The 60,948-nt window shown below is 41.8% G+C and overlaps 6 protein-coding genes across 6 annotated transcripts; 2 read left to right on the forward strand and 4 right to left on the reverse strand.

The window, feature by feature from the left end:
- The first annotated feature begins 6,731 nt into the window (after nucleotides 1-6,731).
- Nucleotides 6,732-19,789, forward strand: LOC115104125 (RNA-binding protein MEX3A-like). Its single transcript, XM_029625357.2, has 2 exons — nucleotides 6,732-7,195; nucleotides 10,768-19,789. Exons 1-2 carry the CDS (start codon nucleotides 6,775-6,777, stop codon nucleotides 11,889-11,891), a joined length of 1,545 nt encoding a protein of 514 aa, XP_029481217.1. The 5' UTR covers nucleotides 6,732-6,774; the 3' UTR covers nucleotides 11,892-19,789.
- A 146-nt stretch (nucleotides 19,790-19,935) lies between these two features.
- Nucleotides 19,936-30,216, reverse strand: LOC115104132 (ras-related protein Rab-11A-like). The gene is made up of 5 exons (XM_029625371.2): nucleotides 29,891-30,216; nucleotides 27,213-27,408; nucleotides 26,535-26,728; nucleotides 25,536-25,616; nucleotides 19,936-21,738 (listed from the first exon to the last, which is right to left on the reverse strand). Exons 1-5 carry the CDS (start codon nucleotides 29,928-29,930, stop codon nucleotides 21,599-21,601), a joined length of 651 nt encoding a protein of 216 aa, XP_029481231.1. The 5' UTR covers nucleotides 29,931-30,216; the 3' UTR covers nucleotides 19,936-21,598.
- A 1,330-nt stretch (nucleotides 30,217-31,546) lies between these two features.
- LOC115104140 (ras-related protein Rab-25-like) lies at nucleotides 31,547-37,608 on the reverse strand. The gene is made up of 5 exons (XM_029625381.2): nucleotides 37,328-37,608; nucleotides 33,875-34,070; nucleotides 32,961-33,154; nucleotides 32,475-32,555; nucleotides 31,547-32,195 (listed from the first exon to the last, which is right to left on the reverse strand). Exons 1-5 carry the CDS (start codon nucleotides 37,362-37,364, stop codon nucleotides 32,068-32,070), a joined length of 636 nt encoding a protein of 211 aa, XP_029481241.1. The 5' UTR covers nucleotides 37,365-37,608; the 3' UTR covers nucleotides 31,547-32,067.
- A 545-nt stretch (nucleotides 37,609-38,153) lies between these two features.
- LOC115114604 (ragulator complex protein LAMTOR2) lies at nucleotides 38,154-42,362 on the reverse strand. Its single transcript, XM_029643003.2, has 4 exons — nucleotides 42,151-42,362; nucleotides 41,820-41,982; nucleotides 39,766-39,855; nucleotides 38,154-38,673 (listed from the first exon to the last, which is right to left on the reverse strand). Exons 1-4 carry the CDS (start codon nucleotides 42,216-42,218, stop codon nucleotides 38,617-38,619), a joined length of 378 nt encoding a protein of 125 aa, XP_029498863.1. The 5' UTR covers nucleotides 42,219-42,362; the 3' UTR covers nucleotides 38,154-38,616.
- Nucleotides 42,363-42,938: 576 nt separating this feature from the next.
- On the reverse strand, nucleotides 42,939-49,097 carry LOC115104149 (ubiquilin-4-like). Its single transcript, XM_029625394.2, has 11 exons — nucleotides 48,740-49,097; nucleotides 47,557-47,708; nucleotides 47,309-47,460; nucleotides 46,913-47,175; nucleotides 46,438-46,596; nucleotides 46,119-46,344; nucleotides 45,815-45,954; nucleotides 45,618-45,701; nucleotides 45,351-45,466; nucleotides 45,064-45,247; nucleotides 42,939-44,833 (listed from the first exon to the last, which is right to left on the reverse strand). Exons 1-11 carry the CDS (start codon nucleotides 48,884-48,886, stop codon nucleotides 44,675-44,677), a joined length of 1,782 nt encoding a protein of 593 aa, XP_029481254.2. The 5' UTR covers nucleotides 48,887-49,097; the 3' UTR covers nucleotides 42,939-44,674.
- On the forward strand, nucleotides 48,234-57,178 carry LOC115104157 (transmembrane protein 176B). Its single transcript, XM_029625406.2, is given in 10 exon segments — nucleotides 48,234-48,927; nucleotides 54,470-54,588; nucleotides 54,591-54,655; nucleotides 54,889-54,953; nucleotides 54,955-54,997; nucleotides 55,294-55,350; nucleotides 55,536-55,745; nucleotides 55,890-55,930; nucleotides 56,047-56,167; nucleotides 56,472-57,178. Coding segments are annotated over 8 exon segments (576 nt in total). The 5' UTR covers nucleotides 48,234-48,927; nucleotides 54,470-54,494; the 3' UTR covers nucleotides 56,048-56,167; nucleotides 56,472-57,178.
- The last annotated feature ends 3,770 nt before the right edge of the window (nucleotides 57,179-60,948 follow it).

Genomic DNA, 60,948 nt, shown 5'->3' on the forward strand with positions numbered 1-60,948 from the left:
GCACCATGGACAATGGCTACGTAAACGTACTGGAGCGCCAGGAGGTTCACCTTGCACTTCCTCCCAGTACTGAGAGGACAACATGTACTGATAAGGACACGGCACGCCCTGTCAACCCAGATAAGTGAGCGTACTGTGAACCTTGTACTTGAGATGGATGTAAATAGTGACCTTCCACTCTTGATGCTGTTGCACCCAATTGAAGCCTCATGTTGTAGGTTCTAGCTTTCAGCTTGCTTGTGTATACAGTTGTACACCACAGTTGAAATGTTGTGTTACCCTGTAGAGTAATTATATTATGTTGCATCCTGTGGTGGAAATAAGGACATCCCAGGGACTCATCTGGAATAAGTTAAATGGTGAGTTATCCCACTCTGTTGTCTGAAAGACAGCCTTTCCCATGGGTCGTTTGGTGACCAGTTACGAAAATGAAAGAACATTGGATTATGGATGTAACCTTGGTTCTCTGAGTAGAGTAATGGGTCACCAAGCTTTCATGTCGTTCCTCCATCTCCGTGGAGTTCAAGTGAATTAAGAGACAGTAGGTCATGCCACACCGCCTTTTATAGTGACAGGTAGGTACAGTAAGGGTGTGGCGTGACTGTATACATCTTTGCTATTAAGTATCATCACGTGAAGGGGAAGGAGTTCCCATAAGTAATTTGGCGGCCCCTTACTCTACTCAGAGAACCATGGTTACGTCTGTAACCCAACGTTCTATGTATGTACACTGCTTTGTTAAGCATTATGACTTTGTTCACCTAGAATAAACACACAAAAAGACCAGAACAAGTACAAGAGATTAAAGTAACTGTCAGTGGTGTAAAGTACTTAAGTAAAAATACTTTAAAGTACCATTTAAGTAGATTTTTGGGGTATCTGTACTTCACTATTTATATTTTTGACTACTTTTACTTTTACTTCACTACATTCCTTAAGAAATATTATACTTTTTATCCCGTACATTTTCGTTGACACCCAAAAGTACTCGTTACATTTTGAATGCTTAGCAGGACAGGAAAATAGTCCAATTCACGCACTTATCTACCAAACATCCCATGTCATCCCTACTGCCTCTGATCTAACGGACTCACTAAACCAACATGCTTTGTTTGTAGATTATGTCTGTGTCACGCCCTGATCTGTTTCACCTGTCTTTGTGCTTGTCTCCATCCCCCTCCAGGTGTCGCCCAACTTCCCCATTATCCCCTGTGTACTTATACCTGTGTTTTCTGTTTGTCTGTTGCCAGTTCGTCTTGTTTGTCAAGCTTACCAGCGTTCGTCCTGTCAGCGCCTGTCTTTTCCCAGCCTCTCCTTTTCCCGTCCTCCTGGTTATTGACTCTGCCCGTCCCTGAGCCTCCCTGCCGTCCTGTACCTTTGCTCCTACTCTGGATTATCGACCCCTGCCTATCTTGACCTGTCGTTTGCCTGCCCCTGTGGTTATTATAAACATTGTTACTTCACACATTCTACAGTCGGGTCTTACCTTGATCCCTGATGGTCTGAGTGTTGGAGTGTGACCCCACGCTTTCCGTAAATTAAAAAAACAAGATAATGGTGCCATCTGGTTTGCTTAATTTAAGGAATTTGAAATTATTTATACTTTAAGTATATTTTAAACCAAATACTTTTACTCAAGTAGAATTTTACTGGGTGACTTTTACTTTTACTTGAGTCATTTTCTTGAGTCATTTTCTTTTACTTGAGTCATTTTCTATCTATTATTGATATTTTACTCAAGTATGACGGTTGGATACTTTTTCCACCACTGGTAACTGTCTAGGGAAAGTTTATATTCTGTTAACATATCCCAAATAATGGAAAAAAAACCACTTGTTTTTCAAACAGACCACTTCAAAAAAATGCTTGCTAGTTCCCCATAGAGGATGATGAGCTGGCCAATCAGCGGTCTACTATCATTAATATTTTGAATGATCGGTATACGCCCACACCATTCTGTTGGGGGTACTCCCAAAACATTCCCAATCTAATCCAATTATATTTGTCACAAGCGCCGAATACAACGGGTGTAGACTTTACTGTGAAAGGCTTATTTAAGAGTCCTTTCCCAACAAAGCAGCGTTAAAAAGTACGAAAAAATGTATAAATAATAATGAACTAAAAATGTAATAAAAGAAGAAATAGTAACACAATAAAATAACGAGGCTATATAACAGTACCGAGTCAATGTGCAGGGGTATGAGGTAATTAAGGTAATATGTACATATAGGTAGGGATAAAAGTGACTAGGCAATCAGGATATATAATAAACAGAGTAGTGCATGTGAAGTGTGTGAAAGAGTATAAAAGAGAGTGTGTGTGTGTGTGTGTGTGTGTGTGTTTGGCGTGTATGTGTGTGTTGGAGTGGTGCCATCTGTAGTGTGTATGGGTATAGTCTAGTGAGTGTGCATAGAGCCAGTGGAATTTCAACAAAAAAAGAACACAGAGAAGCTGCTTTTTAACATACTTCATTACCATTTTTTTAAAGAAAAACTATTTTACACATAGTAATTAATTATAGGCCATATTTGATAGAAATCTAGAAACACTGGACAGTTACTGAAGTCAAGCTCAGCCTTAAAGTATCTTATGGGTGATATCATCAGAGAGTGGGAAACATGAGGTGAGGTGAACCGTACTCATCACTAGGTGTGTCACTACCTGCTGAGCATCGATGTGATCAGTTTGCTCAGAGAGAGGGGGGGGGGGGGGGTGACCTAATACCCGAGAAAAGCGATGAAGTCATAGCCACCTGACTCATATTCCCAGCTGAGACTAGCTTTGTGTGTGTGTGTGTGTGTGTGTGTGTGTGTGTGTGTGTGTGTGTGTGCGTGCAGAAGAGAGAAAGTGAGTGAGTGTATGCCTGTCCAGGGAGTTGTTGGGGGGATCATGCTTTTAATAGCAAAAGAGGGTGTTGAATAAACCTTGGTGTGGATATGTTTGTCACACCAATCCTACCACTCTCCTGTTAAACACATTCCCTCACATACAGTAAATGGAGCTTGCCTTGTAGTGAGAGAAACACATTAACAGCCTCACTTACAGAGAAGTTTTATGGGGCTGTATTTATGGATTGCCGTTCATTGAGAAAATGCTGCCGTTTCATTGACAACTTCTACCGTGTTCAGTGAACAAACACAATCAATTGGATAAAGTCAGAGACAAATAAAACCAGCAAAGACCCGGTTTAAGTGAATAACATGATAAGTGTCATGTGTGTCTGAGTCAAGCTAACTGATTATTGTTTATGTGAAATAATCTGCAATATTAAACTGATCCTCTTACAGAGGATTCTATTGCCGTCTTGTCTGCGCAAAGATGTTGCAACGCAGGGCTTTTTAGGCTATAGTCGGCTTAGAATGAGATATTAGTGCAAGATATGACATGGTGACATCATATGCAGGACGTGTTACGTCATCCACATGTGCTGGTTCACTGTATGACATCAGCATGAGGCACCAGGCCAACATCTCCATTGTGCTCATAGCATCATTCAGGCGACAGCAGGGGAACCAAACATGTCATGAAAGGACATCTGGACATGAAAGTCAAAGGGATGCCCCTTGGGGGTTTCTTAAAGACGTCTTTACACTTTGTCCACTTTGAAAGACAGACACTGTCCATAGGTGGATACGGTGTTTGCATGGGTTGTTGGACAAAGAGATTGGTGTCTGTCTCTGTTGCACAGTAAACCAAAGCACTTCCCCACAGATGCAGCTTCCCTTTCAGAGGATGCAGAAGGGAGACAGGCCTAATCAAACAGCCAGATGGTCAAGATCCTTGAGAGTTTTTTATGTGGGCATGTAACATGACCTCAGCACTCTGGGTTTTATCAAGCATCCTCCATACACGCGCAGCTGATGAGTTCGTACACTCAAACTACTAGGTAATAACGTCTGGATGTAAACCAGGCCTGCTGTGTCTGAACTTTTAGCAGCATACTGAGTGAAACTTGTACTGGGGGTGGGGTCAGATCCGGGTCTCTAAATGTAGGTTTACAGAGAGAAATAAAGTAAGGAACACAGTATCATCACAAACATGCCCATAACCCAGACAGACTGGGATGGGGGGAGGGATTATCCCTGATCAGTCCTCATTATTGATTGGGCCTTGGGCTCCCTGCAGACCCCATTAATGGAGGTAGATGACCTCTTGGACAACACCGGCTCTGTGTGTCACTGAGAAGCTGTCCCTTCTCCAGTGTCTGCCCCAGAGCCTCTCCCCCCATCCTCACACTCTCCCCAGTTCTCAAGCCTCTCCGCTAGGTTAGGGGATACATACCCCCCAGTCCTTTATTCATCCCCACAATCAGGCTGTTGGTGCTGTTGTTGTCATAGTTGCATTGGGGTTAGGTGGACTAATACAGAGTTTAGAAATCCTGTATTCCTTTGTACATATTAGTTCCCCTCTCCTCATGGGCCAGCCTTGGGAGAGTTTAGACTCTCTACTATGATTATGCACAGGTACACCTGAACTGACCTTTGTTGTGACAATGTCTTTCAACACATGACACAGCCTACTCATCTGTAGTGACTCAGCCAGTGTCTCATGTGAACAGAAGAGAAAGTTTGGGGATTTCAATCAAATATCTTTACAAGGGATTAATTTAACTATTTACTAATTACAGAGATTATGGATGAAAAAATGTGCTAATCTGCAGACTCTGGCACATTTACAGTACATTGATGTCAACACTGAAATGTTTACTGATACATGCAAACTGTCCCTGCTAAATAAATGGCATATAACTATATAATTAAATTATTCAACAATTATTCATTCAGTAATTGTTTCTCAGTTTCAAACATACTCAGATTGTAATGGTTGTAAAAACAATTATGGCGTAAACATCATCATGGTTATAAATGAGTGTTTTTATCAATGTATTAGGCTAAACATTCATTATGAACACGTATTCCTGCTCTATTACCACATTATTAGGTATAGTTATTGTATAGGGATTTGTGCCCATGAAATGAGTGGCAGACTGTCTTGATCACATACCCAGTCTGTCACATCCCAAACGAAGGAGAGTTGTTGTTGTTATCAGTAGTGTAATGCATGACAAGGCCACATACAGTACAAGTGATTAATTGAACTCACTCAGTGGGGTTCAAGTCCTCAGTTAATCTGTCTAAGCAAGTCCAGCCAAACCATATCCCCCCATGAGAATACAAAGAGACCATCAAATCGTCCGATGATATTCATAATCGGTTAGGTTAACTATAGTTTTGTCAGTGCTGAACATATCACCCATTTGAGGGTGGCTTTTGTGACAAACGTCAAGGTTTCCACAGTTAGTTCGAAGGACACCAGAAACAGCAAGATAACATAATTGCTTATGCGAGATGCACAGTCAGAAGTAATGGAAACAGTCAATTATCGATCAAATGAACCGTATCATCGTTGGTAAGAGAGCAAGCACAGTGATTACCCCCACAGTTTGCCACAGCCCTGCCATGCGCACCCACACTGCGCCCGCGACAGGCACTATAGGCTACATTAGAGATAGGATACTGTTCCGCTCCATTTCACTATTGAGAGTTTGTTTTGCTCACTTGTGAAATGAGACGTTGGCGACCGTTTAAATTAAAACACTGGAGATTAATTAATTAATTAATTGTACTATTATTTGTATTATTATTATTACTACTAAGCACATGTGTCTTTGTGTTATTATACAACCATGCCGCCAGGCGTGGCTTCTCTAGAGGACATTTTGGTATGTAGATTTCGCGAGGCAAACGCGGTTCTTTGTTCGCGCCAGGCAAGCAATGCTGCAAGCAAGAGCTCTGCTTACGGGAAATATGTAAGGACCTTTTTTAAGATCCCTGCTGCACAGGGTCTGCAACGCCTGTCTGACAACTCCCTTTCTCCTCTTCTCTCCTCCTCACCCCCTCCTCCTACGTTACAGCCCCCATGCGCAACGGCGCCCGAGACAACAACGCGGTGACCTGCCGCAACCCACGACGAGTGGGGTGGGCGGACCCCGAAATGCCACTTAACTCTTTCATTCACGATAGTAAGAATAACGAAAATCCTCCCCATACGGTGAACGAAGTCGTTAAGATTCCACAAATAAACTCCATCCAAAGTCCATCCATCCCTCCATAGGCTACTGCTGTGCGTCCCACCATAGACAATACAACATTGGAAATATACCAAAACAGTACATTCTGGTGCCCAAATAGTCACTTGAATCGGGAAACAATCCTAAATGGATCCACTTTTGACATGTTATTGAGGGGGAATTATTAGGCTATAGTCCATGCATCCTTGTGTAAGTAGCATACAGTACAAAGACCGTTGCGGTCTTGCATTGCAGGGATGGGGAATGAGTAGCGTGGCTTGGATCGAACGCATGGCTGATATGGACAAAGAAAAGGTGGAGGGATATTTTTATAGTTTTTTCTATACGTGGGGAAAAACGCGGGGGTTGGTTTCTGAGATGCCACAGGCTTGGGAACCTGAGACGGCATGGTATAACGGGAGGATGGCTCGTTTTGTCTCAGCAAGGAGGGGACTGTATTCCAGACGGGGTGGAGTGATACATCGCCTAGCCCCTCTCGGTGCAGACGGCCTTGTGTCCCGTTTGCCTAGAGCTGGGAGAATACTGTATCGCAAGTAGGCCTATAGCAGACAGAGAGAGGGGCCGGTCTATGGGAGGGACTAGCGCAGAGGGAGAATTGGAAGGAGGAGGGGGCGGGGAGGCGGCACGGGTGCTGTTTCTCCAGTCTCTTTTCCCTGTCTTTGTCTCACACTCTTTTGTTAGCCATGCCTAGCCTGCTGGTTCTAGCAGGGATCATGGAGAAAAATGGGGGCTACGGCGGGGATCTAGTCGGCTCCGGGTTCGGAAGCGAAGGTCTCCTAGTGCCACCCGACGAGGAAGAAGACGAGTCCCGTGCCCTGAGGGTCGCGCTGGGCCAGCTGTCTCTACTGGGGCTTGGTGAAGGCGAGGACGGTGGTGGGGCTCCTGGAACGGGAGTACAGGATCGGAGTAACAATAACAATAACCATCACAACCATACCAATAATATTGGCGGAGGTGGTGGTGACACAGGGCTTTTGCAAGGGAAGAACAAGTTATGTGTCCTGTACGAGGGTTCAAGTGAGACGAAAGGACGAGGCTGCAACATAACAGAATGCGTCCCCGTGCCCAGCTCAGAACATGTGGCCGAAATAGTGGGGAGACAAGGTAAAGATTCCAACCAAATGTTCCTATTGAAAGTTATGTTGCTGTTCTGAGCTAAATGTGTCTCCCAGTAGTTTGTAGGGTGTTTTGATAATGCTCTAACTGTTACGTTAGCTGGTGTTATTGATATAGAAAAGGGAGTGGTGTTATTTTTTGTTGTATTCTACCACTCTTTGACCATGGTAACAAATCTGTTTCAAGTTAACATACAGTGGCAGAAACTGCAACATTGTTGCAACTAGGCTCGGTTCTATTGTCCGTCTAGTGAATTTCAAATGTTGGGAGACACAAAAGCAGGACTGTAACCGTTACCTCATGGGCGCATTATTCTACATCCAGCCATCAATGTCAGCTCACAGACGCACACTTCAGGCAGGGATAGCACTTGCTTCCTTTGTCGTCTGAACGCGCGAGACAGTTAAAAAAAACGCAACGTGCTACGGGTAACGGAGGAATCTCGTTCGCCCTGAAATGTTTACAAATGATTTATTCTCTTTATTGTGAATATAACTTGTATTTGAGTAACGATTGGCGTTTTCAAGCTGTTGTTTTCGGTTTGGTAAATTCTAATTATGTTCATTGTTTTTGTTGCTGACTGCCCCAGTGACACAATTAGACAATGACAAAAGTGTTTCTCTGTTTTCTCTTTTCTTGAGCAGTTTAAAAGTGAATTCCCAGATTTAAGATGGATATATCTGTGTATTGAGTAATTGTCGAAGACCTCAACATGAACTTGAATGACAGCAGCTGTCAAACAAAGGTGTGAAAGTGAGAGGGGGGTGAGGGGAGGGGTACATTATTAGGCAGTGTTATTCCTATGATCATAGGAATCGAAGCGTGACTCAGCCAGAAGTTGGACCAACGTGTCGAGTTGAATGTTGTGTGGTTCTTCTATTTTCTGATATAAGATAAGAGCAAATCATAACAAAATATGTTGCCTTTTTAAAACCTATTGGCCCATATTGTTATTGTGATCAACTCAAAATGGCTATTTATCAGACTGTAAATATATTGATTCTCCAGATTGCTTGTAAGCTGTCTAACTCTCAGGACCAGCAGCTCAAGGTTGTTGATTTTTATTTATTTATTTGTGCTTACATGGGTTTTTGTTTGACTGCACCTATTGTTGAGTGGCTCTGTTGTGATGAGTCCAAAAGATACAGAGGGGTTGGTTAGACAAGCAAGGATAAATGGGTGGGTCAGAGGCACTGGGCACTGAAAGGGAGTTACACCCAGACACCCAAACCAAGGGCTCCCTTACCTAATGGGAGGGGGTGGGGTGTAGGTAAGGGAAACCAATTCAGCCAGTGAATCCTAATTCATGTTTTTGGGGTTACACAAATGAACAGGTCCCCACAATGTCAAGTGGGTCCAAGGCAACAGAGACCATTTGCTTCAACTCCATTTTTCCACAGAGGTGGGGATCTGGTTTTTGTAGTGCCGTTAAGTGCCCTCATCTTCCTGTGCGTCTCCTGTTCGTTACTCTGAAGTGTTTTAATAGGGTAACTGAAGACAGCCGGAGGGTGGATCCACTGAGCACAAGTGCAGCAGAGAGCTTTGTGTTGACTGAGAAGTGCTGATTTGGGGGATTTGGGATGAGCTCCTTTTGATTCAGGGTCTCGTTAGTTAGTTCACATTTAACGCCCTCCTTCTCAGGGTCGACTACTGCTTGGTGAATCTGGCAAGTTAATGTCCTGTCCTGGAGAGGCAAATATTAGCGTTTTGTCCTTTGTCAAAGTCATTTGAGTTGATTCTGGATGATGATTTTGTGTCGTCTAGGGCTGTAATTATTACGACTTTAGGTCAAGGGTGGGTTTTGCTGTGCATGCGCCACTAACAATGCACACAGTACTGGAAAGCATGCTCTCCAAATGAAAGACATGGCATACAGTTGTGGAATGATCTAGAATGATCTTTGTAAAGGTTTCAGTGGAGTACTTTTATTTGTCTCCTCTGTTCATAGTTTTAAGTTTTACGTCGCCTATTGCTCTCAACTTAAATATCTATTCACCTTCCTGCTACAAAGGATCACAAAAACGTACATCTATCCTAAGTTAACACGTGGTTTAATATACTAACATTGTGGTTATTACATGAGTTATAACCATCATACATATTATAAAGCCTGAGTGTTCCATCTAACACCATCATGCTTGAACCCCAACTGGTATCATCACCGCCATCGTCCTCAATAAATAAATAATAAATGTAGTTTGAACTCTTCAGCCCTTAGAGCCTCACTGAGTCACTCAGTCAGTGCCATCCAGGCTTCGGAAGTTGGTGCCCTAGTAAGTGGGGCTATTTAGTAGCATTAGGGAAGCACATTTCCCTCGGTTAGAGGTGATCATGACATTTTATCCACACTGCTAAAGTCCCTGCTCAGGGACTGCAGTTGAAAATAAGCAGGTTGACTAAAATGGGCAATTTTACAGTAATGTTGATTAATGTGCACTGTCCCTGGTAAAACGACATTTAATAAAGTAAGTCAAGTAAAGTGCATTTAGGCTACTGATGTAATGGTGTGCTGTGATTTGTAATGCTACTCAGAAAGACGAGCTGAGACCTGACCATTGGATAAATTGATAGTTATTGTTACCAGACCACGGACATACATACACCTCTTAAAGACCCTGCTAAGGGGAGACACTCAGGGATTCTTAGGGGTGGAACATAAACTTGCATTTCAGAATGAGAACGGTAGCTGCACACCTGCGTATATATGTCACCACAGGCTGCCGTAGTGGGGAGTTGCATACCGTTTCCTGTTGGGTGTAATATACAGAGTGCGGCTGTGTTTACCATATCCCTCTTGACCTCAAGTGCTCTTAACAACCCTACTCTACAATTACAATTTTTTTATTCTCCTCTTTGTATTATTACGTCTCAGTATTAGAGACTAAGGTAATTTGACACGAAATAGCATGAACCTGTACTCTCTCAGATCTAGGATCTCGCTAAAAGCACTTAATATAGTCAGCCTTTACACACTGATCAAAAACAGAGCAAATATACTGCAATAAACGACCCAAAAATGATGTATGTGTGGGCCGGAGGTACCAGACTTGTCAGTTCAAGGAGAGGGGCTGGTTGTTCGTGGCAACACTGTTGATTGCATCCATAACTGTAGCCATAGCACAGAATAGTTCTGATGTCCTTTGGAAACAGGTACAATATCTCATCTGTTTATCAATGCTTGTACATGGCAAATCAAATAAAGGGGTATTCTAAAAATACTTTGACGTCTACAGTCTCTTTCATTATTTCAGATTGTACAGCAGATTGAGACTTGATGCCATGTGAAAACATGTAACTTAGGAATGATAATCAATGCAGAAATGAAAGTTGCGAGCATTTTAGACCAAAATTTGCCATCTTTTAAAAAGTTATGTCAAAGGTCAACTATCAATTCTGTCTTTGTTTCCATAGAAGAGGAAAACATTAAAAAATATCTTTGTATTACCAAGTAGTAGTAACAATCTCAGCTATTTCAAATTCCTTATATTTGAAAATTGAACAGAAAATTGAATTCATTGTGACCTTGGCCATTTTCAAACTTTGCCTTTTTGTTTCTGCAGGTTGCAAGATCAAAGCCTTGCGGGCCAAGACCAACACCTACATCAAGACCCCCGTGAGGGGCGAGGAGCCTGTGTTTCTCATCACGGGCCGAAAGGAGGATGTGGCCCTGGCCCGGCGCGAGATCATCTCTGCCGCCGAGCACTTCTCCATGCTCCGAGCGTCTCGCAACAAGCTGGGTGTGTCCTTCAGCGGTTCCCCGCCTGCGCCCCTGCCGGGCCAGACCACCATCCAGGTGAGGGTGCCCTACCGCGTGGTGGGGCTGGTGGTGGGGCCAAAGGGTTCCACCATCAAACGCATCCAACAGCAAACCTGCACCTACATCGTCACCCCTAGCCGAGACCGTGACCCTGTCTTCGAGATCACGGGATCACCCAGCAACGCCGAGAGGGCCCGTGAGGAGATCGAGGCGCACATCGCATTCCGAACGGGAGGTCTGCATGACCACAACAATGAGAATGACTGCTTGGGGCCGGATGGCGGCAGCCCAGTAGGCTCCGGGGGTCTGGAGAGCCGCCTGCAGCAGGTGTGGGGTCTGCAGGGGGACCAGCGCAAGCCATTGACCAGTAGCTTCCGCCAGAACTTCTCAGATGCCATGGTTGGAGGAGGGGAAGGAGGTGGGGTAATCTTCAGCAAGGGCAACTTCAACAGCCCTGGAGAGAAGCCCTGCTCCTACTTTGGCTCAGAGGGCACCCAGAGTTGGGGAGACCCAGACTACCCAAAACAGGTGGCCTTCTATGCCCAGCAGCGCTCCAAGAGCTTTGGAGGCCTGCCCCTGACCAGACTCTCTCCAGGCCTTTCTGACCCCTGTGGAGGGAACAACGGCAACTCCTCAGGCACCAACATCACTATTCTGTCTGGCTCGCCTCATGCCCAGGCCCGCCGTGCCCACAGCGAGCCCACCTCGGGCGTGGGGTTCCCTGGACGCCTCCCTGTACCGGACTCGCCACCGGCCATCCTCCGGGACTGCATGACCTGCTTCGAGAGCAAAGTGACGGCCGCCCTGGTGCCCTGCGGCCACAACCTCTTCTGCATGGAGTGTGCCATCCGCATCTGTGAGCTCAACCATCCAGAGTGCCCGGTGTGCCACACCCTGGTCTCTCAGGCTATCCGAATATTCTCCTAAAAAACACCACGTCAGTTTTTATCATTCGTTTTATCACAGTGTTTGTTTGACAATTATTTACTATTATTATTATTATTATTATTATTATTATACTTTTCTCAGAAAATTTTAAACAAACAAGCAGATATTTTAGAAGGCACTGCTTGCTTTACTAAAAAGTATAAGAAATATTTTGACTTTTTTCTTTTATATATATATATATATACATATATATTTTATAAAAGTTTTGTTTATAAGAAAAGTATAGTACCTAGCATTTTTTCAGTTTTTTTTACTGCTGCTGTTTTTCATTCACGAATCACAGTGTGGGCGGAGTAGATAGGAACGTGAACAGTTTACGATTCAGATTTATTTTACCATGAAGTTGTTTTATATGGAGGAAAGGAAGGAGGTGATCATTGAGGTTCAGTTTAACTCCCTGGTATCTTATCTGTACCTGAATGATATAGGAAGTCAAAATCAAACAGAAGGAAAAATATTTAATCTTTCATTGCACCTTACAATCGTCTTAGTTTCGGATAGTCAGATTAATGATTGTCAATCATCCAGAAAAAGGACGTAGCTGATGAAAAGGTAAATCCTCCAATGTGGCAACAAAAAAAAATGGAACAAACTGTGATATTGTCATTGAAAGTCTAAATTTGTTCCAATCGAAAGTCTATTCCATCATTGTCACCTTTCTGACATTTGTATCCCTTTACAAGCTCGTTGTTATACCTGGTAGTCCTCCCTAAACACCTGTTAGAATGGTAACAATATAGGACAGAATAGCAGGCAAACGCCTTTCTTTATGCACATATGTTTTATAGATTTCGTTTTTCACAAAGAGGTGAATGAATGCTACACATTGTATTGCAGAAATGTTCACTTCTGTTACACCTTGAATATCACTGCAGTTTGGTGAAAAGTTTCAGCGATGCCTGTTCCTCGTGGCACTTGAAAAGCATGTTTCTTTCGCCGGTGTTAAGCACTGATTTCATTTGTGAGGCCAAAAGCCTTGGAATTCGTCCAGTTGGCTAATTTGGGAGATCCGTCTCCCCGACGGACTAGTTTCAAAGCCAACTAATACCCACTTTATTGTCTTATGTGGTAATTTAGCTGTTATCTAAACGATGTAGGACAAAAACGAGAGCCACTTTTGACAGGCATCTCTCTGAGGTTTGCGCAGTTAGAGCGTTAGCCATTAGAGTGGACAGAAGCTGAGGAAAACACTGAGCTGTTCTCTGAATTGGTAATAGAGTGTGCCTAAATGGGCGAAAAGCTCCTAGAATACAGTACCACCATCCACAGAGCTCCCTCGTCACCCCCGTCCAGCAGCTTTGTATTTTAGCTCAGAGGCCTATAATTATCAGAGCTGTGCAGGAGCAGGTGTTTAATAGCGCACTGTGGATGTGACCTCAACTTGGAGGTGTTTTTTAGCCCCCTCTTTTTCTCTTTTCTTTGGGAGTGCCCCCCCCCCCCTGCTTACTGTTCGATCGCTGGCTATTGAAGGTAGTAATGACTGCAGCCGACCCACGATGTATTGCCTCCCTGTGTGGGGCGTATTGTCTATGCCCAGTGGTGGCGTGGGCCCGGAGTGCTTGGACACGGCACGAAGAGACTCACTGATAATTAGGCAAATTGTCCAGGTGCGGACTGTGCGGGGGAACCTGGTGCTGACCGCCCCATCCCTCTGTCACAGGCACAGAAGGTCCAGTCTGGGTGCAGCTGGGCGAATGGGACCCCTCCTTCCATATCCCCCTCCCTCTTTCCTTCTCTGCTGCTCTGAGATATCCCTACTGGGGAGAGGGGCCTCCTTTGTCCCAACACTCAGGAAAAAAGCAGCATATGAAAGAAAGAGACCAACTGAACAGGCTGCCAGCTCTGAAATGAGAGTGAGGGGACTTTGGAGAAAGAAAGTGTCAGTAGATACAGTAATTACCTAGTGTAAATTCTGCCACACAGATCCAATTCTTTGACATTTCCCACTGAACTAGATGTCTCCATGTGTTCTCAATAAGATAAGGGTATGAAAACATGCAGACATATATCATTTAAGAGTACGAGGAGTCTGATCACTTGGAGTTCATCACCCCACCCCAATTTGGATGGAGGCCTTTGTGACAGAGAGCGAGTGCAGATCGAAGTTTCCATAGAGAGCCCCCCCCCCCTTTATCTCCCGTCTGTATGGGACATCCTGCAGCTGCCCACTCACCACAATCACACAGGCTTAGCCAATGGCAGGCTAGCACTGGGCCTTCAGAATGAAATCAGACGATTGTAATTGACAGGAAAGCGGAGGAAACGCCCCATTTAGCCACCACTCGTGCTGAATCAAATTACACACCCTTTGCCTCTGCCTTAGCCCCAGCCTGGGGATTTCAGAGGGAGGGAGGGGGGATTAGAGCCGTTGGAGGATAAGAGGGGGGCTTTTGGGGGTGGAGAGAGAGATGGCTGCTCCCAAAGAAAAGAGAACCTGCAGATCTAGTCTTTGTGAGAGGGGTAATTTGTGTGTCTTCAGTGAAGGGGTAGTTAGAAGGCTGCTGCCTCATGTTTGCTGGTGGTGGCAGGTGAACAAGGACATGCTGGTGATTCAGCTGGTCTCCCACTAACACTGCATCAGATCGCTCTATTGCGTTTTTTCAGGAGAAAACTTTTGCTCAACTTCTGTCCATCAAAATATGACGAATAGTTACAATAGACTGTTGTCCCTAGTCTAGGCCGCAACAGAGCCCCCCATTCCCCCATTGTATTGTCAGCAGACCACTCCTGTTGTCCGTGGACTGTGAAGAAATTGTACTTTCAGAGTATCTAAATTCTATGACATATATAGAAATTAATTTAATATTTATGAATGGGGAGAACTGCACAGTGGTTTGGTCTGAACTTTCAATGACAATTTCAAGGCAGTATAACGCTGTTAAATGAATATAGTATTTTCTATTATTTTTTATTTTGTTTTAAGCCTTAATATTTTGTATTAATATTGCTTTCACTTTGGCATGAAAGTTTAGTGACATACAGTAGGCCTTCAATAGTATTGCCCCTTAAAAAAAACTGTAACGTAACTATTTGTCAGAAAAGAATGTGAATCAACGGGTTGGGTGGGATTAAATGAAATTGGGAAATTAGGCTCATAAAGACTTTACATTAAAATATAGAGTAAAGCACCTTATGAGAAAACACATATAATTAATACCAAACTGACCGCTGATGGTGAATATTTCTTAATAGATTTTGAAAGCCATGCACATACTGTAAGGTTTCCCTTTCATGTTTTTAAAATATAATTATTGTTATTCCTTGTAGTAGTGGTATTATGGGAGACCTCTCATCCATTCAGTCAGTACTGATGACTTGGTTGAGTTTGCACTGGTTTAATGAGGGCTTTTTTAGAGAGTCTCACTGTTTTAGAGGCTGTGGGAGAAATTTGCATTGTGCTTTGAGAAAGGATTCTGCGCATCTGTGTATATATATATCAGTCATTTACGTCCAGTCAAATGCCTGCTATATAAGTGGGATTTTGATTATTTTTACAAGGTGAAAATATCATTTTGAATTTGTTTGTTTATGGACTTTGAAGATCACTTTGATATATATATATATATATATAATGTCCCCTCATCCTTAAACATAAAGACGTATATTGATAGGCTACTTATATGAATGGATCTAATACACTAAAGCATTTCATCAAGTCAAATATATAGATAAGAATACCACAATACCACATACTGTAATGATGAATACAGGGCTGTATTGATGTTTCCACTGACATATACCGATACATTCTCTCAAATATGTGAAGAAATGTGTTCTAAAATATTCCTAGATCCTTTTGGATGAATCAGGTTTTATGTACATTAGGATGAAAAGCAATAATATCAATACTGCAACAGTAAACAAAAGAGCCAGTTTAGTAAGTTCAAAGAATTCAGCACCATCCATAACACAAACCTTGATTCATTTGGATATTATTCAATTTTTGTCTATCTTCTAAAAACACATATGGATTTATGCCAATTTAGGATGAGAAATGTAATTAATTAGTATCGGTTTCAGGCACAAGAGCATGTTTTTGTTGCTTTCCTACGTCTTGTTTTTAGTCATTTTTGACTGCTTAATCCCGTCTTTTTCACATTGAATATTAATAAGACTGCAAGCATACCTCAAATACAGGGTGTGCCAACACCAGTGCAACCTCAAGATTTCCTCTTAGTATCTGTGGAATTTTGAGAACACAATACCTATTATTTGGAAGAAACCAATTGCATTGTAAAAGTAAGCTTTTCAGTGTACATACAATGCTTTTCAGGAACATAACATGAACAATTGAGGCATTTCCTGTCTGTCGAAAGCAGGAACTCATAACTCCTATGGTGATAGATTGGTGTTTAAGTGACAACTTAAATCACATACTAAAGTAGACGCAATGGTAAGACAGAAGGTTGGATTATTTCCATAGGATCTATCTAAGACCCTCTTCCATATGAACGTATACTGATGCCCAATGCATTGAGCCAAACATTTTTATCACTTGACAAAGTAGCATTTATTTAACATGTATTACTCTGTATTTATTCATGTTTAGGGATAAACATTTATAGTTACCATAAGCATATCTTGAGAATATATTTCAGTTTATAGATTGGTTCCAAAACATGTTTTGTAACTGATTTGATGGCACAATTTAATTATTTCTTTATGCTGTCTGTTATAAGTAGTTGTCATTATCCAGCTTTTAGCTGATTTAAAATAAAAGGTCAAAAGGTAGCCAAAGAACAAAACCTTGGGAGAGGTTCGAGGACATCGATAGGAATTATATTGCTGATCATAAGCTTACAATTCTACGAATGTTAACACATTTCGCCCTTATCATAGTTTGGATTTATTGATGAAGGTGGCTGAGGTCAATACAATAATAATCAGCGTTTGTTTTTAATAACCCACTAGTGATAGTTTTGTCAAAAGTCGTACAGCATACAAGCTTCAGTCAATATCTGTGAAATGGAGCTTGTCTCAATAAAGACATCCTGTTTCAGCTTGGTATTTTTTTATGCTACAGTAGCTTCAGTGATCAACTATCCAATCACTGTCCAAAGACACCAGTCCTAATGCGTCACCCTCTTACGTTGTATTTATATTGGTATTATTGCCAACTTAGATTTATAAATAATTATGTCAATAAGTTTTGTTTCATCATCACAGCTGTTAATGTGAAAAGGCTAGACTTGTCTTGGAAAGTTGATGTTTCTTCAGAATGGGGCAGGAAAACATACTAAATTAGAAAAGGAAGGGGTAGAGATTTGTATTTGTTTACAATTCTGTTCAAATTCATGTTGAATTGCAGCTGAAGGGCTAGATTCGTCTCAAAGACCCCAGACTGAACAATAGTTGAATAATGCATAAGAGAGTTGTTAAGATTACACAAATACCCTGCAGTACCTTTGTTAGAGTTTTAAAAAACAATACTGTGGTTTTCATTTAATATGGTTTCTAGTTAACTTTATTCACCATGTCAAAGTATGATAGTTGAAGTTCAGTACAGTACATAAGAGTAACAGTAAAATGAAGATCCCATGGCATTAACATATTTCATCAACATAACCACAAGGTGTGTAAAAAGCTTTAAAGAAATTAAGATGGACATATATTTAATTCCATATATTTACCTTGAGGTGTAATTGGTATAGAAATTACAATAATGACTGTCTTATAAGATGAGGTATAGCTTGATATATGCACCCACTCTACCAGAATATGAAGTACTCCACTTCCTTTAGTGGAGAAACAAAGATGGCGGTGAGATAACTCTTAGGGGGGATGTCTATTTCATTAACCATTTTTTTCAATTGTTAGTGTTCTTTACAATATATTAAAGTAACCATAGAAACTCTGAACAGTTTCCTTCTCTTTAACAAATGTACAACTCTTTATGCATTATGTATAACAATAATAGCACCCCTTTCAAGGAGTGATAGGAAATCCTTTAAATTGATGCACTTAAGCAATTATTCCGACCTATCATAATCACAAGATGAGCAAGTAATGCATTTGAATGTAAAATAAATTACCAGTGCACTCCTTTTACCTATTGGTTTATACATTTTAAAGTGAGCTGAAAATAAATTGTGAGAAGGTTTCATTGCAGTCTATATTTGAGTTCATCCACATACATTTATAGAAAGCAACTTAAAAATAATAATATTACAGTTTCTTAAATCTATTTTGCTAACATGGGTTATTATTTCATAGAAAGTCAGTTTCTGGATGTTATTTATGAAAATCTTAAAATGAAGAAAACATATGAGTAACCTCATGAAGTGTTTTTTAGTTAAAAATTCAAAAAGTTAATATATTTCTAAACACAGGAAAGTTGGTTTCTGCTAACGGTAAAGAAAGAAAAAAAGTTTTATTTATGAACGTTTTGGACTCGCCTCCACTATATTTCATTGTAAATGAAATAAGAGTTGAAGTGGGTTCCCCATAGCTTATATTTTAACTTCCGATATGCACTATTTCAAAGAACACCAGTGCATTCACAGTGGAATTATGACAGAAAATAATATCATATTTTTAGGATTTGGAGGTATTTTAGTCACTGAGCATCAATTCCATGCCTCAATTACACCTTTTTTTCTTGCATCAGCACTCTTTCTCTATGCTGCCTGCTTACCTTTTCCCCTTTGACTAACCCCATACTGACTGGCCCCATTACACATTTCCTCTGGAGTCTTTAACTTGCTTTTATTCATCTCTAACTTTTTATGCCAACACAGCTTCAGTTGTGATTGCAATGCTGAGAACGAGTGATTAAGGTGTCCCGCAGGGGCACATGTAACGTATACAGATACACACACATTCATATGTCTACTACTTGGGACCCTTTGTATTTGGTAAGGCAAGAGAGGACATCATCAAAGCCTTAATGAAGGATTACCTAAAAATTGGGCTCACATTTCTTTGTGAAAACATGACAGGGTGGGAACTGAGCTGAGTGATCAATAGATAGCACATAGGCACACTGTGTAGTAGATCTATGGTAACCAGCCACACACACACCAACACATTCATATCCGTACTAGTTTGCATGTATCTTGTATGGTCACTTAGACTGGATAAACACCACAGATGCTATGTGTTTGGTTTTAACACAAGGGGTCTGGGGCTGGTTGTTCCTTGTAGATTTTCATAGTTGGCGCCCCTTCAGAAACAGGAAAAAAAAGGACAAGTGTTTCAGGTGAAGCAAAGAGAGACCGTTTCAGTCCCCATGTGACACTCAGTATTTTGTCCTTTTCATTTTCTCATCACAGTTTTATAAAAGGGGAGGAAAGCTTGGTTGTCATTCCTTCATATATGGATGAACCTAAAATGTATTTATTTAAATCTCAAAACTAGGTAGTTAAAAGTGAACATTTGTCGTACAATTCAACATGCCAGGACGGTATATTTTCCGCCACCACTGACTGAAGCATGGGGACTGAAATGACCTTCCGGCCTTCACGGTGTCCTCTTCTGAAGGGGCCACCGCAGTCTGACAGTTTGTCTTTGGTAGTGTTTCTTCAGATTCTCCCGGCAACGTAGAAGTGTTTCATACCGGTCTTATAGTGGTCTTTGTGCATTAGTTTTGGGTCAGCATCTCCTGGCTTTAGTTTCTGGTTTCTCTGTGATCAGTGAGAGAGGGTATGCCATGTTGCTGGCCATCACTTTGATAAAATAAAAGTCTTCTTTGAACTGTTACAGTGTGTCATGCCCGCGAGAGGCATGTGATATTGCAGGTTTATTTCTTAGCACATGTTGTGAATCATTTTTGACATTTTATTATTGTATCGGCGCCATATTAGTTTTGGTTTCTGTTATTTTTTCAAAGATTCAAGACGTATTGTAAATGTTTCTAATAAAACAAAAATGAAATTGTTTCTGATGGATGCTCTTTGCTTTGTCTTGAGAATTTAAAAAAGTTGCAGTTGTGAAATGGCAAACAAGTACCATAAGTGAATTAGCACACAGTAACTCCTAAGTATGTAATTTTCATTGAAAAGTAGGCACAAATAAGAAGCAAGACTTAAGAAATTACATTTATTTATACACGTGCAATCTAAAATGTACACATGAGAATTAACATTTTAAAAACCTAACCTTTACATCCCAATTTACTATTGGGAATGCCACAAGGGGAAAAAAACTCAGCAGGATAAAGACTGTTTACACTGTTGACCTTCGGCTGTGGTAATGGCACCCTCAAACTTTCCCCACACCTCCCCTCTAGCAGATCTATAAGGGCTAGTATCCTCCCTAGTGCTTACTCTTACCAACAGAACTACACACACCCAGAAAAAAGAGAAAATATAACCATACAAAGAGACCTGGGAAACTCTTAAGGGATATCCCAGAAGGCATGATATGGTTCCAGTTACATACAGTGGATAAGGGGGGGGGGGGGGGGGGGGCAGTGGAGGAGTTCATTTACAGTAAAACAAGCCATCTTGTGTACATCAGAGACGCAGCAGGGCTGAGTGCCCTTACTACCCATCTCTTGCAACATGAGCTGTCCATCCATCTAGGACAGCAGGCCGCAGGGAGGGCTCCACTCAGACCATGGTATATGACCACCACTCCAACCAATATCCCCTCATCACCCTCACATATCTCCACAGTCACGGAGAAAGCGACAGCAATTCAGTTAAACCGGAAAAGGATGGTTCACGGTGATAAAAGGATAACACCCAAAAGAGCAAGACTCTTTTTTGCTAACAAAGAATAGGCCTATGTGAGAAATATTGCTGTGCAAAGTACTTTGTAATGAGTTTCAACAGGGAGGAAAATGTTGATCACAAAAAAATCTGAAGAGCAAACTTTATTTTGTGTAAAGACTAAAAGGGAAGTCGAAGAGCACTGATAAAATGGACATGAAAAGTTCACCACGGACCTCCATTTTGTGCAGTTTAGATTGGCCTGACATTCGACCAGGAACATTTGGGATAAGATGGCTTAACTCCTCGGTTCCCCATTAGCAAAGAGTAGTTACATTTAATAACTATATCATAAAAGGATTTGATTACCAGTGAAATCAAGAACAAAAAGAGAGGACACCCGTCATATATAGTAAGCAGCTTCAGATCAAACCCACCCAGTGTTGCATGTTAGCACCAACCCTTTGGTCAAACAAGACCTCAATATAGTGTGAAATAAATATCATTGGGACAAACTCAAATATGTTTGGGAGGAGCTGCCTGACAATGGAGAGGTGGGGGTTACATTTCAGTGAAATCAGGTCTGCACTGCCAAATCTTATTGCCCCTTCTCTGTGCTGGGGAATTGGGTGTGTTCACAGGCTTATTAAATTGAGCTGACAATGGTGGGTGGGGGGGGGGTCAGTTCACAATGAGTGAGACAAACTGTGGAAAGACATGGAGGACCATATCCAAACATGCTAAATTTCTCAATTCATGTAAATTAATTCATGTCATCTTTCATATTTAAAACCAATCAAGCCAAGGCATAACCATAAAGCTTATTGAATTAGATGGGGACAGACTTCTCAGAGGAAACAATGCATAGAGGCTATGGAAACACTTGGTTGCCCCCTTTGTCTCCCTGTCCTTCTGTCTCCCTGTGTATCTCTCCACTTGTTTCTGTCTGCCTGTATCCTTGTTTCTAGGTTTCTCCTCCTTGTCTTCCAGTCCTCCCTCCCAGTCTACTCGTCTGTCCCTGACGGTGGTGAGGCCTCAGTTGTTCTGGCAGCAGGCACTTGACTTGGCAGCGTTCTGCGTGGGCTGCACTGTGATCGGCACCACATTGGAGTTGGGTGAGAAGTCGGCGTCGCTGCGGCCCGTCATTTGCCTCTGGGACACAATGTTGTAGATGGCTGCAGGAGACGGACAGACAGACAGGTGAGGACACAACAGTTGCTGTTGGGTTGTTGGGTGATGAGAAAGGGAGAGTTTCGTCAAAGACTACAGTGGATACAAAACTGAGAACAAGATGGTCATGCAATTGGGACCTAACAGCATTTCACTTTCCAGGGTTTGTGTAAATAAATAACAAAAACATGAAATGGAGACAAGCTATCATAGAAACCAGCAGCACCCCATGGCTCCTGGGGATTGAACTTCTGCACCTTCCCTAGATTTACTCGAGTCTGGCACGCAAAACTAACTTCAGACTGACTCATACATGCTACTGACTGGCTGGCGAATCCCCAAGTCAGTTCCCTGCCTCTAAATCAGCAAGATATTGAAAATGAGCAGACAAGACGACCCCAACTAACCCTCGACCTGGTATTTCAACCACTAGCTACAGTTAACATGCTTCCCAGGTCAGGGAGTCTAGTTCAATTCCTGTGCTTGAGCACTGCTATGCACTCTGTTGTTCCCTCTTAAATGAGCTAATTAGAACTTTCTATGAATAACACATTTGTTTAAGAGTAGAATTACTAAGTGTTCAACTTCAGGCAGCGGGAATTGTATGTGGAGGAGGAAAGCAGAACACATAGCAGGGAGCATGCTGACAGCCCTATATCAATTGATTTGAAGGCCTCACTCAGTGAGGCTTGTTCCTCAGACATTCTTGGGTTTGAGTCGGCCGTTGCCCATTTTTTATTTTATAGCGGCCATGCATTAACAAGGGCCTTTCTAAGGTGTGGCTAATACGTCAATGCCTCTCAGTAAGTTGCTCTTGTAGAGGTACTTAATGTGAGTTGTGCTGGGTATGAGGGACTAAATTGTGTCTTTGTAAAACGATGAGACTTCTGGAAAGAAGCGCTAAACTACTTCTATACTAAAGTCGAGGCAAATTACACTGAAACATGCATGAGAGCACCAGCTGTTCCGGACAACTGTGTGATCACGCTCTCCGCAGCCAATGTGAGTAAGGCCTTAAAACAGATCAACATTCACAAGGTCGCAGGGCCAGACGGATTACCAGGACATGTACTGCGAGCATGGCAAGTGGCAAGTGTCTTCACTGACATTTTCAACCTCTCCCTGTCTGTAATATCAACATGTTTTAAGCAGACCACCATAGTGTTCTTGGGCACAGGGACTAAGGTAACCTTCCTAAATGACTACCAACTCGTAGCCTTCACATCTGTAGCCATGAAGTGTTTTGAAAGGCTGGTCATGACTCACAACACCATTATCCCAGAAACCCTAGACACAGTTCAATTTTCATACCGCCTTAACAGTTCCACAGATGATGCAATCTCTATTGTACTCCACACTGCCCTTTCCAACCTGGACAAAAGGAACACCTATGTGAGAATGCTATTCATTGACTACAGCTCAGCGTTCAACACCATAGTGCCCTCAAAGCTCATCAAAGGACCCTGGGACGAAACACCTCCCTCTGCAACTGGATCCTGAACTTCCTGACAGCCCCCAGGTGGTAAGGATAGGTAACAAGACATGCGCCACGCTGATCCTCAACATAGGGGCCCCTCAGGGATGTGTGCTCAGTCCCCTCCTGTATGCCCTGTTCACTCATGACTGCACGGCCAGGCACGACTCCAGCACCATCATTAAGTTTTTAATGACAACAGTGGTAGGCCTGAACAACGACAAGACAGCCTATAGGGAGGTCAGAGACCTAACCATGTGGTGCCAGGACAACAACCTCTCCCTCAACATGATCAAGACAAAGGAGAGGATTGTGGACTACAGGAAAAAGCGGACCGAGCACGCCCCCATTCTCATCGATTGGGCTGTAGTGGAGCAGGTTGAGAGCTTCAAATTCCTTGGTGTCCACATCAACAAACTAACATGGTCCAAGCACATCAAGACAGTTGTGAAGAGGGCCCGACAAAACCTATTCCCCCCTCAGGAGACAGAAGATTTGTCATGGGTCCTCAGATCCTCAAAATGTTATACAGCTGCACCATTGAGGGCACTGGTTGCATCACTGCCTGGCATGGCAACTGCTCGGCATCCCACCGTAAGGCACTACAGAGGGTAGTGCGTACGGCCCAGTACATCACTGGGGCCAAGCTTCCTGCCATCCAGGACCTCTATACCCGATGGTGTCAGAGGAAGTCCCTAAAAATGGTCAAAGACTCCAGCCACCCTAGTCATAGACTGTTCTCTCTGCTACCGCACGGCAAGCAGTACCAGATCGCCAAGTCTAGGTCCAAGAGGCTTCTAAACAGCTTCTATCCCCAAGCCATAAGACTCCTGAACATCCAATCAAATGGATACCCAGACTATTTGCATTGACCCCCCCTCCTACACCACTGCTACTCTCTATTATTATTATTATCTATGCATAGTCACTTTAATAACTCTACCTACATATTACCTCGACTAACCAGTGCCCCCACACATCAACTCTGTACCGGTAGCTCCTGTATATAGTCTCGCTATTGTTATTTTACTGCTGCTCTTTAACTACTTGTTACTTTTATTTAACTGCATTGTTGGTTAGGGGCTTGTAAGTAAGCATTTCACTGTAAGGTCTACACTGGTTGTATTCGGCGCATGTAACTAATAAACTTTGATAGCTCACACTTGTATTTCAATGTACATTTTGCAACCTGGCCAAAAAAAATGCTTTAGTAATTTCCTGGCAAACAGCAGATCTGATTGAGTCTCACACAAAGTGTCATTGTCTGAGTGTGCCAATTACAGATGCTTTTGACCTTAAAAAATGTCAGGTACTGTTCAATTTACTGCAGAGTAATCTTACAGTAGAGGCCTCGTAATAACCTGAATTTTGCTGCCATCTATTGGCGGAAGATGAGCCACCACTGAACACATGGACTACAAAGCTCTGAGTACAAATCATTTTTTAAATATATATATATATATAAATAAACTAAAGAAACGTTTGGTATGGCCATTAATAAGATGTGTGAAGAGGAGACCTTTACTTGAACTAGCAACTCCTTTTAAGCGTTTTAAGTTAGAGTAGGCCAGCTCTTTCACAAGATGGCATGATTCTGTGTGCACTACAGGGTGAACACAAGTTGCTTTGGGGCAATTCCACTTCAAAAATGTTTACCAAACAAAAACCATGGATTTTTTTATGCATAGAACACTATGCATAAAGACTCATTTTAACTATTTCCACAGAAAATATGACAAACATATTTACAGGAAGGACTGCAGATACAAAGTTTGGTAATAATAAAAACTGAGATTTTACTGTAATTCTGCAGTTTCCAATAAATGTTATTTTATAATTTACTGTATAAATTGTTAAATGTAGTTACTGTGCATAGAATTGTTTGGTTTGTTAAACTTTTAAAAATCAATGGTGTTTGTTTAGCATACATTTAAAAGTAAAAATTGGAGTCGGGGCAATTCCATCGTTACCGAATTACACTGTTAAAAACCACAAGCAGTCCCAGTGTATATGGTAGGCAGCGTAGCATGGTATATTTAAGCAATAAGGCCCGAGCGGGTGTGGTATCTGGCCAATATATCACGGCTAAGGGCTGTTCTTAAGCACGACACAATGCAGAGTGCCTGGACACAGCCCTTAGCCGTGGCATACTGGCCAGATACCACAAACCCCTGAGGTGCCTTATTGCTATTATAAACTGGTTACCAATGTAATTAGAGCAGTAAAAATAAATGTTTTGTCATACCCATGGTATAAGGTCTGATATACCACGGCTGTCAGCCAATCTGCAGTCAGGGCTAAATCACCCAGTTCATAATGTACACTAACCTGTGAGAATAGTCTGGAAAGCCAGCTCCACATTAGAGGAGTCTAACGCCGAGGTCTCCAGGAAAGACAGTCCATGCTTCTCTGTGAAAGTGGAGAGAGAAAAAAAAAAAACTCACAGGTCATATTCATTGTCCGTACTAGTAGGCACTTCATAAAACAGCCACCCAGTCATCATACATCAGCAATGAGGCTATTTGCAACAACCACCACAGTGTAGACTAACTGATAGAGCAAATATAAAAATGGCATGTCATCGGTGACCCTTTGTAGTCATGCTGCATGAGCCAACACTAGTAACAAATCAATAGCAGAAATTGAACAAGAGCCTGTGGTTTCACATGGCATGCTTGTTTACTCTACACAATGACGTCTTCTAGAACAATATATATATATCTCAGACACTCTTATCTAGAGCAATTTACAAAGTGTATTCCATGCAGGAAATAAGACTCAAGGTCATAAGTAAACACTTGAAACATTATGCAGAGCTACAAAGGAGAAGTATGATAAGCTGGAAATGTCACATTGGAGTGAAGCTAAAAATCACAGTGGAGTCAACTTGACTGGCTTTTTTCTATTGCTGGGGATGTGAATTCAGAAGCATGGGCTGTTAACCACTGACAGAGGCAGCCTGATGGGAGCTCTGTTGTCTCCACATCAAAGAGCAGTCCCTAAGCGGGAAGTAGACAGTGGAAGGCATTCCCTTGTCCACTGCGAGGCTCAGGTGCATCACTTTCCGCAGATTATTTTTGAAATGTGTTTAAAATGCCCTCATTCCAATTTTGAAAGCGAGATTATGGCCATATTTATCAAAACATTGGTATTGTGTTCAGATTGCCGTATCGCTTTGTCTACTGCTATCGCGAATGAAAAAGCTAAAAATATCGAGGGAGAAACAACTCTCCTGTACTGTCCCCTTGGCTTGTAATGCTTTGGAAGAATCAGCACAAACAGATTAACAAGATGGCTATAAAAAAAAACTAGTTGATGTGAGGATACCTGCCAAGGCCTTGGCCTCATCCGTGGGCACAGCCCTGAGGTGGCGCAGGTCACTCTTGTTTCCCACCAGCATGATGACAATGTTGCTGTCAGCGTGGTCCTGCAGCTCCTTCAGCCAGCGTTCAGCGTTTTCATACGTCAGGTGCTTGGCGATGTCGTACACCAGCAGAGCCCCCACTGCCCCACGGTAGTACCTACACAGAGGACAGGAGGAGGGAAAAAAGTTTTACTGGGAGCAGTGGTGAACAGAACAGCTGAGCATTGGCTGAGTCAATGGAGTGGTAGATTTAGTTTGTCGTTCCCGACATGAAATGCTATTGCATACATCATAAGCAAAGGACTCAGTTGTCAACAAGATGAGAACATTTGAAAATTAGCATAAGTAGGCTGGAATGTTCTGTACGCACAAATATCCTCAATGGCTGGGTTTACACAGGAAGCCCACGTCTGATATTTTTTCCATTGATTGGTCATTTGACCAATCCCATCAGCCCTTTACACATCAGATCTTTCAGAGCTCATTTGTGAAAGGGATCTGAGGGTATTGGTCAAATGACCAATTAGTTAAATAAAGATCAGAATTGGGCTGCTTGTCTAAACACTGCAAATATGTCAAAAGGTACCTGACAGACACAAAACAAACAAATCTCTATGCGTGTGAGATGTGTTAATACTCACGCTGAGGTGATGGCTCTGTAGCGCTCCTGTCCTGCCGTGTCCCAGATCTGAGCCTTGACAGTCTTGCCTTCCACGTGGATGCTGCGCGTGGCAAACTCCACCCCAATGGTGCTCTTGCTCTCCAGGTTGAACTCGTTGCGGGTGAAGCGGGACAGCAGGTTACTCTTCCCCACTCCAGAGTCCCCAATCAGCACCACTGGAGCACACAGAGAGGATCGAAGGCATGAGTCAGACAGACACCAGCAGAATAACAATACATTACGCTACCCACTGTACAGGGGTCTACAAACAACGTATTTTCAACGATGTAGGAACAGGGACACTCAGGGGTAAAACAGGCCTGACAAAAAAATAGTGGTAGAAGATACGACAGCTCCTGATTGGGTCGCACCATGTGTCTGCTGTTCTGTTAGTGATTAACAGTCTACTGAGAGGGCCTGACTATACTTGACTGTAGTTCAATAAACAATATGTGTTTTTGCTATAGACAAAGCCCCATGACGTGAAGTTTTGACCTTTGCGAGGTAGCACCTAGTATTGTATTGTACACCTAGCTAAGTATTGTCATGAATGACCGAAGTTTGATTTAATTGACCAAGAAGATTATGTAGTTCAGCCTATTCACTTAGCACCACCACTGAACCCTGCCCTTATGGAGCAATTAAACATTTGGCACCTGTTCCCGTTGACACCCATTCATTTCCAAACACAAGGCGGGGTGTTGGGAAAGAGAATTTTACAATGACTGAAATCCAGGTGAGTCAGGAGGAAAACCGCTAACTCAAACTCACCACCCTGTTATTAGGAAATAGGAACTGCTTGTGTGTTGATGAGGCCTTATTGACAAATAGCCTACATTCTGTGGGAGTAGGACATCATACAAGCTAAGCATGGAACCTCATCACATGAAAATGCTACAGTGGCGCAACAGACAGTTAGAAACCTGCCTACCAATTGACGATTGTGCCGACTGACTCAAGCTAGGAAATCCTAACAAAAGGTCACTTGTTCCACAGGAAATCCATTGGCAACTCTTCACATCAGCTAGTAACATGAGAACTGGGACTATGTAGTTCCAAGAACATCCTTGTCATTTACAAGAAGGACTCTGAACTACAATTCCATTAGACTAGCCTATCTGGTAACAGTGATAATAGTGGCAGAGGAACTAACAGCAGCATTATGCAACTTTCAGTGTACCTGTCACCAGAAACATATCACCACCAATTTAGGCTAAGGTATTGTGTAGGCTGCATTCGAGAGTTCTAAAGATACAACCATTCTACAATAATTGTTATATTCTTGAACGCCATCACTACATAGCATAGACCTAAACAGTGTAGTCTAGCTTCCTTAAAAATCCTAATTCTATTTCCCAAACCAGTATAAGGAAGTTATTTTAAGAAGGCCTATCTTATCTGGAAGTAAAATCAACAAGAGAGCATATGTTATTTGTAAAGAGAGCACTCAGTAGGAGTCCTTTAAACAAGAAAGCTGGTCAACTTGCTGTGCAACACTTACAAGCGCCTAGTCGGGAGTAGTGATTCAACCACTCACCTGACTGACTCATGCCTAAACACTGAGGGTGCAGTAAAGAAAGCAATTAAAAGCAGGAAACTGGAGGGGGAGGAACCTACTGGTTATGTGGCCTTCTGACAGTCCTCACTTTAGGCTCTATGGGGTAGTGCGTTCTAGCTGTGTAATCTAATCTATCTTCACTACGGTCAGAGGCCTTCTGTATAGGGGACAGACAGACAGACAAACACACACTCACTTGATTCATGCAGGTCTTTCCAGTTTGACTACACATGCTTGTTTGCGGTTCTACATTTGAACAAAGGACCCTGTGCACTTTATTTCCCTTGGTCCAGGACAAAACAACTCACAAGGGAAGTAGTTAGTGTAAGTAAGTACAGGTGAGCAGTAAGAATCCACTATTATTGTAACATACCAACTGTTGTTGTATTCTTAAATGTAGGCCTACACATTCTCATATGTAGGCCTAACAATAGGCTACAGTGCATGCGCACAGAAAAGTCTGGGAAAGGTACGACTAAACAACATAGAACATAAGGTTCAACAAGTCATGTTGAGTAGGGCCCAATAAGCTTTCACTCTGTGCCATCTGTTAGATGAATTAGGCCAAGGTCATCTTCATTCATATGTGAACAGATCGTGGAGATGACTGCCTTCTCTAAACCTAGAGTGACCCACCACTAAACCAGGTCAATGGAATCCCTACAAACAGAATGGTGCTTAAAGGCTAAACCATGTGGACACTGGTCACCTTAGGGCAATCCGTTTGAGTAAATGTAGTATTTTGAGGTGTCATCCTGCCATTGTCAGTGGGCTATATGACTCCTGTTGACCAATACTTCCTCTCCTGATGATTGCGTCATAGGCCCACCACAAGATGACTAAACAACAGATGCCACTTAATGGATAGATACTTGGTGCTTATTAACTGAGTGTTTAGTGCTGTTGCAATCAATTAGCCTACTACACAGGTGTAGCCATATTTCTACTGAAAACAGTCCGAATAATTTTGACAGGGCGGAAGCGGGGACAAATGAAATGTATTACATTGAAAGCGGTGTGGCGCTGAACCAACTGTAGGTCGAAATTACTACACTCAAAAAAATGGCAATGTCATAGTAAAGGATCGTAAAAACACTCACCTTTGAAAAGATAGTCATATTCGTCTTCTCTATTCGTCATTTCTTCAACGTTTCTACCTAAGGAAATGTTCAAACCCTCCCGTGGTCGTTTCTCTGTTCAATTCGACAAAACTTCTTGACCATTTATCTCGCGACCGACCGCTTCCTTAGAACGAACAACCGAGTCAAAATGGTACATTCGCACTATATGAACACCTGTAATATATTATTCGATTATACGTATCCTATTTGACTGTGAAAATTTTAAAGACAACAAACTATCTTTCACAAACTTTCGACTCCTCTTCCCGATCACTTGTAATGTGCCATTTCCGAGCGACGTAACGTCGAGTCTCTAGCCCCGCCCTTTACCCAGTTTCGACTGGCCAATCGAAGACTGATACCTGTCACTGACTTTCCTGTGATTGGTCTACATTGTTGCCATTCATGATTTGCCTCCACTGATCCTACTCATCGCTTCTTGGGTGACGTCTTCAGTCTCAAGCCTTCCCAGGTATGCTGATGCCGCGTTCAAAACACCTGGGAGCTTGGATCTCGGGAATCTCCGACTTTGGACTTCAGTGCGTTCAAGACAACTGGGACAGCTCGGACACCCATGTATACCCCACAAGACATGCCACCAGAGGTCTCTTCACAGTCCCCAAGTCCAAAACAAACTATGGGAGGCGCACAGCACTAAGTAGAGCCATCACTACATGGAACTCTATTCCACATCAAGTACTCATGCCAGCAGTAAAGTTAGATTTAAAAAACAGCTAAAAATACATCTTATGGAACAGCATGTGAAGCAACACATACATAGACACATGCATACAAACACACGATAACATACAAACCCTACACACATGTACACATGGATTTTGTGTTATATATATGTGGTAGTAGAGGCCTGACGGAACACACTTAATATGTTATGAATGTATTGTAATGTTTTTAAAATGTATAACTATCTTAATTTTGCTGGACCCCAGCAGCAGCTAATGTGGATCCATACTAAATGCAACTACAAAACTCGGAAAAAACGAGTTCCGTCCAACTCGGAATTCCAGGTCGGGAACTCGGGCCTCTTTTTACAGCTCCGACTTTCGACCTGAAGATCACTGACGTCAGGATTTGAACACGTTTTTTTTCTTCCGGGTTCCCAGTTGTCTTGAAAGCACCATGAGCCTCAGGTTTAAGTGATCATTTGCATGGTATCATAAGGACGTCACAGCACTGCAGCACGTGAACTGTAGGCTACGCTTATGCAACTAAATATATGCAACTAATATATACTTCTTTGTCAATCTGAATGTAGGCCTATCAGCCTATTTATTGTATTTTTTTGCACCTTGGGTCTGAAAAAAGCACTATAAATTAAATGTATTATTATAGGTTTAACCAAGGGCTACTTATGAGATCAATATGGTCAATGTCTGATCATTAATGGGATAACTTCATTAGATTCAAAAGTGATCCTCACAGATGGAAAATGTAGGCTATTCCATCATATTCTCATCGATCAGTTGCTGTTTGTGTATTATACTTATTGGCATATGCATTTTTAGAGGTATTATAATGTAATGTGTGTATGATGGATTGGCTATTATTGTGAAGGAAATCAAATGTAAAAAGTTATAAGTAAAAAGGCACGCAATAATGCACCTGGCACTTGAGTGCAAAAAAATATTCCTTTATTGTTGTAAAATCACCTCACAATAAGAATAAGCCGTTTTGGAACAATTTAAGCATAAAATAAAACAATTACATGTTACTGTACATTAAGTAAACAGAGCACAAACAACAGTGACAGCAAATTTAATTAATCAAGTTTTGTGTAAAATTATTAACATGGTTTTGGCACCTGTTGTCCAACCTCATAGTCACTAAAAATACAAATATTATGTACATCAGTTGACCACCTTTAAAAAACATTTTTTTAAATGTATCCTTCCAAACAAAGTTGAATCTTAAAAGTTAACACAATCTTTGTTTGAGACATTTTTTATATTCAAATGATTTCTGGATTCTTTGGGGAAATGTACCATGGACCTCCAGCCATGTACTTACATCATCTTTAGGAGTGGAAAACTCATTCTGTCTGCCACCATGTAACTGTGTCACATCAGAGGTCTTGCTCAGCATCATTCTTTTGAAGAATGATGCCCCCCCCCCTCCACACTGGGTGGTTTGTCCCATCAGAGGTTCCTACAGCAGGGCTTCTTCTCTTCAGGGTCGCCTGCAGCTCTGGGGACGGGGCTGGCCAGAGACACGGCACTAATGGACCCCCGGGTCACCTCTTTACTGCTCACCTTCCTGTGGATCTCTGATGGAAGAGGCACAGGGATACAGTATGAAATCTGGTGCAACAAACAGTGACAAAAAACGTTGACCACAAACTGCCAGTGACACAACTGCTTACACAAAACAATAAACGTCGCACAAACATTTTGTTCTGCATTGCCAACTTTCCACTCAGTTTTCCGGATGAATTACTGAGCATTGATTGCGCTACTATTACACCAAAAAAACAAGGTTAGCTAGAGAGCTAAAAACAAACAAATCGATAATAGGGTTGGTACTGTAAATATATAAAGTAAATTACCTCCAAGGACATTTTGGAATGCTGTCTCAACATTTGTGGACTCCAAGGCTGATGTCTCTAAGAACAATAGGCCATTCTTTTCTGCAAAGAGCAAGAGAGGTAGTGTTAGAGTATTTTGTCATAATTTAGGTTTGTCAAATTTGGGGTGAACCAGTGACTTAAGCCCAGTGCTTGACATGGACTAAAATAGACTCTGGTACTCATTTTGGGTGCCGGTACTGTTTATATTTACAGTAGGTGCAGGAGCTCAACAATACCTTGGAGCTAATATTCTATTTGAGGAACAGGAGCTCAAGCAGTAGAACATTTGAGGTGCCGGTACTCAGCTCCCAAGTCAAGCACTGCTCAAGCCTTGGACCAATAGGTTTTGACCAATAAAGTCTATTGACCGATTGGCTGTTGTGAATATTAGTATATTAGCAATGCAAAACAACCATTCACTATATAAGGGAACAACATTTTGAAGTTATATGCTGGCAGCTGTACCTGCAAAGTCCTTCGCCTCCTCAGTGGGCACTGATCGCTCTGACCCCAGATCAGTTTTGTTGCCCACCAGCATGACTACGATGTGAGGGTCTGCATGATCATAGAGCTCCTTAAGCCAGCGCTCCACACTCTCATAGGTCAGATGCTTGGTGATGTCATAGACCAGTAGCGCTCCGACAGCTCCTCTATAATAACTAGGTAGAAAATATGAAAGCAAAAGAGGTGATGAGATAAGTCAACACCTTACCAATAAGTAAATTATGTTTTTAGTCATATTGATACAGTATGTGACGGGTGATGCCTCTGAGTATCCATATCTCATTTTTCTCTTGAAATGCCATGTAGGCCTCCATAGTATGATACATGATTGAACCGACAAAAGATTTATAATATTCTAATAGACTTGTTTTTGATTACAGAAAGGCATTTCTAGGGAAGCAAATGTACATGAGGGAATTATTCAGTAAAGTAATTACTAAACTCTGGACAGAGAAGAACTAATCCTGCGAAGGTATAGCATATCCTCAGATTTGTCTTGTCATTAAATTGAATGGACACAGTTTTATTGTTTTGAAACGTGTTTCCATGCCATTAACCCTTCCAGAGTCTTTACAAAATAACAAGTCAGGAATTTCTTAAATCAGAGAAGAAACATGTTTGAGTCTGGATGTTTATTGAGTATGTCCAGCCAAATGGATATTTAGATCAAAATGCACAAGTAGTAAATGACTGGAACAGTGAACCTGCTGTTTGTTTCTCCAGGCTATCTGGGAAAAATGTGAAACCAGTGCCTGTCCACGTGGAGTGTTTGGGCCTATAATACCACCCAAGATGCCCACACAATAGTGAGAAATGGTCCCTTTGTGTGTGTGTGTATGTGTACGTGGGTCCACAGTTTCACCCAGATTACTCACGCGGAGGTGATGGCCCTGTACCGCTCCAGCCCAGCCGTGTCCCAGATTTGAGCCTTGATGATGAGACTTTTCAGTTGAATTGTGCGTGTGCTGAACTCCACCCCGATGGTGGTGCGGCTGTCGTGGTTGAACTCGTTCTTGGTGAAGCGGGAGAGCAGGTTACTCTTGCCAACGCCGGACTCACCTATCAGAACCACTGGAGAAGAAAGAAGGGGGAGAGGAGGGCATGAGTTCTAGTGCACCAGAAAGATGTTTTAATATGTGCTTTACATCCCCAGTGAGTCCCCATTATGTGAATGAATGGTATGTCTATCATCTAGAAAGGGGACTAGGCGTGTGTCCTCCTACACATAGAACACTTTATTTTGCCATAGTGCAGATGCACAACAGTATCAGGCGTAGAACCTCAAGGTGCCATTTCAGGGCACAACACATATGGAATTACAATAATGAGAGTAAGTAATGGTTTTTACACACAAAACAACGATTCTTCAATGTATCTTTTTTTTACTGTTATAATCTCACTCATGTCATCCCATTGATTAATACCAACTCATAACGACAATAAGGCTGCTCCCTGAACTTCATGCACATAGTGTAACTCTTAGGTGAGGCCTAGGTGTGTCCTCAAACAGCCCACTCAATTTCACTAACCCTACCCTAAATCCTCAGTCTTAGTCTGCTGCTCATTATTCCCATTATATCATTAGGACTCTCTTCACAATGGTGTTCTATGACAGAAACAGCACCACACCTGTGCAAATGGTTAATTGGCTAATTATGTTAAGTGAGGAATGTAGAACAAACCATCTGAGAAGTAGCATCAAAATCATGGCTCAGGTGTCTTTAAAAATAATTCTCATGCTTGTTCATGTTAATTATAATCCAGCAAATGGGAGCTAATATGTTATTATTACGCTGTGTAGGTTAAGAGATAAGAGGTATGTAGTATATACAGTGATGAGGGGTCAGTTGTTGAAGAGAACCAAAGGAGAACCAGAGAGGAAGGGATTTATTGCATTGCTCTTGGGGAATTTCCTGTAATGAAACAAGCCTTCAAAAGAGGAAACAACTAAAAAAATCTGGTGGTACAGTTTACGCTGATACTTCCCTATATCTATCTTGCTGTGAGCAATCAGTCTACTGAGTCCAAACAGAAGAGGTACAAGGAGCAATGAAGCCCCCTTGTATGTTTCAGTGACTCATGTCTTTGCTTATAGAGTGTGAGCAGCTGACTCAGAAAGCCAGCCTTGGCTTACTTGACAAACATATAGGAAAATATGACCACGTCACAATGACACCATGATTTCAACACAGCCGACTGAGCCAAACACCAATTCCTGCTTTACTCTCAACCATGAGAATGTGAGCTGAACCAAGATAGACATCCAAGTTCCATGACGCACCAGCAAGGAAGTTCTAAGAAATAAGTACCCAGGAAACCAAGAATGTGAAAAAGAGCAGTGTGCAGAAGGTTAAAAAAGGAGCAACATGTTTATTTAGTACAGTCACCTAATACATATTCTATTTATTGCCCTCCAAACCACAAGTGGGGATAAGATTTTGTACCTTTTATTTAACTAGGCAGGTCAGTTTAGAACAACATCTTATTTACAATGACGGCCTAGGAACAGTGGGTTAACTGCCTTGTTCAGGGGCAGAACGACAGATTCTTACCTTGTCAGCTCAGGGATTCAATCTAGCAACCTTTTGGTTACTGGCCCAACTCTAACCACTAGGCTACCTGCTGCCCCAAATATGCAAGTATATGCGAGTATTGATTATCTTCCCAGCATGCTGATTTATGCTACAGAGCTTTAAACAGGCAATACCTTATTTGTCAAAAGCAAAAATGTTGGAGTCATGCCTGTTCATGATCCCAGATTTACATTATAAAGCAACTATCCAGTTTCTGGTCTCCGAACCCAGGTTAGATTTAACCTGAGGTGTAAAGCAGCAGGAAAAGATGGTTATGATGTTCTACTTTGGTATGTTTTGGGTAATTGTTCACTCCATTGGCAGATCATTCTTCTGCTTTTAGTAGGTGAGATGAAAATGTGGCCATTTCCCCTCCCATACTCAGTAACCTCTTATGCAAACAATACCCCTGGTTTCCATGGCAAATAGGACAAGAGGCCTTGAAGCACTCTACTGGCCTGGTTTGACTTTATTCTGAGGAAAAGGGGGATTAAGTAAATTGCAGAAAACTCCCCCTCATGTAATAATAATTCAGTTTTACTTCAATTGATTTATGACTGAGCAGTTCCCTCAGCGTATTTACACACAAAAGATGCATTTACTTTTAGACAATCAAAGCAGGGAATCAGTTAGATTTTACTTCATGATGTCTGGATGGTTTCAAAAATAAAAAGTTATAGTAGAATTAGGCGTAGTCCTTCGTTCCAGAATGAATGGCAGAAACTTACATGTGGATCAGTGAAAACACACTAAATTTGTGATGCACAACATCACCTCCTCTACCATGCCTGCAGCGTATAGGCCTTAGTAGGTCATTTAATGTAACAGTACACATGTTTCTCTAGTGTGACTATAGACATAATGGAAAGAGTGATAGGCTCAAACATTCAGGAACGTGTGTTTTCCTGGAATGACATTGACAAGCTTGTGAAACTCACCACAATAACAGTTGGAGGTCGAGAATGTATACAGTTACAGAGAAATAGCATTCAAGTTCATAGAAATAGCAACATTCTTGAAGTAGCACTGTACTGACTTGTAAAATACCAACAGTAGCTTATTAATGAACCTCAAGGTTAGAGGCATTCTTAAAAGTACTGGATAAAACTCCTAGACCTGGGCCTTTATCCACAAACTGTCCCAGAGGGAGTGCTGATCTAGGATCTGTCCATACAGGGTTATTCATCATGACCTAACATGTTAAACAGATCCTAGATCAGCACTCCTACTCTGAGACGCCCTGCACTACAGGACTGGCGTAAACATAATTGCCAATATTTATTGAGTGCATGCACTAGGCAAGACAACTTGCTTCTGAAACAGGGTGTGTCCTAGACTTGTTCTGTAATTTCAACACAGGTGAGAGAGACCTGCATCCTATCTGTGTGGTAGATGTGTTACTAACAATCTACTGTGTGCTTTTGATACTGTGCTGGCACTTCACTTCTAGCCTTAGCATACACACACTAAGTGACAGAACCCAATGGTTGTCTGTACTGAACAACACTGCACTAGCTCTACTACAGAAAAAGTAGGTTTCAGAGTCACTCTGATGACATATACACTATATCATTATTGTGGCTCAGTTAGTAGAGCATGGATCTTGCAATGCCAGTGTTAGGAGTTTGATTCCCATAGAGGACCAGTAAGCAAAAAAAGTCTGACAATGCATGCATTCACTACTGAATAAGAGTGTCTGCCTCATTGTGTAAATGTAAGACATCAATCTGTTAAATGTGAAAGAACATGACTCACCCTTAAAGACAAAGTTGTAGGCCTCATCTGAACCCATGATGTACCCCTTCAGTGGTGCCACAATGTGAAGCCTTGTCTTCAAGTCGAGCTCTCAAAGTGTGAGGGGAGAAAGGAAAGATGACACTGGCCCAGAAGCCACTCACCCTAATCCTCAGATTTAAAAGAGCTGCACAAATACTTTGCAAGTCACCTGCCCCCCTCTATGTTTAATATAAACTTAGATTGTTTACAAGGAACTTGCTCCGCTCTGTCATCAGGTAGTTCTGCTGAGGAATGATGGGGGTTGGGGGAGTGGCTTGGTGTAAGTCTTTGGCAGGTTGAACAGGTAGGACAACAGCATGAGCAACTGTATGAAAACAATTGCTACATGCCACCTGGTGGACAAACCAAATGAGTGTCTTCAGGAAATTACTGTTTCCCTATCCCTTTTTCATGGTGAGAGACAGATCATTGCTTCCTCTGAGGTGTATTCACTATGAACCAAACGGAAGCAAACGAAACAGGGAGGGACCTACCTGCCAAATAGAACCTAATTGTTACAAACTGTTTCCATTGCTAAATGTTTTGCTACAGTATGCAACTATGGAATGAACCAACCCCTGGTTCTGTTAATCTCAAACCAGGAACACAAAGCAACAGTAAAATGGACCTAGAAACAGTGTTGATAAAGGTCTGAATTGTCAAACAGAAATATATATATATCAGTAATAACAATACTGTCAAACAATTGGCAAGGTAGTCTGTTCAGCAAACCTGTAATGCAAAAAACCAACTTGGTACCCCTGGAACAAAAAAATCTAAGGTATAAATCAAATACATAAAACCATTTATTTCATATCCCTTGAAGATAATGTTTTTTATTGATTTTTCAATTAAAAAAAACAACTTATGGATAGCCTGTTACAAAGGGATATCATACATTTTATTGCGTGGCAGCAACAGACAAATGTAAGATTCTGACTAGGGTAAACAGTGAATGCCTTAACGTTAATGTGTCAGCATTTTCAGCAGTCCTCTTGAATCTCAAAGATGTACCTAGCCAGCCTTACACAAAGTATGAGCTTGACTTTTGAACTGCATGCCACAAAAGGCCAAATTACTAAAAACTCAAGCATTAAGTTAGAGCATATTGAGTATAAATATAGTAAATCAGAAGATAAATACTCAGTTCATTCATACACAGACTGCAGTGGTTCATGAAGACCAGGTAAAGCATTCACATCAGCAATAAGAGTTCATGTATGTTCAGGGGAGACAAAATGGAAGACAACGCTCCAGCCAGACTTCCCCTATGACGCAGCAACTTGAGTTAAAGGTTCCTCCAGATAAAGCACCAGTGCTTCAGCCTAAAAATACCACACAGACAGGAGAAATATGCTTAGTATGGTATGCAGACATGATCTGTGCTCATGGCTCTTTAAATTACATACAGTTGAAGTTTACATACACCTTAGCCAAATACATTTAAACTCAGTTTTTCCACAATTCCTGACATATAATCCTAGTAAAAATTCCCTGTATTAGGTCAGTTAGGATCACCACTTTATTTTAAGAATGTGAAATGTCAGAATAATAGTAGAGAGAATGATTTATTTCATCACATTCCCAGTGGGTCAGAACTTTACATACACTCAATTAGTATTTGGTAGCATTGCCTTTAAAATTTATTTATGATTTAATTTTGATTTAGATGCACTATTGTAAAGTGGCTGTTCCACTGGATGTCTTAAGGTGAACGCACCAATTTGTAAGTCGCTCTGGATAAGAGCGTCAGCTAAATGACTTAAATGTAATGTAAATGTAAAATTGTTTAACTTGGGTCAAACGTTTTGGGTAGCCTTCCACAAGCTTCCCACAATAAGTTGGGTGAATTTTGGCCCATTCCTCCTGACAGAGCAGGTGTAACTGAGTTAGGTTTCTAGGCTTCCTTGCTCACACACACGCCATCTCAGTTCTGCCCACACATTTTTATATAGGATTGAGTTCAGGGCTTTGTGATGGCCACTCCAATACCTTGACTTTGTTGTCCTTAAGCCATTTTGCCACAACTTTGGAAGTATGCTTGGAGTCATTGTCCATTTGGAAGACCCATTTGCGACCAAGATTTATCTCAAGACATTAGTCAGGAAGTTGTCGCTTCAATATATCCACATAATTTTCCACCCTCATGATGCCATCTATTTTGTGAAGTGCACCAGTCTCTCCTGCAGCAAAGCACCCCCACAACATGATGCTGCCACTCCCGTGCTTCACGGTTGGGATGGTGTGGTTGAAAAACAAGTTATGACTCCAACCTAAGTGTATGTAAACTTCCGACTTCAACAGTACATACTTGTTCTCTTCAGGAATAAGTCATGAGTGTTTTGTAATTTCAAATACAACACAATTCAAATACCAATGTTACCAATGTCATCCACTCTCAAAGTATTCTTCCTCACCTTGGCTTTAAGCATTCCAAAGCCCACAGTCTCTTTGGCATACATGCACAACAGTAGGTTAGCTACCCGTGTAATGGCCACCCTGCCTTCCTGCAAAGAGAAGACAAGAAAGGAATAGATAAAAATGCATGCACATTGAATTTCAATTGACATTTGATGGTAATTAGAGGTCAACCGATTAATCGGAATGGCCGATTAATTAGGGCGCTATTTCAAGTTTTCATAACAATCGGAAATCTGTATTTTTGGGTTAACTGCCTCGTTCAGGGGCAGAATGACAGATTTTTACCTTGTCAGCTCGGGATTCAATCTTGCAACCTTACAGTTAAACTAGTTCAACGCTCTAACCACCTGATTACATTGCACTCCACGAGGAGCCTGCCTGTTACGCGAATGCAGTAAGCCAAGGTAAGTTGCTCGCTAGCATCAAACTTATCTTATAAAAAACAATCAATCAATCAATCCTAATCAATAGTTAACTACATATGGTTGATGATATTACTAGTTTATCTAGCGTGTCCAGCGTTGCATATAATCGATGCGGTGCGTATTCGCGAAAAAGGACTGTCGTTGCTCCAATGTGTACCTAATCATAAACATCAATGCCTTTCTTAAAATCAAGACACAGAAGTATATATTTTTAAACCTGCATATTTAGCTAAAAGAAATCCAGATTAGCAGGCAATATTAACCAGGTGAAATTGTGTCACTTCTCTTGCGTTCATTGCATGCAGAGTCAGTGTATATGCAACAGTTTGGGCCGCCTAATTTGCCAGAATTTTACATAATTATGGCATAACATTGAAGGTTGTGCAATGTAACAGGAATATTTAGACTTATGGATGCCATCCGTTAGATAAAATACGGAACTGTTCCGTATTTCACTGAAAGAATAAACGTCTTGTTTTCGAGATGATCGTTTCCGGATTCGACCATATTAATGACCTAAGGCTCGTATTTCTGTGTGTTATTATGTTATAATTAAGTCTATGATTTGATAGAGCAGTCTGACTGAGCGGTGGTAGGCACCAGCAGGCTCATAAGCATTCATTCAAACAGCACTTTAGTGCGTTTTGCCAGCAGCTCTTCGTTGTGCTTCAAGCATTGCGCTGTTTATGACTTCAAGCCTATCAACTCCCGAGATTAGGCTGGTGTAGCCGATGTGAAATAGCTAACTAGTTAGCGGGGTGCGCGCTAATAGCGTTTCAAACGTCACTCGCTCTGAGACTTGGAGTGGTTGTTCCCCTTGCTCTGCATGGGTAACGCTGCTTCGAGGGTGGCTGTTGTCGATGTGTTCCTGGTTCGAGCGAGGAGAGGGACGGAAGCTATACTGTTACACTGGCAATACTAAAGTGCCTATAAGAACATCCAATAGTCAAACGTTAATGAAATACAAATGGTAGAGAGAGAAATAGTCCTATAATTCCTATAATAACTACAACCTAAAACCTCTTACCTGGGACTATTGAAGACTCATGTTAAAAGGAACCACCAGTTTTCATATGTTCTCATGTTCTGAGCAAGGAACTTAAACGTTAGCTTTCTTACATGGCACATATTGCACTTTTACTTTCTTCTCCAACACTTTGTTTTTGCATTATTTTTATTGAACATGTTTCATTATTTATTTGAGGCTAAATTGATTTTATTGATGTATTATATTAAGTTAAAATAAGTGTTCATTCAGTATTGTTGTAATTCTCATTATTACGAATGTTTTTTAAAAATGTTTTATTATTAGTAAAAAAATAATAATAAATCGGCCGATCAATCGGTATCGGCATTTTTTTTGGGCCTCCAATAATCGGTATCAGTATCGGCGTTGAAAAATCATAATCGGTTGACCTCTAATGGTGATACTACCTCCCAAGCTGCCATCTAGCCTAGGTCATCATTTTCTACCACTATTTAACTAACGTTATAGGGCATACAACAGATTTTCTCTGGAGTCTCTGACTGTGATACTCAATGGATAATCAAAGCAAGGCAGAATTATGGGGGGGGGGACATTTGGTTCATGCATAGTAACTAGACCATATAGTTCAAACTCTAACCATGCAATCCATCAGAATGAATTTGAGTTTATCTTCGTTAAAAGCTTGATGCCCATTCTTGTCATAGGCCGACCAGATGTTGCTTGCGATGGCAGCGGTCACTCGAGCGTCAGTGTCCCCATAGCCAGAGTAAGCCAAAAGAGACCCTTCATTGTTTAACAATCTGCGGGGAGAACATGTAGATACGTTAGCCAAGGAGAGTGTTAGCTAAGACTTACCTACATGTAGGTAGCTGTCGTTAAAAGTAATCTTAAGAACAAATGATTAGCCAACTTAGCTAGATAGCAAAAATGAACGCTATATTCACGTGCCTCTGCCACTCAGTACTTACAGTGTGCTTTGTACTCCGCTTGTATTTGCCTGGCTGAGAACTTGCGTCAATGCTTTTGGCCGCAACATGGTTGGAGTGAGCAATACTTTGCAGCAACTCGATTAATTTAGGCGAAATTATGATGAAATGTATATTATCACCCAGTTCAGTGACTTCTTCAATAACAACACAATCCAGTCAACTGACCCCTTCAACTTCCTGATACAAATCGTAATGCATTATGGGAATGACACTGGCAGTGGGTGCGTTCCAGACGATTGAAACCGGTCACTGGAATAATATATTCAAATGCACCAATTCAGCTCAGATCTGCCCCAATTATAGAATTTATATCCTTTTCATGTTGCTCCTGAGATGTTAAACAATTGTCCAAGTAAGGGGACTGGGGGAGAATCTGTATTAGAAGAACAGAGTTAGCTAATTGCAGTTATTGAATAAAGTCACAATATGGTATATCAAGGGCACAAAATGGCATATATCCCCATCATATTTTCAGACATGAGATTCCGATCAGTTAAAAAATTATAATAGCTACCCCGAGTAACCTCTGCGGTGAGGCCGGATGAATCTAACAATTTCATTGCTCCCAACTTCACAGCCCAAGCATAATTGATGAGATTGAACTAGCTCCAGTCATTTGTTTATAACTTACACAGCTTTCATTTAGCCACCATTTTAGACCAGGATCTTCAAAGTGATATGAAATTATCATAAATTGAAAATCTAAGAAATCCATGCTTTTATACATTTTGTCATCATGGAGGAAAATAAACAAATCCAAGCTCCTCTCTGGTGAATGTTAAAACAGCTTAATGCTTAATTGCCATTAAGATATTTCAATGTTTATTTCAGTTCACAATTTATATTTTCAAGCTTGGTCCTTTTATGATCTACCAAATATGCATGGTCACCACTATAACTTTCCCACCTCTCAAACTACACACAATTCCCATACAAGTTGAACAAATCATCCATATCAAGTTCATATAATTTCATAACATACACAATGTAGACTAGTGTTAATCACACCTGGTCCTAGGGGGTTGCAGTCAGTGTGAACAGGCTAAGTCTCCAACATTAACTATTCATCAAGATCATGAATAGCTGAATCACATGTGTTTGCGCTGGGCTTGCACTCAATTCCAATTTCACTTTGCCAAAAGGGTGCGGATTGGCGTAAACTTGGGCTAAATGAAGTTTCCACCACATTTCTCACTGCAGTCCAGTCCAGTGCTTTTAAATCTGAGGTGGGGTGAACAAGTGTGCATTTTGAGGATTGAGAATCTGAATTCAGCATAGGGTGCATCCCTCCAGGATCAGGAGTGAAGACTACTGGTGTAGACCATGCTTCTGAACTAAATGAATCACCACCACACACTTGATCATGTTTCTTGAAAGGTATTATTAGAATAGATAACAGTGTGACTCCAAGAAAAAGGCAGCGCTGAACAGATGTTCTTTAACTGTAGGTACTGCAACTAATATGTATGGGTTTAAGAAAAACTATTCTCTATGCTATTAGTACACTTTGTCGTTATAGATTTCACAAATTATTTTGGAATATATTGCTGAACCCAATACATACATTTTTATCAGGCACTAAACCGCTGCTTGTATGAAAATACACAAAATGGTTAACGTAAAAGGTGTCTGCATTTTTATCATTGCTCAGATTAAAACATTGAGGTCTTATCACAACCCATAATCAGAGCCTAAACGGTTGAATAATTTACACTCAATAGCATTCATTGACTCAATGTAGCATGAACTACAGAGCTCACCAAGCTACCTTGCCCGACCTTCCAATCTGAAAAGCGTCCCTTCCAAAAAAGCTGAAAGTGTAAGCAAACAGCTGAACCAGGGGCACTATAGTGCTCAAACAGAGAATCCAACAGCCAGGATCAGTTTTGAAGGATGTCAAAAAATGATTAAAGCAGAAGGTAAACTGAAGGTGAGTGGTAAAGAAAAGAGAAGGTAACTTCTACAGCTCCTGTAATAAATACTAGTCAATCAGGCATGATAGAGTGAAATTAAGTAAAAACAAGCAGGTTCTCATGACAATGAAAGAATGAGTGATTCCTCTGACCTATGATTTCAACACTCATATTCCTCCAAATTTCAACTCGTTACCGGCTAAACACAATCCATTAAGATGGGTTAAGTCGGCAACCTCATGCATGTCCAGCAAATGGGCAGTCATTTCAGAAATAATCTCCCATAGTCAACAGAGGAAGTAGTCATGTTAGTGGTGGCGTCATTTTGCAGCGATGTCATCATTCCACAGGGTTGATATGAGATCTCTCCAATAGAAACTTGAATCTGAACACCCACTTCCTGCCCCCATATCTTTCCTACTTTTCACAGATCAGCCAAAGAGATGAATAGTAATTGGAATTCAGTTGAGTCTATCTGAGGGGCTTGTCAGACTGTGATGAAGGACTGTGTTCATTTGTAAACTCCCACTCCAGCCCTCAACCCCCCTACCTAACCCCTCTCTCCCAGTAATCTCAGGGGGCTAAGGGAGTTAGGAGGGCTGGGAGCCCAGCAGTCTCTCAATGGCAGCGTTGATGTCTCCCCCCGTGGCGATGAGGGCCTGCAGGTTGGCCTCGCGGTTGATGAAGCCCATGGCGCTGAGCTGGTCCAGCTGCTGCTGAAACCGCACCTCCGGGGTTACTGTCTGGGTCTGCGAAGGGGAGCATAACCAAAGTCAATTTTTATATGAGCCTACATGGAAAATGTTGCTGGGGTCCTATTTGAGTGACTGTTAGGAGACAAGTCTCAGTACCAGTATTAATTGGTTTTAGGTCAATGAGGCCAGTAGAAACACAAAGCTAATGCTAACCCACTGGATAATAGCAAAGTATAGTTACCAAGTAGAAAGTCAGAAATTGTGTTTACAGCTCAATGACATACCGATGAGCTGCCTCCTCCTCCTCCAGCAAACATCTGTAACATCTGCTGCATGAGCTGCTGCTGCTGTTGGGATGGGTTAGTGGCAGCAGTGGGATTTGAGCCCTGTGTTGGGGGAGGAAGATTTTCTGGGGCCACACTGCCTCCTGTGGTTGGAGGAATCACTGGGATCCCACCAGGAGCCAAACTAGGAGAAGAACCATAGTTTAAGTGGCATCATCAATAAAATCAAATGTATAAAGCACGAGTCTGTCCAGTAAGCATCTACTGGATAATAGATGGTACAGTACCTGGGCATGAGCCCGGGGGCTTCCGTCTGTAGGGTCTGCAGGCCCTGCTGGATCTGCATGAGAGCCTGCATGGCCCGGGGGTTAGTCATCACAGACAGTGACTCAGGATTCTGCATCTGTAAAATAACCATTTAGTTGGTCAACCCAAATGATGTTCCATTTAGTCACAGTCAGAAACTCAGCACCTTCCATAACACTCTGTCGTCTTTTTTGTTGTTGTTGTCAGTATATGGAACTAAAGTGTATAACTGGAGACAGAAATCTGACCTGTTGGAGAAAGACCGGCATCTGATGTCTCAACTGTTCCTGTAACTGGGGGTTTCCGGCAAAGAGGGGGTTGTTCAGCATTGCCTGAGGGAATTAGTAAAGAATTACGCAATGATTCTACTCTTCACACAAAATAGCCTAGAATATTCATCAGGACTTCTGAATCCTACTGCAGAGAGGGCTGAAGTTGTGCAGACCTGCGAGGCGAGGTCAGGGTTCTGCGCCAGCGACTGCATCATACTGCGCATGTAGGGCGCAGACAGCATGTTCTGCATCAGCTGGGGGTTCTCAGAGATCTGCTGCATCAGACTCTGCATGCCAGGGCTACCGAACACACCTGGACAGATTATAGGGTGTGGAGTGAGAGATACAGACGGATCAGCTAAGCAGCAAAACAAGGGTTATACTCAAATGTGGTATGTTAATACAGGTGTAAGGGGAAATATAGTTTTGCAGATTGACTAAAAGGTGAAAGTGCTTCTTCTGATGTAGTGGTGTTACCGTTGCCCAGCCCAGAGGCGTTGATGCCCAGGGGGTTGGAGGCACTGGGTACAGTCCCGCCAGCGGAGGAGGTTGTTGTCGTGGAGGCACCAGTCCCCCTGATCTCTGAGGGGGTCGTTCCAGGGGGTCCCCAGGGGTTTGGTAAGGGCTCCCTGTTCTCTGTTCTGGAGGGCTGCACGCCAGAGTCCAAGTTGCCCCCCAAAGCAGAGAAGGGATTGTTTCCAAACTATGGATGGGAAAAAAGTGGACTAAGTCACACAACCGGACTTGATTCAAGACAATTCGATGTCTACATATGGTATTTGCAGGAATAAGCTACCTGCTCTCTAGCGGCACTGAACATAGGCTCCTGGATGTCTGTGTACATCCTCCGGAGGGCGTTGTAGCCCCCAGGGATGCTCTCCAGGTTGCTAAGCGCCCGGTCCTGGTTACGCATCATCTCTTGCATCATGGCTGGGTTCCTTGCCAACTCCATGGTCTGAAGAGAGGAAGGGAGTTAACATTATGCATCTGTGCATGATCCTCCTCACATCCATTCCTCCCATCGTTCTGGGAGTGGTGCGGTCTAGTTTAAGGGTTTGGGCCTTTGTAAATTGCACTGTTACATAGACCCCTTTTTACATTTCAACTACATTGTAAGCTAACTACATAAACAAGCAAAATGGTTTGAGTAATATGCTCTTTGAGCATAGGTTCTTAAGAGAGATTAAAATAAAGCCAAGACACACTATGATTCCCCAAAACCAATTATATGACACCTTGAGCAAAGGACCCATCTGAGCTCCAGACTTAACCTGTCTCATAAGTTCAGGGTTGTTGAGCATGTGGGAGATCTCAGGGTTGCGCTCCATCAGCTGCTGCATCTGAGGGTTTGTCACAATCATCTGCCTCATCAGGTCTGGGTTGGACATCATGTTCTGCACCAAAGGGTTGTCCATGATTTGAGACAGCATCTCCGGGTTGGACATCAGCTGTCTCTGCATCTGCTGCTGCATCTCCATGAAGTTGGCCGAGCCCATGCCCATGCCTGACAGGCTAGATAGGTCACCAAACCCACCTATGCAGACACAAGGGGGCGGTGGATTACTGGAAGGATATAGGTTAGTGCCTAGTTGTGTGGATGTTGAGTAGTTGTATGGCGATATGGCCGTCTTTCTGTGAGATGGTTTGGTGGGGACTGGGTCACTAACTCAGTAAGTTGGGTGGCTGTGTGGAGGCTGGGGTAGGCCCAGTGCCTGGTGTTGTGCTGTCATTGGGCGCTGTGCTGGGGTTAACGCTGCTGTTGGCCTGGGGGGTCCCAGAGCTGGATGCCGAGGACTGGGATGTGCCACCAACTGTAGCCCTGGAGAAAAAGCGAGGTCATTATCAACCTAAATGTTCCCATTATCTCACACACAAAATCGTGTCACTAGAATAGTGGGCAAGAAAATCTTCTTACTTGGGAGCAGTCTTGATGACAAGGTGAACAGTGAGTCCGTCCTTGATGCCGTGTTGGTTCAGTGTGTCTCCATCCTTTAAGATTTTGCCAGCAAAAATCAACACCAGCTGGTCCTGCTTGGCATTAAACCTTTTGGATATCTCCTCTTTAAACTGTATGCACGAGACAGAATGAAGTGGCCAGTGAAGACAAATGGGAATGAAGAGGATAGGTACACACCCAAATCATTCAATGTTGGTCAAAAAAACAAGTTATCTTGGCTTAGCTAGCTAACGTTAGCTAACGATGTGAATCTGCTAGCTGTCCTTTTAGTTTTATAAAGAACAATGGAGGTCAAATATTAATGGTTTAGGGAATCACCAAATACAACATTAACCATGTCGCCAGCCGTGAATTTAACGATCAGTTTCCCGAGTGTGGGTATAATTTGTGGGACGTTCCAAAAACTTCGTAAATAACAAGGTTGCCAACAAACAACGCATACAAAGTTGTATAGCGGCAGAATAAGATACCGGGTAGGGAGCGGGCTATTTCATAAAACATTTCACTCACCACGTTTATTCCGAAAAATGTCTGTCCTCACTTTGGTAGCCTACGGACAAACATTAAGAATAAGCTACGTGGTGAGTTGATGCCTATTCGGCAGCTAGGTGAATTGATCCTGCTACTTTGTATGCGTTGCTACTTTGTATGCGTTGTTTGTTGGCAACCTTGTACTTTACGAAGTTTTTGGAACAGATTCCTGTTGGAACTTTAAACAAATTATACCCACCGGTTTCCCAATCGGCTTTCGCAATGGCCGGAGCCTCCGTTGGCTAGCCGGTTATCAGCTAACCTGATCGCAGCTAAAGTTAGCTAGCTAGATGAGCCTGACAGAGACGTAGCTGGCTGGCTAGCTTACTCACAAGCTAACGTTAGCTAGTTGCGTAGTTAGCTAGCTCATGCTTGCTATACATGTCTTTACACAGTGCCGATTGTGCAAAACACGAGTAAAACTACTATTAGGAACAGACTTAAGGAAATGGACAAGTTGAAAAAAAATATTACTAGTCAGGAAAATGAGATGATTCTTCCCAATTAACATCGAAAACCTGCTAGGTAATAGTTGGCTAGCTAACTTCGATTTATGCTTATTAGCCACAGCATGACTTGCATAACTGACTGTGTAAACAAATGCGAATACCTGTGCGACAGAAGAATCCTCCGATATCGCGATCTCCTCTTTATCTTTCGGAGTTTTTACCGTGACCACGATCATGGTCTCGTCTGAGGCATCATTTTCAACAACGTTGGAATCCACAGTGGGATCTGTGCCGCTGTTCTCCGCCATCTTTACTCCTCTTCAAATTCACTACATCCAGAGAGGAAGAGGTGAAGCGAGAGGTTTTACTCAGCCCAAAATCTGTCCACGAAAATACGATTTGTTTGTATGGTCATTAAGTGTCGAATTTGGTCAACAAAAATGTGTATATTTTATTTGCTATGTGAGGATTATTTGATCAAATAGAAGTTTCGTAATGGTGTACCAGACGTGGCATTTCGCCAACTTTGAAAAAACGACTTTATCGGAGTTGTGCCTGTTGTCATAGAGGTAGATAGAGGACTCATCATATAACACGTTCAAGCATGGACATTGCCATTGAGGGCTTCTACCGTTAAAGCGGTCAACTAGGTGGGGATTCCTATGAGTTGGGAGTTGTCAACCGATGAAGAAGAAAATCATGTACTACTTTAAAAGGAGTTAGCCTTAAATGTGCTGCCAATGCTGTTACAGACGCTATAATATCACATGCACAAAGATGAGTCCTCTATCTATCTCTATGGCCTGTTGTTGACACTCGTATCGGCCCTCTCATTGGCTAGAATGGTGCCACGTGCTCTCGCATCGCCCGCCTTCCATCTTTGAGGACATGTATTTCCATTGTTATAGCGGTCACTTTACTATCTCGTCAATATAATAATCTTTGCTACATCACAAAACTAGCTAACAAAATTCTCAAGCTGAGATGAAAGCAGTATTACCTTAGGTTTTTGCAACGTTGAAGTCTAGTGGTGTGGGGGTGTCATTGCATTTGGCCAAAATGTATGTGTACTACTCAATTATGTATATAAACCCAGTTCTAAATCACTGTCAAATCTAAAATTGTAATGCTGAGAATAAAAGTGGGCAAATACTTTATATATTAAATATTATATTTAAAGGGGCAATCTGCAGTTGCCACGTACATTTTTGGACCCCTAAATTGATTCTTGAAGAATATAATTTATGCTTTAGTTCATAAATTAACAATCAACACCCTATCAAACCCAAAATATAAGCTTGTTTTACTCCAATGTTTGTAAACAATGTAAATGTAAACAAACACTGCATCCTAAAAACTTGGTTGAAAATAAAATGTTAATATCAGATGGTCAGTCCTTGCACCATTATGTTTATGAATGTGAGAGTGGTTTATATTTCTCCAAGGCCCATCCCTCGAATTTTTACCACACCGTAACATAGTTGGGGTGTATACCTTGTTATTGTTTTAACTGCAGATTGTCCCTTTAAAGTATTGTAGTTGTTTTGTGCGGTAATGAGCATAAAATCCCACATGCATTCATTTAATTCTTTAATGACATGAAAATTAGGGTTTGAAGGTGAATAACAGCCTATCATGCCTAATAACTCAATCAAAGCACTGCACGACCTAATGCATTTTTCCTAAAGTAATATCATATAAAAAAATATTAATGAAAGCTGTGGAAGGAAACAGGACGTTTCGGTAGGCTTCAATTTTATAAATGCCAACAGATAATTTGTTCATTGGACATAGTGGGATCTTTTTGTGTCGGTAAAATTAATTACGCGAGAAATGGCGGCGCATGGAAAACGCCTTTATGCGCAAATATTGATTGGATATAATAATTGTCATATAAAAGTACATTTGGATGTGGCGTGCGCGCAGTGGGTCATTTTTATTTATTTATTTTTATTTCACCTTTATTTAACCAGGTAGGCTAGTTGAGAACAAGTTCTCATTTGCAACTGCGACCTGGCCAAGAGAAAGCATAGCAGTGTGAACAGACAACACAGAGTTACACATGGAGTAAACAATTAACAAGTCAATAACACAGTAGAAAGAAAAAGTGGAGTCTATATACATTGTGTGCAAAAGGCATGAGGAGGTAGGCGAATAATTACAATTTTGCAGATTAACACTGGAGTGATAAATGATCAGATAGTCATGTACAGGTAGAGATATTGGTGTGCAAAAGAGCAGAAAAGTAAATAAATAAAAACAGTATGGGGATGAGGAAGGTAAAAATGGGTGGGCTACCGATAGACTATGTACAGCTGCAGCGATCGGTTAGCTGCTCAGACAGCAGATGTTTGAAGTTGGTGAGGGAGATAAAATTCTCCAACTTCAGCGATTTTTGCAATTCGTTCCAGTCACAGGCAGCAGTGAACTGGAACGAAAGGCGGCCAAATGAGGTGTTGGCTTTAGGGATGATCAGTGAGATACACCTGCTGGAGCGCGTGCTACGGATGGGTGTTGCCATCGTGACCAGTGAACTGAGATAAGGCGGAGCTTTACCTAGCATGGACTTGTAGATGACCTGGAGCCAGTGGGTCTGGCGACGAATATGTAGCGAGGGCCAGCCGACTAGAGCATACAGGTCGCAGTGGTGGGTGGTATAAGGTGCTTTAGTGACAAAATGGATGGCACTGTGATAAACTGCATCCAGTTTGCTGAGTAGAGTGTTGGAAGCAATTTTGTAGATGACATCGCCAAAGTCGAGGATCGGTAGGATAGTCAGTTTTACTAGGGTAAGTTTGGCGGCGTGAGTGAAGGAGGCTTTGTTGCGGAATAGAAAGCCGACTCTAGATTCGATTTTCAATTGGAGATGTTTGATATGAGTCTGGAAGGAGAGTTTACAGTCTAGCCAGACACCTAGGTACTTATAGATGTCCACATATTCAAGGTCGGAACCATCCAGGGTGGTGATGCTGGTCAGGCGTGCGGGTGCAGGCAGCGAACGGTTGAAAAGCATGCATTTGGTTTTACTAGCGTTTAAGAGCAGTTGGAGGCCACGGAAGGAGTGTTGTATGGCATTGAAGCTCGTTTGGAGGTTAGATAGCACAGTGTCCAAGGACGGGCCGGAAGTATATAGAATGGTGTCGTCTGCGTAGAGGTGGATCAGGGAATCGCCCGCAGCAAGAGCAACATCATTGATATATACAGAGAAAAGAGTCGGCCCGAGGATTGAACCCTGTGGCACCCCCATAGAGACTGCCAGAGGACCGGACAGCATGCCCTCCGATTTGACACACTGAACTCTGTCTGCAAAGTAGTTGGTGAACCAGGCAAGGCAGTCATCCGAAAAACCGAGGCTACTGAGTCTGCCGATAAGAATATGGTGATTGACAGAGTCGAATGCCTTGGCAAGGTCAATGAAGACGGCTGCACAGTACTGTCTTTTATCGATGGCGGTTATGATATCGTTTAGTGCCTTGAGCGTGGCTGAGGTGCACCCGTGACCGGCTCGGAAACCAGATTGCACAGCGGAGAAGGTACGGTGGGATTCAAGATGGTCAGTGACCTGTTTGTTGACTTGGCTTTCGAAGACCTTAGATAGGCAGGGCAGGATGGATATAGGTCTGTAACAGTTTGGGTCCAGGGTGTCTCCCCCTTTGAAGAGGGGGATGACTGCGGCAGCTTTCCAATCCTTGGGGATCTCAGACGATATGAAAGAGAGGTTGAACAGGCTGGTAATAGGGGTTGCGACAATGGCGGCGGATAGTTTCAGAAATAGAGGGTCCAGATTGTCAAGCCCAGCTGATTTGTACGGGTCCAGGTTTTGCAGCTCTTTCAGAACATCTGCTATCTGGATTTGGGTAAAGGAGAACCTGGAGAGGCTTGGACGAGTAGCTGCGGGGGGGCGGACCTGTTGGCCGAGGTTGGAGTAGCCAGGCGGAAGGCATGGCCAGCCGTTGAGAAATGCTTGTTGAAGTTTTCGATAATCATGGATTTATCGGTGGTGACCGTGTTACCTAGCCTCAGGGCAGTGGGCAGCTGGGAGGAGGTGCTCTTGTTCTCCATGGACTTCACAGTGTCCCAGAACTTTTTGGAGTTGGAGCTACAGGATGCAAATTTCTGCCTGAAGAAGCTGGCCTTAGCTTTCCTGACTGACTGCGTGTATTGGTTCCTGACTTCCCTGAACAGTTGCATATCGCGGGGACTATTCAATGCTATTGCAGTCCGCCACAGGATGTTTTTGTGCTGGTCTAGGGCAGTCAGGTCTGGAGTGAACCAAGGGCTATATCTGTTCTTAGTTCTGCATTTTTTGAACGGAGCATGCTTATCTAAAATGGTGAGGAAGTTACTTTTAAAGAATGACCAGGCATCCTCAACTGACGGGATGAGGTCAATGTCCTTCCAGGATACCCGGGCCAGGTCGAACAGACAACCAGGGTTCTTCAGTTTGTCAGGAAATGACAGGAATTCATTGTATGTTTATTATTCATTGGGGGAAGGGTTAACCTCTCAGTTCCTCTAAACTGAGGAGGTACTGTTAGGAACTAGCTGAGACTGGTTGAGCCCTCCCTATCAGCTACTTCCCTGTAAGGAAACCAAACTGTGCATCAAGCAGACTGGTCTACCAATGATCACATAGGACCTATAGAGGTGTCCATCTCAATTGCCAGGAATGGAGGAGCTCACTTTCTCTAAAAAATATGCATTTGTTGTTGAATAATACATTTTGAGTGAATTTAAATGGGTGTGTAGTTTCATGCTCTCAAAAAGAAATGTAATCAAATGTAATTACAAAATAGTAAATAAATAGATTATATTGAACAGTTCATACTGCAAATTGAAGCTCAACAGTTATAAAATCTATGCAGACATTTGTCATGGTTTACATTCTCTCGTGAGTCAGCGGGAGGGATCTGAGTGTTTCAGAACACCCAATGGTTGAGTTCGTTTTGCATGGCCGGATGCGCCTGGTAGGCAGAGTATGCTCATTTTAGACCATTCCATTGATCCTTAAGTGAAATCTCCAACCACCCGGGGCCCCGGGACATGCAAAATGAACTCCACCACTGACAGACGCATATGTAACTCCTGGATAGTAGTTTATTTTACAGTACTGTTTAAGCTGTTTTACTGGGACATTATATGGTTCTGCTGCTAACTAAAAAGAATTAAACACGATTTGTACGTACGTGTAGCCTACTTGGTACAAAATGGGTGGAGCACTTTCTAATGCAAAATGGCTGCCATTGATGGCATCGCCCAGTTGGGTGCTATACATTGTATGTGAGTTTCCCCCACATATCTAAGTAAACAATCGGTAGCCTAAATTCTTCACCGTAAAGTGCTGCAGAAATTTGAGCTGTACTGAATTGATTGAATTAACTTGAATTCATTGAATTCAAGTTATTTGAGCAACATGGTCATACAATTGCTGTTTCAAGTAATTTCCCAGAAGAGGGTTTTATGATGTGCACTTCCTGCTCAGGCATAGCAGAGGCTCTACACCCACTCATCACCACACTTTATGACATGCCCTATCATCTTTCAATGAGGCAAGAGATTACCGCAATGAAGGAAAGCAAAGCAACAAAATAATGGGTAGATTAACTTTAATGTTGTCTACATGGGATGGAACCTGTTTGCCACTATGACCCAATTAACACTGTAGCAGTAACAACAAGAGTGCCCTTATTTAGGGCAGATTCAGAGCTGTACAATGCCAGAAATTCTCTAACAAAATGAAAGTCCTTGAAAAAAAGGTGTGTCCTACAGATGCAACACAGACATTATCAGATGTTATTGGAATGAATGTGCACCTTTTAACATGATTACTTACACGGCATACACACTTAATTTAACATTACGATTATTGTTCTGCCTTCCTGTTGATTTAGAGCTGTGTAACCAAGAGTGGCCAGCATGTCAGTGACCGTGACCAATGGCAAAGGGGTGGCTGTATTTACCGTGAACGCTAAAGAAGGAAGCAGTTGGCCCCTGCTCTGTCAAATACTTGGGACCCAGCAAGCTCTGTGTCCCAGAGACCTTGGAGGCTCCAAGCAAATTCCCAGTCAGCTCTGGGGGTGGGTGAACTAAAATACACACACACACACACACACACACACACACACACACACACACACACACACACACACACACACACACACACACACACACACACACACACACACACACACACACACACCACACCACACCACACCACACCACAACATACATGTCTATCACCACTCGGTCACAATTGTCATCAGAAGTGAGAGGGAGTTATCTAAAATGATTATTATTTTTTCTTTCACAGACTATACAGATCATGGTGGGAGTACTCAACATTGACTTGGGAGCGATCCTTGTTAGCACTGATTATTACACTGGCAGGGTATAGGGTTCCTTATTGGCTTGGTGGTGTGGTAAGCTTACTTTATTTTGTTATCGTTTACCATGTTATCATGTTTAGTATGAAACTACATGATTTCACTTGGAGTTATAACCACAGTAAACAAACCAGGAAACATATAAGTAACTTTATTTATTTTAAAATTTTGGCCTGCCTACTTAAGTAGTATTTTTTTTAAAGAAAATGAAGGGTTGAAGTCAAATGTCTGTGTATTTTCTTGTGAGTTTTTTGTTATTTTTGTCAGGACAAATAATGTGTTGATTGTGTAGGTTGTGCGCATTTGATTTTGATATTTCGGTGCCTTCTTAGTTTATAGCAGTTGGCATCATGTGTATATTGGCTGAGAAGTTCCCCAGTCCCTGCTTGGTGAGTTGTTCATTGACCTTAACTCTTTCCTGTCAATCCTTAGCCTCATTTCCTTCCTCCATTGAACAATCATTCAATCTGATCCAGTTGAATTATAATCATCAACTGAATATTTGAGACAACTAGTACTCAGTGGTTTACTCAATTGAGTCAAACTGGTTTTATATTCCCGGATTGTGTTTTAGGTGGGCATCAATATGTTGACGAACCTGTCAGGTGCTTCTCTGGCCATTGCTGGAATTGTACTGGCGAACTGCCATTTCTGGTGGAGTTGCAATGATGACGACTACATCTGGCGAGATGACTACTATGGCGGCCAGGTGAGACAACTACCAAGTCATCCGCAGAGGGATAGACTCTTAGCGAAATGCAAAGATGCCAAGCAGGTTTCACTGGTGAGTGATTTTGAATGAAGTTTTTTAATGATATCCATCATGTGAGGAAGGTGTCCCTTCTCTGTTCTAAGTAAAATATATTAACATTTGATTACATGGATCAAACTGCTTAATTTAGTAATGAATATGTGTGTTCTTCAACAGAGATGGTGGGTTCCATGTTTTAAAGCACATTCTAATAGCTGGTAAGCCAGTCTGTTTCTGTATTTTCCAGTGTTCACCAACACCGCTATTTAGGTAAACATTCCGGTCAACTGTCAATATGTTCAAATCCTCCTCCATGTGTCTGTTCTACCATTAGATGTTGAGGAATGCCTTGGACATCGTGCTCATCGTCCCTGGAGTCCTTCAGCTTTGTGTCACCATCAGCTCTGTGGTGTCGGGTCTCAAGGCTTTGTACAAGGATGGAAAGGAGGGAAAAGGTATGAACAGAGAACCCTTGAACAGAGCGAATACAACGGCCATACAAATGGAAGTAGAATACGGATTTGTAGCACACACACACACACACACACACACACACACACACACACACACACACACACACACACACACACACACACACACACACACACACACACACACACACACACACACACACACACACACACACACACACACACACACACACAACCAACCAACCAATCAACCAACCAACCAACCAACCAAGGTAGTGTTTGTTGTGTCCTCCCAAGTAATGTGTAACTTTGCTCTGATATGTTGCAGAACATCCAGGACCTGGAGCAGCATAAGCCTCTGCTGGAGGAGGTCACCACTAACCCTGCAGCTTAAAGAGCACAGATCTGATATACTTTATTGTCCACGAGGGTCAATTTTGTCGTGGACGATTTAGTGGTGCTGCTTCCACATGAAATCCATAGAATCAAATGTATTCTACATCAATGGAACATCATCATCATACACGCCCCCACACATTTTATGTTTCATACATACAGTATGTAGTACATATAGTTAACATACAACTAGTGTCAAGTCACAGTAAATTAAGTGTGTCTTCATGCAGTTTGAGTCATGTTTTTTGTATTTGTCATTTTTACAAAACTGAAAGGACAGATAAAGGGGAATATATCAAGTTAATTACTGAATTGATTGTTGTATATTATTTCTTTTTTGTATTTTTATATTTTCTTACTGTATTACCCCCCCCAACAAAAACCATACAAATAATAATAATTAACAAACTGTCTTAGCTCAACAGTTTCAAAACCGTTTTCCTTAACATTGCCATCAGGTGGCAGTCATTCCCATACAAACATTGGTTGCTCATAGGTTATCTTGGAGGCAAATACAGGTAACGAAAACGCCAACATAAAGTGTCTTCAGGTCTAAGCCCATAAGGTCGCAATATCTACTAAGTTAAGATATGGAATTGTTTTTAGATGGTCATAAAATTGATAAGTTTGCCATTTGAATTTGAGTACCCCTGTAGGTATATATATTTATATATATATATATATATATATATATATATATATATATATATATATATATATATATGCCTTTACTGCTATAACCCATAGAAACAAATTGATTAACACATTTGTATATGGCAAAACAGACAGTCCAAAAATAAATTGTAAGGAATAAGGTTTTGAAGTGTCTGTCCTATACACTGGCGTAACGCAGTTTCTCTGGACCCCCGCAAGGTTGGAGTGGGGCCCCCACTCTCTAAAATAAACACAATGTGTCAGCCAGAGAGTCACTCACAAAGTTTAGACTACCAACCACTGTCCATGGTGCTGAAATTCGGACATATCTATGCGGCTGCCTATCGGATCGATGATAGTCTTTCTGTGGCGACAGGGCATGTAGCCAATAGCTTTGCTTTAGCAAATGGATACATGTTTATTGGTAGGCCTATTTGGTCGTCATTTTCTCATGTTAAGCTTAACATTTCAGGAAGCTGTACACAGTTCTGCAAGTCTGCCATCATTAAAATGATGTCTGCTGGCAATAATATAATCACTGGTTCAGTAATTAAAGTTGGAAATTTAAACATTGCAGATTGTAAAATGTATTTTCGATACAACAGAATACTAATCTGCAACCAATTTATAAAAAAATTAAAAAACACCACTGTCTTGTATAGCCTACCTGAGCCTGCATGCCCATGATCAGTCCTCGTGCTCTCTCCCAGCTTGGATAGAAAGTTGTTGGGCGTAAAACCAGTCTATTAATGCCAAATAAGTCAGTCCACCCTCAAAGCACTAGTTTACTATGGATTGTTTCATTTTGCAGTGTACGCTACTATCTATATGCATTATTTAGCTGCCATTTCGCTGCTATTATAAACTTTTAATAAAAAATTACACATCAAATAGCCCAACAATGAGGGAAAAAGTATTCAGCTCGAGGGTAAATGTAGTCATTATTTATTGTTGAACTCAGCAGGTTTTGTCTGGCTAATAGCATACACAAATGAGCTGCAATCAAAGTCAATTAGATGAAATCCAACTTGAGAGGCTCCTCTGGTCTTCAAAATTCTTCCTGAGATGTTGTGCATTATACTGTATGTCCATTGCGCTGCACACAATTGAAACTTAGTCTTGAATGATGCATGTATCACAATTCCAGTGGGTCAGAAGTTTACATACAGTAAGTTGACTGTGCCTTTAAACAGCTTGGAAAATTCCAGAAAATTATGGCATGGCTTTAGAAGCTTCTGATAGGCTAATTGACATCATTTGAATCAATTGGATGTGTACCTGTGGATGTATTTCAAGGCCTACCTTCAAACTCAGTGCCTCTTTGCTTGACATCATGGGAAAATCTAAAGAAATCAGCCAAGACCTCATAAAAAAATGTAAGACCTCCACACGTCTGTTTCACCATTGGGAACAATTTCCAAACGCCTGAAGGTACCACGTTCATCTGTACAAACAATAGTACACAAGTATAAACACCATGGGATGAAAGTACTTTGGTGTGAAAAGTGCAAATCAATTCCAGAACAACAGCAAAGGACCTTGTGAAGATGCTGGAGGAAACAGGCACAAAAGTATCTATATCCACAGTAAAACGAGTCCTATATCAACAACCTGAAAGGCTGTTCCGCAAAGAAGAAACCACTGCTCCAAAACCGCCATAAAAAAGCCAGACTACGGTTTGCAACTGCACATGGGGACAAAGATTGTACTTTTTGGAGAAATGTCCTCTGGTCTGTTGGCCATAATGACCATCGTTATGTTTGGAGGAAAAAGGGGAAGGCTTGCAAGCCGAAGAACACCATCCCAACCGTGAAGCACTGGGGTGGCAGCATCATGTTGTGGGGGTGCTTTTCTGCAAGAGGGACTGGTTTACTTCACAAAATTGATGGCATCATGAGGGAGGAAAATTATGTCGATATATTGAAGCAACATCTCAAGACATTAGTCAGGAAGTTAAAGCTTGGTCGCAAATGGGTCTTCCAAATGATCAATGACCCTAAGCACACTTCCAAAGTTGTGCCAAAATGGCTTAAGGACAACAAAGTCAAGGTATTGGAGTGGCCATCACAAAGCCCTGACCTCAATCCCATAGAAAATATGTGGGCAGAACTGAAAAAGCGTGCGTGAGCAAGGAGGCCTACAAACCTGACTCAGTTACACCAGCTCTGTCAGAAGGATTGGGCCAAAATTCACCCAACTTATTGTGGGAAGCCTGTGGAAGACTACCCAAAACGTTTGACCTAAGTTAAACAATTTAAAGTCAATGTTACCAAATACTAATTGAGTGTATGTAAACTTCTGACCCACTGGGAACGTGATGAAAGAAATAAAAGCTTAAATAAATCATTCTCTCTACTATTTTTAAATATAGTGGTGATCCTAACTGACCTAAAACAGGGATTTTTTACTCTGATTAAATGTCAGGAATTGTGAAAAACTTAGTTTAAATGTATTTGGCTAAGGTGTATGTAAACTTCCGACTTTAACTGTATATGTCAATAAAAATAATGTGCCGTTTGCTTAATATAAGGAATTTTAAATGATTTCTACTTTTACTTTTTATACTTAAGTACATTTGAGCAATTCCATTTACTTTTGATACCTACGTATATTTAAAACCAAATACTTTTACTCAAGTGGTATTTTACTGGGTATTTCATGTGAAATATCATCACATGTGAAGTGTTCCAAAATCATATGGTTCAACATGATTTCACAAGTGAAATAAAATGTTACATGTGCAAATCATAACACTCAAACTCTGAAGATCTTCAATCCTTTTCAACTCAGGTGTGCAGAGTTAAATCACATTTTAAGTTTGATGACAACAACAGTTGCAAACCTGAAAATGTATGGACCTTGTGCAGAAAACATGCTGCACATCATTTTGCCCCCAACAATCTTACTACCTCAAAGACGCATTGGCAGAAAAAGAGAGCAAAAAAAAAGGAAAAAAAAGACCCAAATCAATGAATGAAGGATTGGAGGAAAATGACTCTATATTCTGCAAGCATGTTGTAATGTTCAAAGGATAGACTGTAACTTAGGTAAACTTACATTTAAATCAGTTCCCTTTGAAGCTTCTCAGAGGGATTATCTGTATTCCTCCTTACATAAATAGACTGTCAGGTTCCTCATAATGAAAATTCAATATATTCTCTGCAAAGGGTTTAAACCTGGCTGTACTTAGTCTCATAACCTTGTGATACATCTCAGAAAGCCTTAACTTCCTAGTTTCTCTATGCAGTACCTCTGTGAGGGCCTTGTGATGCTGCCAGTGAATGTCTGGAGCCCACCATCTGATAACCATTCAGTTATTTCCAAGGAGACAAGATTAAACAAGAGACATGGTGACGTTAAGGTGATAAGTGCCAGCACAATGTATCCCTGCATGGCGTACACATCTTTTCGTTGCCTCGTGATGTTTTTCTGCGTTCCTGAGGTCACCTGATGGGCCGGCTCAATTATGGACTGTGTGGACAAATCATATTCAGGGAAGAGTAATTTTGGTCTGATTGAAAGCATCTCTCAGCCTATTCACCAGTCTAGCATGGTCAGCCCCCTCTTGAGTATAGACAAAGTCTAGTCTGAGAGTGGAGCCATTCCATGAATGCAGAGGACACTTTGTGTTAGGTCAGGGATGGGCAACTCCAGACCTCAGTGGCCTGATCGGTGTCAGACTTTTGACCCAGCTATCACACTTGACTCCAATAATCAGCTAATCATGATATTCAGTTTAGAATGCAATTAGTTTA

Source organism: Oncorhynchus nerka, linkage group LG3, assembly GCF_034236695.1.
Source record: "Oncorhynchus nerka isolate Pitt River linkage group LG3, Oner_Uvic_2.0, whole genome shotgun sequence".
Classification (NCBI taxonomy): domain Eukaryota; kingdom Metazoa; phylum Chordata; class Actinopteri; order Salmoniformes; family Salmonidae; genus Oncorhynchus; species Oncorhynchus nerka.

Excerpts from the sequence above, each read along its gene's own strand:
- LOC115104125 (XM_029625357.2), top strand. The coding sequence starts at position 6,775 with ATGCCTAGCCTGCTGGTTCTAGCAGGGATCATGGAGAAAAATGGGGGC. Across the intron at positions 7,196-10,767 it reads CGAAATAGTGGGGAGACAAG|GTTGCAAGATCAAAGCCTTG; the intron begins GTAAAGATTCCA and ends TTGTTTCTGCAG.
- LOC115104132 (XM_029625371.2), bottom strand. The coding sequence starts at position 29,930 with ATGACGAATAGAGAAGACGAATATGACTATCTTTTCAAAG. Across the intron at positions 26,729-27,212 it reads TACAGAGCCATCACCTCAGC|GTACTACCGTGGGGCAGTGG; the intron begins GTGAGTATTAAC and ends TCCTCTGTGTAG. Across the intron at positions 25,617-26,534 it reads TGAGGCCAAGGCCTTGGCAG|AGAAGCATGGACTGTCTTTC; the intron begins GTATCCTCACAT and ends CCACTTTCACAG.
- LOC115104140 (XM_029625381.2), bottom strand. The coding sequence starts at position 37,364 with ATGGGTTCAGATGAGGCCTACAACTTTGTCTTTAAGG. Across the intron at positions 34,071-37,327 it reads CTACAACTTTGTCTTTAAGG|TGGTTCTGATAGGTGAGTCC; the intron begins GTGAGTCATGTT and ends TTTCTTCTCCAG. Across the intron at positions 33,155-33,874 it reads TACAGGGCCATCACCTCCGC|TTATTATAGAGGAGCTGTCG; the intron begins GTGAGTAATCTG and ends TTTTCTACCTAG.
- LOC115114604 (XM_029643003.2), bottom strand. The coding sequence starts at position 42,218 with ATGTTGCGGCCAAAAGCATTGACGCAAGTTCTCAGCCAGGCAAATACA. Across the intron at positions 41,983-42,150 it reads AGCGGAGTACAAAGCACACT|ATTGTTAAACAATGAAGGGT; the intron begins GTAAGTACTGAG and ends TTCTCCCCGCAG. Across the intron at positions 39,856-41,819 it reads TCATTCTGATGGATTGCATG|GAAGGCAGGGTGGCCATTAC; the intron begins GTTAGAGTTTGA and ends TTCTCTTTGCAG.
- LOC115104149 (XM_029625394.2), bottom strand. The coding sequence starts at position 48,886 with ATGGCGGAGAACAGCGGCACAGATCCCACTGTGGATTCCAACGTTGTT. Across the intron at positions 47,176-47,308 it reads ACAGCCACCCAACTTACTGA|GTGGGTTTGGTGACCTATCT; the intron begins GTTAGTGACCCA and ends GTGTCTGCATAG. Across the intron at positions 45,955-46,118 it reads CGCCTCTGGGCTGGGCAACG|GTGTGTTCGGTAGCCCTGGC; the intron begins GTAACACCACTA and ends TAATCTGTCCAG.